At 41.5% G+C, this 72,089-nt stretch overlaps 1 long non-coding RNA gene across 1 annotated transcript; it reads right to left on the bottom strand.

The window, feature by feature from the left end:
• Positions 1-13,719: 13,719 nt before the first annotated feature.
• On the bottom strand, positions 13,720-55,313 carry Gm34233. The gene is made up of 3 exons (XR_386249.1): positions 55,266-55,313; positions 16,138-16,282; positions 13,720-13,760 (listed from the first exon to the last, which is right to left on the bottom strand). It is a non-coding gene; the product is annotated as a predicted gene, 34233 (long non-coding RNA).
• Between the last annotated feature and the right edge of the window lie 16,776 nt (positions 55,314-72,089).

Genomic DNA, 72,089 nt, shown 5'->3' with positions numbered 1-72,089 from the left:
TCTCAAAGACACTGACCTAATCTCAGAGAACAATGCGTTTATTTATTTCATGTTAAAATCTCTTATGGTTTGTACATGATTCTGGAAGCAGGAATATTTATTGCTACAATAACATTTCAAGTTGGAGCCCCTGAAGAAATGCAAAGAAATACAATCAGTTTAACAGTCCAACTATAAGCAACTTGTTTCGTTTCTGTCGACAAATAGGGGGATCTTCCAAAGCTGTAAATCTGCAGAATTTTAAAATTATGTGACGATCTTGTCTCCACAGAAATAACACATGTCAAATAGGTCTAAAGTATGGCATTCTTTTGCATACCTCCAAAAAGAACACTTGAAATTAAGTTGTGTCAGCGAGGAATTTCAGATTAGGTACGAATGTCTTTACGTACCTGCTTATTTGTCAGAGTGCCATCTCCAAATATTAATATATAAATCATTAACAAGATAAAATCGATATCTGCATCTTAAAATCTACAGTGTTTAATAATATATGGGTGTGTATGTGTGCATATTTTATCTCCTCTTCCACTAAATGCCAATAGTGATTAATAAGCTGGTGAACACTATCAAGTAGTTATCTATCCAGAATTACAGCAGGAAATACTCAAGGAGATTAAATTCTGGGGTTTTGTTGTTTTTGTTTTTGGCTTTTTTGGTCTGTTTTCTTTGTTTGTTTGTGGGTTTGTTTTTTTGTTTGTTTGTTTGTTGTTTTTGTTTTGAGACAGTCTTTCACTGTGTCCTGGAATTCACCAAGTAGGACAGGATGCCTGACCATCTTCTTGTATCCACCCCTTCAGCATTGGGATTACAAGCTACCACTCCCAGGCAAATCAAATCACACTATTGTGCTTTGCATAACAAATAGTAGTATTGACTGAACCATAACCCTCTAATTCCCAATTCAGGATTTTTAGGGGGAAAAAAAAACAACCCAAAACACCAAACTTAACTAGATTTGAAGTTAGTATCAAGTGTCAACTCTTAAAGGTTTTGTCAACAGGATGGTAGAACATCTGGATAATAAGAAATGAGTGATATTGTCAAATTATCCATCTGTTTTGTCTACGCAGTGCGCACTACCACACTGTCAGAATCTCTGGGCTGGTTGGCATGGGATAGATACAGCATCTGACGTTTAGCAGTCCGTCATCGCTAGCATCTAGGCTGCTGAACTTTTCCCCTTCATATCTGTATCTCTGCAAACTGCACAGATATGGCTCTGACATACAAGATTACCTTCGTTTTCCTTTTACTCTGTCATGTGTAGTTCTCTTTCTATTAGTGCTTAAAAACTATCCTCTGAAACTACACAGTGTGAAGAAACAGATGAGGGGAAAGCCGGAGGGATGACAATCCCAATCATCTGCCTGGCAGAATGTATGCGGCTACCCATTAAGACAGAAACAGTGGAGCGGAGCAGAAGAGAGAGAGAGCATTTTGTCTCAACCTTGCTTCCCAGGCTGAGTCAGCATTTTGAACCTGACCCTGACAGCAGAAATCTGTTTCAGGGAAATAATGTTTTGTATGTCTCCTGGGTATGCGTCAAAAGGATTGTCTTAGAGAAGGCTTAAGTCAGAGTTCCTGGAGTCTTTCTCAATTCTCCTAAAGTTCTGCAATAACCTTGAACGTTGACTTACTTTAGAGTCCTTGAAAACTGAGCTAAAAGAGCTGACCCTGTGGAATAGAAGAACGTAATGGAATTACTGACAACAGTTCACATTAGGGGTGCTCAGCTTGCTGTGATTCATGTCAAATACAAGCTATGGCTGCTTGTTAGTTTTCTAAAGAAGAATTGGTAGAGGATAAAAATGCATGAGGAATTTGAGGGAGGGGCAGAGGTCCACACCCAGTGTCATCCTCTATTGCAAAGCAACATTCTCAACCTGTGGGTCTCGACCTTTTTGGTTATACCAGATATAACAGCAGCAAATATATAGTTATAAAGTGGCAATGAAATGATTTTATGGTTGGGGGGGTCAACACAACTTGAGGAACCGAATTAAAGGGTCACAGCACTAGGAAGGTTGAGAACCACTGCTCTGTCCCTCTGTGAATTGTATTTTGAGAGATGATCTCCCACTGAATCAGGGACTTGCTGGCTGCTTCAGCTAAACTGGCCAGGGAGACCCCAGACACCTGTCTGTTGTACATACGACACTGTAGTAACAGACAGACCACCACATCCAGGTTTTCACATAGATGCTGGGGATCCCAGCTCAGATTATAAAGCTTGAACTGCAAGCTCTTTACCTGCTGAGTCACTTCTCCAGAGCCCTAGAAGAGAAAAGGCTTATCTACATTTTCTGTGCCTTTATCAGACGCTAATTTTCTGTAGAAAGATTACCTTTAAAAACTTAATGCCAAGATTTTTGAAAACTCTTTATAATCCACATCTCTTAGCCAGGTTTTTTTTTGTTGTTGTTGTTGTTCTGTTTTGTTTTGGTTTTTTGTTTGTTTGTTTTTTTTTTTCAATTTTTGTTCAGTTGTGGCATTTCTGATGAGAGCATTTGCTGCAGTCAGGTTCATCTCATTGCCAGTTTGACTGTATGCAGCATCATGTGGCTATGTCCCACTGAGTTCTGTTTGGGTATGAGCAGGCCTGTCTCCAGAATAGAAACTAAGGTCCAAGTTGGAACTGAATGCAGGTGTCCTTAACTGTGCATTAAAAACAGAGACGATCTAAAACACACAGCTCAAAATATTAGCTTTATCTAACATAAACACAAAGCTGTTCGTCTGGCAAAAAAAAAAAAAAAAAAAATGTCGCACAGGCCTGTGCAGAACCTACTCTGGCAAGAGACTTTATGGATGCAATTGCCTGGGGTACATTGGGCCACTATGTCCATAAAAATAATAATTAAGCTGCAGGATGTATTACATTCCTCAGTTTAGTGCCTGAACGCAGCTCAGAGCATTGATTAATATTTCTTTTTATGTCTTGTTTTTATCATTGAATATGGTACCTACAGGCCATTTATCACCTTTCATTTCTGTTTTATTTTTTATCACTGCCTCCTTAAAAGGGAATCAAGAAAGCAATGGCGTTTCCCTTCAATAAAACAATAGGAAGGCCTGTCTCCTAGATGTGTTTTTCAGATGGAAATCATCTAGGTTTAGTTGTGTTTTTATTTGAAGCTGATGACTTATAGTCATGCTGACTGATTTGCTATACAGTGCGATAGAAGGGAATTTAAGCAACACTGTCGATGGCTCTTTGCCTCAGGTTTGTTTGTTTTGTTTTGAGCAATGCTCACAGCTCAACCTCTATAAATCTCAGGCAGTTCATCTTCCCATCCACATCACGGATTCCTAGGTCAGGAAGCAAGCCCCTCCCAGATGATTTCCAAAGACCGCTGTGATGTAAACTCAGGCTGCCTGACATTCACAGGCCCTTTTTGTGTTCATAATGACACCAGCACTTCCATACATCCCTTTAGTAATGGGCACCAATGGGGGAAAAAAAATCCACGGTGTCAGCAGCAGATAGCCAAAAATGTCAAGAATTCTAGATAAAGTACCAAAAGGGGCTGGGGAAAGACTGAAGGCCTTTCCTTCATGACAACTACTTATACATATACTGTGTAATATGTTATTATTTTCTAAATTTTGGTTGCAACCAGAAAGAAATACAACTTATTTGATCAACAGTGGTCTGAATTGTATCTTAATTGTTTGTTTCCTGATGTTGGCATATCTTATTTGTTCGGTTTTCGAGAAAAGGGGTCACACTCTAGCCAGGGTGTTCTGGTGCTCTCTATGTAGCTTTCAAATGGCTTTCAAACTCATGGAAAACTCCTTCCTCAGGCTCCTGGGAACAAGGATTACAGACCCAAGCTAGCAAAACTGGCTTCTATTCCTCAGAGAGTTCCAAGAACAAAGACAAGTCCAAACCAAGTTCAAGTTAAGGCAGCAGGAAGGTCTCATACAGTTTTGAGAGAGTCATAGTCAGGACCAGGGCTGGATTGCCTGGCACGATGACTCCTGGAGCTTGTTGAGAGCAGGTTGGCAGCCTTTGTCGAAGGTCTGAAAGGAATTAGAGTGGCAGGAGCCAAGTAATTAACTCAGACAAGACCCAGAAACAGGAAGTCTACCATAAGTCAGATGTTTAGTGAATTCAAGCCAGGTAGCAGTGCAGCTAGAATCAGGAAGATCCTGATGCATGCAGAAAACCGTTTCCATTCAACAAGTGATCCTTTAGTGCAGAAAAACAATTCAGCCAGCCAAAGGAAGAGCAAGCAGTCAGAGAACTTGTTGAAGAGGTCTTGGGCAAGAGGCGAGCATTATCAGCAGTTTCATAGAAAGATAAGAATGGAATTTTCTGGATCCCTAATGTGTATTTTCTAAGAAGGAACAAAAGCAAATCAGATGTCCAAGACCAAGCCCTGCTCCCCCTATTAGGAGCCCTACAAGAAGACCAAGTTACAAAATCATAACATGTATGCAAAGGACCTAGGTCAGTCTGATGCAGGCTCCCAGGTTGGTGGTGTAGTCTTTGTGTGCTCCTATGAGCCCAGGTTAGTTGATTCTGTAGATTTTTTTTTATGGTGTCTTTGACCACTCAGGCTCCTATAATCCTTTCTCCTAGGTTCTCCAAGCTCTACCTAATGTTGGCTCTAGGTCTTTGTATCTGTTTCCATCAATTGCTGGTTGAAGCTTTTCTGGGCTAGGCACCAATCTATGAATACAGCGGAATATCATTAAGAATCATTCTCTCCCTAGGTCTCTGGGCTACCCAGCTTCTGGGCCCTAGCCTTTCCAGGTAGTGTGAGGAGTTGGCTCCCTTTTGTGACATGGCTCTCAAGCTAGACCTGTCATTGGTTAGCCACTTCTACAATTTCTGTTCTATCTTTACCCTGCATATCTTGTAGGCCACATTTTGTAGGACAAATTGTATTTCAAAGGTTCTGTGACTGGATTTGTGTCCAAATCCCTCTACTGAGTCTTGCCAGGTTACAGGAGATGGCTCTGTGTCCTCCATTCCTAGGAATCTTGGCGTATAAGACTCCTAGAAGGTTTCTAATTCCAACAGTACTTAGGTTTCTCAAGGGTTTTGTCAACTACTATGGCAGAACAACTACATTCATACCCCCAACAAATATCAGTCAATATTATTCAGAAAAAGTTGGAGAAGTGGTCACTTTTACTGACCCCTTTATCCTGTGTCTCAAGAACTTGTCTGCAAAACAGTTGACATGGGTTCCAGGTAGTTGGAAGTGACCACACCCTACACTTTGGAAGCCTAGATGTCAACAGGTATGGGGCCCGCTGATCCACAAGTAGGTGGCTTCCTTGTCTGTTTAATAGAGTTGTCTGTCTACTTGTGTCATAAGGCCAGCACTTTTCTTCTTACGAAGCCTGACGTTTGTGTTTTATCAGCCTACAGCATATATACATATGCAAAACATGAGCATTACAAGACTGGGACGGAAGAATGCAGATTCCATAACCAGAAGTTAGCCATGCTCACCTGCCGTGCTTGGGAGACTGCAGTGCTAAATCCTGATACCGGGTGTGGATTCGGGTCCCTGAAGGATGCTGCCCATGTCACTGTAAGACTCTTTAATCACACCCCTTAGAACATTGGATGGTATAGCCAAAGAAACAGGAAAATACTTCTCTCTTTAATACTTTGTCACTGTTGTTGTATACCCAGAAAGTAAGGAAGTTGGGGGGTTGGAGAAGTATCCAACCCGACCGGTCTCTCTAGAAATCTAAGCATTTGCTTTAAGTGAGACTTCTCAAGCTGTCACGTGAGCTGTGAAGAGCAAAATGGGATCATGGGAAGGTACACTGCTCAGTGTGCACATCAGATCTCATTTTGTGTCAGAAATGAATTCCTTTGGCTTCTGTTTGTAATTAGCTTAAGCAAGTGCATTCAGGGGCTAACCACACAAGACTTACGGGAACTGAATCATCTAAACGGTTCTGAGCCTGGCCTATAAATCACAGACCTTGAGTTGATGCCATGATTAACACCCAGCAAAGCGCTGTATGTTTTGGTGCAGAGATACCTGCACCATAGAATGGATGGGGAGCTCCCAGGCAGTCACAACTCAGAGAGCACAGAGCCTCACTGAACTCAGGCAAGTTAGGTAAATCAACCTGCTAAGCGCTTACCATGCCAGACACCTCTGTGTTCACTACTGTCAGATCCTCCCAGCTGTTTGTATTGCCTCTGTTGGATGGTCATCCCGGGACCAGCCTGGTGTCGAGAAGCATGTTATTAGAGAAGTAAATCCCATCCTGAAGATGGATCAAGGAAGGATGTAAACTCTGGGATGCTGGAGTTGGTTCATAAAATTGAAGACCTGACCATGTACTGGCAATTATACAGGTAGATTTATGGAGGCCTTTTGAGTTCTTTAGAGTTTCAATATTTCTCTGGGTTAAATTATGCTTTAAAATCATTCCTGCAGTCAGGTTTTTTTTTGGGGGGGGGGTGGTGGCCTCAAGTCTATATAAACTGTTCTTCTCAGAGGACAGGTAGGGGTACCATTACTACACTGGGAAGAAAAAGCTATGGAGATGTCAGAGGACATTCTTCATCACAGAGCTACTTACTCAGACAGCCAGGTGCTATGGATCTAAGAGAAGGCGCTGTGTTTGAGCTGGAGATCCTAAGGGCACATCTCCCAGACCTAACCTCAGGCCTTCTAACCTCAGGCCTTCTAAGCTCTGTCCTCGGCCCATGAGGTTTTCCAGGATCCTCAGTCTGCTGGAAAGATCAATCAAATCATTTGATAAGGCAGCAAGGAGGACAAAGAACAAAAAAGGAGAAGAAAGTTCCAGAACTTCCCTCCCAGCAGCCCGTCCAGCATTTATCCTGTGAAAGGTCACTAGCTTGTTCAGGCTTCTCTTTCTCTGGATCCGGTTAGTAACAACCCTCTGTTCATATTAGGCAGCACCATATGTCCCCTTTGCCTTCACAGCCTTCTGTCCACACCTTTCTAAACTTCCTCTATCAAAACATTCTTGAACCCTCCTATTTAATGTGTGATGCCTATAAGGATCCTGATTGACAAAGTCTCCCTGACCCAAATGAGCTTCCAACCTTTTTGGCAGATAAATTAAAGTTGCACAATCGATACGAGGCTGGCAAGGGGTTGTATATGCAGTGACCAAGGAAAGCTGCAGCTAGTCCTTGGGAGCTGTCTCCTGCCACTCAGAAATACCCTTTTCAGTTAAACATCCTCACAGCTGCAATTAGATCACTCTCACTATAGCAGAAGCTAAGACACCAGGGGATGTCCTCTCATGTGTATTAATGGTCACCTTCTTCAGTCAACTATGTATGATTTGAGATGGGAAAAAGGAACACCCTGTCTCCTCAACATGCTAGTCAACTTATTAATACTCGAAATTTCCCTTAAAATCCATAATGCAGAACCCATGGGAGGGGGGGGGGAATTCTCTCTTTATAGCATTCTATTCTGGTCCCTCTTTAAGTGCATGAATTACTTGCCTTGCTGAAACTGTGATGCTCTACTTAATCATTTACTTCAACAGCGTAAGACCATAAAGTCCTTACTCACACCCCCCAGAACACAATCAAAAATACAGATGTCTTTGAGGTGGATTCTTTCCATGTGGAGGCAAATATAACTCATGAAGTTCTTCATACTTCTGGGGAGATGGGGTTGTGGAGTCTACTCTGAGCCTCGTTACTTCCTCTCTGGGAGATTTCAAAGATAAAGGAAAGTAGAACACCCTGAGAATCAGCAGCTCTTGAGAGCAGGAAACACACAGACACACAGACACAGACACACACACAGACACACACACACACACACACACACACACACACACACACACACACACACACACACCTGTGCTCAGCGTTGCCTGATGACACTTTTCCCTGCCAGCTGACAAGAATGAGTACACGAAGAAGCAAGTACCCAGGACACAGATGCCATTGGATATGACCTGACATGCTCTGCTCCTTGGGAACATTCTGTCCTCATTCTCTGGTTCAGGTCTGAGATATTCATGGTTAGGCTATCTTCGTGCAGCCTAAATATGCACTTGGCCACTCTGGTCCACTCACACAATGCTCATACAAATTAGCTAAAGAATTAGAACCAATGCAAAAATTGTACAAAGTGAGGGCCTGCTGCTCTTTCTCCCAGCGACTTATCTTTTCCCATTTTCCACACAGATTCACTCTGATGGAATCGGTTCCAATGATTAATCAAAATGAAATTCAAAGATTGATATAAACAGGGAAAGTGCCACATTGCTGTTGGTGCTGGCACAGTTGAAATCCCATTGTTCTCCTGTGTGAGACTTGTATCCTTCCTGGAGTGACCCAGCCAGGCCCAAATGGCTCAGAAGCCTCTGGAAGCTCCCACAGTGTTAAAAGTTCTAGTTGCTCTGCTCAATGCTGCCATTATTGTTGGTTATGGACCACCTTTGTGAACTACTCAGAGTCTCCACAGGCAGTGCAATTTCCTTTTTGGCACCGCTATTGTCAGACCAAGTGCCTTCTGGGTATGCTGTTATCACTACAGCCAAGTGATGTTTCTGACATTGTTCTTGGCAGGCTTGGTTCTCTGAGACACTGCTTGGGGGAGAAATCATGAAAAGCCTGACACTGTTTCACATACTTTTCTAGCCTGTGTGTTATATTTCAAAATAGTACAGAAAGGAAAGTTACGCTTAGTCAAAAAAAAAAAAAAAATGGACTGGGTTGAGTGTGGTCGTCATAGCTATAACCCTCTAAGCTACTGAAAGATGGGACTGGGAGGGTAGGAGTCCTAAGCCAGCCTCAGCTACTCAGTAAAAACCAGGCCAGCCTGGTCCACATGAGACCCTGTGTCAAGAAGCCAAATTAATTAATTAATCTAGGAAGAGAGCATGGTTCTTCTAAAGAAAAATCAGTTGTCATACCGATCTGCACAGCTCCATTACTGCCAAACTATCCAATGAGGAACTGCCTAAAACTGGGTGGAATTTTACAAGATAATGGGTTTTTTCCACCTATTTTTCTCTCAATAATATGCCCCAGACTTGTCAAACTTAACTCAATAATACTCAGATCTGTGAGAAAAACACATGTGGCTCATTTTACCCAAAATGATTTAATATTTCAATATATTTTATCTCATCTTACTGAGCATTCAACAGGAACAAATATAGAAGGGTCCAATCCTTTCTTAAATGCAATCCACCCCATCACTTGAGCTACACATGCCAAGGAAAGTGTTTCTAGGATGTCTTTTCTTTAAGGTTGACTCTATTCACTACGGCCTTTCTTGCTGAAGTCATTGCATGACACTGGTTAAAAGGTACGTGAAATTTATTTTTTATTAATTTTTTTAGGAAGTTGGAAGGGTTAGGGGCACTATCTCCTAATCTCTCAGTTGCTTATTCTTACACAGCTAGTTCCAGACTTTTCCAAACAGATTCTGCAGTTGGGATAACTTAGTATCCCAAGTACAGTACAGTCCCACCAACTAGAGGTTTGTATCAAGTTTTGTTTATGCTTTTCTTTTATATGCTTTGCTGAGACATTGTCCCATTAACCTCCTAATTGCCTGAAAGTATGAAGATGCCGCATTCCCAAATGTCTAAAAGTAGAATGAAATAGCAATCAGCCCTAAGAATTTAAGACTTTGCCTCTGCCACAATCCTGTCATAGTCTATGAACTGAGATCGCCATAATTGGCAGTTGGCACTATAATAGTGGGAGTTCTAAACATCCACCGTCAGGCAACGAGCTTCCATTTCAGAAGCTAAACATCTTCCATTTTATGCTGCTCTCTTTTACTGTTGGTATTTTTACTTTTGTGGTACAAGAGATCCAACCCAGAGCATAAGCAACCCAAACAAGTACTTCTACAATTGAGCCCCACCCCAAGCTCAAGTGTATTTAAAATACTGATCACTTTCCAGGAATAAGAGTGTCCGCTATGGTATAAAGCAGTGCTCAGATAGGAAACTATACTGTATTCCGGTAATACCAACACTCACGAGGCTGGTACTGGACAACCATGAGTTTAAAATTAGACTGGACAGCATCGGAAACCCCTACCAAAAAAGAAAGAGGGGGGCAGCAGAAAAGGTCCTAGATTAAAGTCAAAGGAAACATATTTTGAGACTATAATTACTATAAATTGTTTCTCTCTTCCTTTTCCTCCTTTCAAATTCTCTCAAATTCTTCCCCTTTCTCGCTTTCAAATTAATGGACTCCTTTTATTATTGTTACATGATTGTACATATCTGCATATATATATATATATATATATATATATATATATATATATATACTCCTAATTATAACCTGCTAAATCTGGATTATGTTATTTGTATGTATGTTTTAAGGGCTGCCCATTTGGTATTATATAGCCAATCAGCATGCTTTTCCATGGGGAGGACTAGTTCTCTCACTCTAAGCGTTCTTCAGTTGCCTAGAATATTTTGAGTAGGGTTGAAGCCTTGTTGGCTTTCCCTGCCCACCTTTGCATGCCTATCATTATTGTCTTTGTTCAGCTCATGTTCATGTAGGCCTCTTCTTCTGACATCACAGGACAGTCTCACAGCAAGCTACCTGCTACTCTGGCTACGGAACTACTCCTGCACCTAAGGCTAGGGGAAAAAATTCAGAAGACACAACAATAGCAATAACCTGTATGAGTTGGGGGTTGTACTGGCTAGTTTTGTGTCAACTTGACACAGCTGGGGTTATCACAGAGAAAGGAGCTTCAGTTGAGGAAATGCCTCCATGAGATCCAACTGTAAGGCATTTTCTCAATTAGTGATCAAGGGGGAAAGGCCCCTTGTGGGTGGGACCATCTCTGGGCTGGTAGTCTCGATTCTATAAGAGAGCAGGCTGAGTAAGCCAGGGGAAGCAAGCCAGTAAGTAACATCCCTCCATGGCCTCTGCATCAGCTCCTGCTTCATGCCTTGCTTGAGTTCCGGTCCTGACTTCCTTTGGTGATGAACAGCAATTTGGAAGTGTAAGCCGAATAAACCCTTTCCTTCCCAACTTGCTTCTTTGTCATGATGTTTGTGCAGGAATAGAAACCCTGACTAAGACAGGGGTCTCTTGGGAATCCATGATAAACAACTAAAAAGAGGACTTCTTGTTCCTGATGTTGGGATTTTTGTTAGGTGGTCTTTGGTTCTTGGAAGAAGCATTGTCAGTCCAGATGAGAAAAGTTTTATGAAAAGTTTATATAAACTATATATCAATATATGCTAGTATCTATCTATATATCTATATCAATCTATATATGTTTATACATACTATAGGTATTTTTTACATTAATAGTTAATAGTATGATTTTTAAATACCTGTACTGTTATTTTATCTCCCTCTTCCCTTCTTCTGTATTTATCTCCTTCCCCAACCCTAAGTAGTAGCCTCCCTCTTTGTCACGTTTTCCTGATCAGGTCACATGTACCCTCCACCACTTTACCCCAGAAATGGTCCCTTTTTCTTTCCAGGTATTTTCAGATACTCTAGGATATGTGTGCACATCTTATGATCTGGAGCTAGGAACCTCCAATGAGAAGGTATATGTGGTGTTTGTTTTTCTGAGTCTGGGTCCCCTTACTCAATAGGATCTTTTCTAGTTATATCCATTTACCAGCAAAGTTCATAATATGGAGGAGAATTCCAGGTTGAAATTGAGGGGGGGACTTTAAGATAATTAAAAATTGGGGGCTAGAGAGATAGCTCTATTGGCAGAGTACTTTCTGCACATGGATGACTATGTCAGTTCAGATCCCCGGGACAGATGCAATAAATACCACGATCTTAATGAAGCAAGCAGAAGGGATCCCTGGAGGCCTGATGTCCAATCAGTCTAGCCAATCATTGAGTTCCAGGTTCAGTGAAAGGTCCTATCTCCAAATAAATAAATAAATAAATAAATAAATAAATAAATAAAGTATAAAATGACCTAGGAAGACACCTAACATTGACCTCTGGCCTCTATACACATGTACAACTACCCCCATGACTAAGATACACATACACACACACATCATATACATACATACATACATACATACATACATACATACAGATAGAGAAGATAGAGATAATATGCATGTGTATAATGTGTATAACATATACACACTAAAAAGTTAAAACTATTGCCTAATTTGCAATGTAATGTTAACAACTTTAGAAACCTTTACCCAACACAATTATAATTTTGAAAATGAGTAAGAGTGTAGTGTCATTGTGGAAAGGTGAATACCCTAGGAACACCACTGAGGGTTTTTGAAGTTAATTATGGTCTACATATTGATACAGGGAAGGCTTGAATAGCATGTGACCTGTGCAGTGACATAGAGCCATGTCCTCAGACGGGCCCTGTACTTGGCTCTGCCTACTCCATCTTCAAGTCTATAATAATTTTAAACATAGTACTCTACATTTACTTTTGCACTGGGCTCCACAAACTACTGTATCCTGTCTTGGCCACATGGTCATATCCATAGATGGTGAGATAAGTCTGCATTCAAAGTGACTTTAAAATCTACTGAGAAAAGCCTATCAGATCCAGCAGTTCCTTCAAGGCCCTGCAAGATGAAAACAGGGGAATTAAGTAGATGCTCTGCCGCCCACTTCTTATCACCAAATGCTAAACTGTTGAAAGTGGCTAGAATACAAAGTTCTTCAGCACCTTGATACTGCAGTAAAAAGCGATCTGCAGTGTGGTGAAGGGAATACTCTACTATTAACAAAATGTAACTTCTTGAAGCATACTGATCTGTCCTATTGAGATAATCATAAACATTTTACTTGTATTAAACAATACCTAAAAATCCTCTTTGAAATTCTTTATATAAATATAGGACAGGGTATCAGTTCATAAATCTATTTTACAGGACATTCTTTGTTTTAAATATACTTTTTAAAAAATAATTGTAATTGAACATGAAATTGAGATCAACTATATGGTGCAAACAAAGAAACAATGGTGCATATTTTATTCCACCCTTCTGAGCTATTTGCTGATTGCAGGCCTTACATGACAGGCATTATTAATGACATTGTGTTGTCAATTCAGTAGAAATATTAAAATTAAATGAGCAAGATACCAGTCAAATGTGATTTTTCCAGAATGTTAATTAAATGGCATTCAGTACATCAAACAGTGAGAAGCATCAGCATTTCCCAGGACTCCGAGGGTAAGAAAGGATGGGGAATTCTGGAAGCCTGCATTCCACGGTACTTAGACAATTCTGAAGGGTTCTTGCTACCTCTCAGTGACTGAACTCTCAGTTTCAGGAACCCAGATCCTTTCTTGTCTCTTCAAAGAAAGGTAGATTCCACCTGTCTCTTGTCCTTGGTATTGATTCTTAAATCCCAAGAGCAGAGACGTCCAATACAGAGAAAAGGACCCCTTCCCAGAGTAGAAGACCCTGGTTCCTCACTGGTGGGTCTTGTTTGTGTTAGCTCCATCCCTCCCATGGCACTAAGCTCCTCCCAAACCAGGCAGCAGTTCCAGATCCCTTCCTTGTAGCTTGAAAGAGACAAGAGACAGAAAGGTGATTATGAAGACATTTTAAGAGAGAAGGGAAAGTCTCCCAAAGAGCTGAATCCTATGGAAGCAAAGCTAATGGTGCCTTTCAGACGACTTAAACAGGGGGACCTGGGATCCGAGGGCCTGACAGAATGGGACTGGACACAGTCTGATGCTGGAAAGAAGTTTACTTCAGGTTCACTGTACATTTACACAGTCATGTAAGGAAGAAAGCGGTGGTCCAAGGAACGCTGTTTGAGTTCAGAAAAACACAATCTGAAAACCATGTAAAGAAACACAGTCAGTAAGCCCATGTAAATATTAACAGAGGAGCCCTTTCAGGAGAGACCAATGTAAACACAACTGTCTGGCCCATACTAGAGATTATATCTGGGAAAGCATGAAAGCGAGGCAGAAGGCCATATACTCAGGGTATACTCACCAGATTGAGTTCTATACAATGATCTGACATCCAGTGAGAATAAACCTGTCTTGTAAATTGAATATAAATGTTTGTCATGGGAGACATGAAAATCATGACCAAGAACCGTCCAAGGAACAAAGTGCACCTGGGGTAAAAGGTCCTCTGCCTTTTCTCCCGGAGCCTCTCTCAGTTCCCCCAACTCATTGTTCAACATGAAGAGGCCCTCTCCCTGCCCTACAGGGTGGTGGTCATAGTGTGTGTGCTCTTGATGGGTGTATTGGATTTCCCATGGTTGAGAACAGCCTGGTCACAAATAAGAGAGACAAAAGCCTTTGGTTCTTTGTAGAAATTGGTACATGGTCAGCTTATTTAAATTTCAGGTTTACTTTTAAAATATCCTTCTTTCCCTGTCTTCCTCCTGTTAAGTAACTTCCTTCGTACAGTTAATAGATATGAGGTAACAGGTGACTTACAGGGATTTGCTGTTGACTTGGTAAAAAGGACTGGAGGGAACTAAAATGATGACAATAGTAAAAATGTCTAACTATTTTTTTACTAATATTGGTAGCACTTACTAGGCTAAGAGGTATCACACTGGTTATTTTGAATCTTCCCAATCTATTGATTTAGGTATTATCTACGGCGATCATTATTATCCAGTTTTCTATGAAAAATGAAGGCTCAGATAAGGCTAAGTGTCTTGTCTAAAGCTGTACAATGTTTGCCTGATAAGGATCAGGAGACTGGTGCAGGAGTCCTTACCATACACCTGCACCACTACAAGAAGCCATAAAACAATTTTAAAAGTCATGAGACTTAGCAATATCATAGTTCAGTTGTATCCAGAGCCAGCAAAGAGCAGAGATATGCACTTTTCTGGTGAATCCCATCCATGGGCAAAGAAGGGTAAATTAGCCAGTCCTCTACCAGAGGGCTTGCTACTTATTGGTTGTTTACTTCTTTTGAAGTTAGTGAAAACATTACTGGTGGTGGGGTGGGGACTGATACTTCTAATTATTATTATTATTATTAATTATTAATTACTGGATTATTTTATTTATTTACATTCCAAATGTTGCCCCCTTCCTAGTCCCCCCTCCTAGAGTTGTTCACCCCATCCCCCCTCCTCTTTGCCTTTGAGGGGGTGCTCCCCCACCCAACCACCCCCCTCATGCACCCACCTACCCCACGTTACCCCAGCACCCGCCTTTCCCCAGGTCATCAAGTCTCCACAGGATAAGGTACATCCCACTGAGGGCAGACAAGGCAGTTGTCTGCATATGTGCCAAGGGTCATGGACCAGCTCTTTGGTTGGTGACTTAGTCTCTAAGAGCTCTGAGGAGTCCAGGTTAGATGACACTGTTGTTTTTCCTATCAGGTTGTTGCCATCCTCTTCAGTTCTTTCAGTCTTTCCCCTGACTCTTCCATAGGGATCCCCAACCTCAGTATCTGTCTCAGTCAAGTGCTGGTTGAGCATCTCAGAAGACAGCTATGCTGGGTTCCTGTCTGCACTGATGCTTCTAATCCTTGTTCTTTCTTCTGAATGGAATTTGAATGGAATCTCCTGCAGGCTTCTTTTCTCTCTGCTGTTTTCACTATAGAATCCATGCATGCCTTCACAAGACAGCACACAGCCCAAGCATTCTACATAGGTCATATTTATTCACACACTCTTCCCATTCTTTGTTTCCAATGGCTCCCCCTTCATAGAATTGACAATCTACTACTCTCATCTTTGTATCTTAACTGCAAGATGAAAAGGTTTAAGCTGTTAAAACCCTTAGAGCCTTAGAGTATAATACACATGTTGCCAGACAGTACTAGTTAACAAGGGTCTCTGGCTTTATCAAGGTTTCAAATGAAAATTCGAGATGATGCTGCAGTGCTGAAGGCAGGAACAGTACTGCCCTTATCAACTCTGCCACATCAGGGTCTCACGAGGACCACAGCAGGCAGCAGACAATCACCACAGGAAAAGGGAAGACTAAACATTGTTACATACAGCTCATAGGTGTCTATCCATAGACACCTTCTTTCTGAGATTTACATTGTAGGTGATGGGGGGAGGCATTGTCCACTGTAATTGGCTTTTGTTTACAAAATTACCTCATGAGGCCATTTTTATAAATTAAAAATCGATCCCCTCAACTTTCCCCACCAGCCAGCCCCTCTAATTGGAGATTCAAGTCAGGCAGTCAGGCACCATGCCAGGTTACAGGTAGTTCTGACCTGAGGAAAAATGGCTGTCTCTGTGGGGGGTTGTTCTTTCTGCCCTGTCTTGGTTCCAGCCTTGCTTCCAGCCTCCAGCCAGCTGCCTTCACAGAGTCTGTCTGTAATGCACCGATTTGTACAAGAAAATGCCAGATTGATGATGCTAAGGAAAAAAAAATCATTGGATTTTAATAACCCTGCTACTTAAACCCATGATTTTTCTTCTCACGCCTTTTCTGCTTATTTCTTATAAACTTCAAGGTCAATTTAATTTTTCTACTTCATTACTTTGGTGCAGAACTCTAAGCTTCTCAGGATCTCCTTTCTTCAGCAGGCACTGACAGGTGGCTTCTGTGCCAGGGAGGAGAAAGGAGTCGTTGGCCTTGCTGAAAAAGAATTTTCTCCTCAGCTTCTCCTCCAGCCCTGTCTTGACGTCCTCACATCTTTAGCCTATTTCCAAGGCTTCTGTAATTTCTATGGCTTATCTGCTTGAACTCTGCATCATACATTGTTAATGCCAAATGAATGTTTTTGCCATTCCTGTTGCCATGGCTCTCTTACTGGGTCTGTGTGCATTAAGAAGTCTAATGGTAGATTCTCATTTCTTCGAATAGCTTCACAATTTCTTGCACCTACCATAAAAACAAGCAAATTGACACCCTGCCAGGAGTAGCCAGAGGAGATCTTAGAAGAGAGTTCATAATGACACTGTTGCCATATTGCATGCCTGTAAATAATTCATTAAGTCAACCACCCTTTTGTTTTAAGCAAACACAAGCAGATGCCTTTCTAAATTGGATGCAGACAACAGTCTTCAGGAAAACATTATTGTAATATGACACTTAAAAAGAATAACAGATTTGCTTTATTGATTTTTGCAGCAGTAATATACCGCGATTACTTTTGTTACTCATTTTATCTCTCTCATGGGCTTTGTCCTCTGCACTTATTGTTTTATGCTTACATGAATATGTGTGATATTTCATTGTTAGTATTAATAGTGTGGAAAAGTTATGACGTCAATTCATAACCAACGAAGCAAATCCAGGTGATTCTCTTTAGGTCTGTGATGTTAGAAACACAGTCAGAACCATGATGACATTTTAAGATGTATTTATTATTATTATCATCATTATTATTATCACTATTATTATTGTGCTTGTTCACGAAAGTGTGGACATGTCTGGTTGACTGGGTCATGCCCTTGTACAGAGGTCAGAGGCCAATTTGCAAGAGTTATTTCTCTCCTTTTGCCACGTAGGTTGCAGGCAAGAACTCATACTGTTCCAGGATTGGCTGAGCCATTTTGCCAACCTCCTGATGACTCTTTGATTTACAAGAATCTGTGTCACCAGATAATTGAAGCAAATCCAACAAACGTTCCAAAGATATGAATCCTTTTTGTCTTCAAAAGATCAAGAAATTATTGCCTTTCTGATCAAATACTGTATATGGTAAGAGTCAATTAAAACTTGAAGCCAAAATTCATTGTTTATATTTTATAAAGTCGAAATTTGTCTGTGATTACAGAACATTTTGCCTCATGAGCTGATGTAATTATTTATTAGTATCCCATATTGTTCCAAGATGTATTGTATTCAATTTACTCTGTAAAATGCACTAAAGTATGGAGTGCACTGATTCCTAGCGACTGTTACAGTGGTTCGTAGTCTTAGCTATATATTAGAGTCACATGTTGCAGATTTTAAAAGTTATGTATGCCCTGTTTTCAGGGTTTCAATGTAATTGCCCAAATGGGACCCAGATAATTTCTTCTGCAAAAACTACTCATAAAATTTCTATGTGCAGCCACATGGAGACTATTGAACTTCCCACTGACTGGACACTTGCCCTATTTTGACAGTATTTATAACTGGAAAGCTAAGTACATAAAATATTTATAAAATTGCTAGAACAGGAAACAAATTTTGATAATATATTATTACCAAATATATTTTGATAAATATATCAAAATAGGAGGGGGAGGGGGAGGGGGAGGGGAAGAGGGAATCAAGCAAGGGCTCTGAGCAATAAGAGCCCAAGATTAGATGTGGAAGAACAGAGAGAAGCAGACTTGAAGAGGTTGAGGGATGCAAGGTCAGCTACACAAATAGATTCTGAACCAGATAATGCAAGGATGCTATTGGGGTTGCTCTTATTGTCAACTGGCAAGAATTAGAATCACTTGAGTAAGGAGCCTCAACTGAAGAAATGTCTTGATTTCAGCCCCACCCTGATGGAGGGTAGCATGTCCTGGTAGTAGCCCAGATAAAAAAATGCCATTGCAGAAGGAAAATCACCTCACCTTTTGTTGATTGGCCTTTCTTCTTGGCCCCCTGAGATAATTTTCCATGTGGCTGTACTCTTTCCTGAAGAGAGGAACCAGAGCTTGCAAGTTTTCCCTGAGGATTTGTGGCTTCCCAGAAAACAGTCAGGTTGCTGGGGCCAGGTTTCGACTTCAGGAGCTCACAGCCTTGTGGACTAAGCGACTACAGCTGACCTCATCTACTCCAGTGAGAGACAGCCATTGCGGGTCTATCCTGACTGCTGAGTCACCCTGCCTCAATGACAGAGTAACTACCTGGTTATCAGTGCGCAGGTGTGAATCTGATGTTACTATTTGAAAGCTGACTTAATAAGTTCTTTAATGTTCATTCTATCGGTTCTGTTCCTCTGGAGACTTCTTAATAATGCAGAACCAAACTGTAGGGGAAATGGAGAAGCTAAGGTATTGGGAGAGGAAGAAGGTGATTAAACAGCTCTTGGTAGAGAGGACATCAAGAGGTCTCCAGTTAGGTTAGGCCCCAGGCCCAGGCCCAGCTCTCAACCTCATTCTGTCCAAACTCCGCCCCACAGTTACCTGGCAACAGCCCACTATAAAAGGGGCTGCTTGCCTCCTCCTCCTCCTCCTCCTCCTCCTCCTCCTCCTCCTCCTCCTCCTCCTCCTCCTCCTCCTCCTCCTCCTCTTCCTCCTCCTCCTCCCTCTCTTGTCTTCTCAGGCTCTTCCCTTCTTGCGCCTCGTACCCTTGAGCTTCCCCACACCCTTCCCATTCCCTTCCCCCTCTGTCCACATGTTCATGGCCAGCCTCTACTTCTCTACTCTCTCCCTCTCTCTGCCTTTCTCTGCCTCTGTTACCCTCTTAACTCCCTTCCCCATGCCCTGAATAAACTCTGGTCCCTCAGGGGTAAGGGATGCCTTGGCACGTGCCCGCTGAGATATCCCCATCCCCCATACCTGACTACCACTCCATGGAACATATTCTATCTCTCTTTATCTTTTTATAAACACATCACACACTGACTCCCTTTCAACAGCAGCCTGCCAGAGAAATTACAGCTGCATGCCTGCCTCTATTGATCCTCTGAAGTGCCCTGTAGGAACAACGTGGTCAGGGCAATGACCAAACCATCAGAACTACTAGAAAACTACACTGCAGCTTAGAACCTCTAGTACTAAGATTTCACCAAGCAATCCTCAAACTTCTTATGATTGCTTGGACTTAGTTCGGAGTGAACCCAGAAAGTAGCTTGGGACTCTAAACTGACTATAAGATCAGGGAATACAGTGATGACAGATGATAGTTTGCTGTCCCTCCTGAGCCCAAAGTTAACAAATGCTGATAGGTAAATGCTTTGTCGTAAACTTGGTTAGGTATCTCTCTACCTCAAACACTCATCAACATTTTGGGCCACAGAGAGCAGGCTTTAAGTGAACTCAAAGTTAAAACCAACCATAATAGGAAGCAGTTAACCTTTCTCTCTTGGTTGGTTAGAAGCTCAGATTTTACTACATGGCTCACGTCATCCCATGCCGAGCTTGGGTTTCACATCCATGTCAATTAAAAACCTTAACAATGTAGACTCAACTCACAATTCTCAGTCAATGGTGGGCTGCCTTCATCTAGACAGATCCAGGTTGGCCAGACAGCACGTTCCACCATGAAAATGGTTATATGACATTTTACTAGTTATAGAACAGAGAAAGTAAAAAAAAATCGTGGCAATTAGTGTTGCTGAGAATCACAGGTACATGGAGTACCCCAAAGCAGGGAAAACACCCCTGTGGGTTTCAGATGCTATGTAATAATTTGGCTGGTGGGCTTATTGCACTTATCAGTCTGCTAATACATTCCATAGATACTATTTGATAGTCAAATGACCTTAGAACAAACACAGGGGTGGACAGTGATTGACTATAAAGGAGACTAAAAACAACCCAAGATCTGCTACATTTAGATTTCCACACTCACCAAGATGTAATCATTCAACTTTGTAGACTAGGCAATACCAGTGTAACGTTTTCCTCTGAGATCTTAAGTTTACAATGGGTAATGACTAATTGTCATTTACAAATGACTGTTCATTGATCTTTTCCCAGCCATCCTCTTTGAGCCTTCTTACACAGCTTGCTCCTTTAAAAATGCCTTTCTTTCTCTGGTCTTCATTTAGCTCCTTTGCCTTAGGCAAGGCAACCCTAACCTTAGGTCACCTAACCAACCGGAAGTGGTTTTTCCAGTTCTCTGGTAACACCCTGAACCAAAAAAAAAAAGAAAAAAGAAAAAAAAAAAAAAGAAAAAAGTCCGTGGTTAGATCAAATGGTTGAGAATGGGCACAGAGATTACAGTAACAACAGTAGAATCTGACATCTTTCGTTAGAGTGGTGTGCTTCCTGTGTATGCCTGACTTTTAAAGTATGGATTGTCTTGGGCTATAAGCAGAGACAAGATGGTATGCCTGGCTCGAGGAAGACAGATGTGGGTTAAAGTGAACGAATGTTGATAGTCAAGATAGATCTAAAGGGAAATTGATGCCTAATAAAATCTTTGGGGACACCCCAGCAACGGGAAATCCTAACCAGATGTTCTGATTATTGCGATTAGTGACTAGATTGGAACATGAGCGCAGGGTTTATTGGTTCCCGCATGGTGGTTACAATGAGTGCCAGATGGCTCTTCTAACCCAGACAGCTAAGGAAATGTTGGCCTCTCCTCTTCCCCATTCCAGCCATGAGAATGAAGCAGGTTTAAAAGAAGAATTTGAAAGACTTCCTGCTACTGTCATCTCAATGCTTGTGTGATAGCTTAGTTGAATTATTGAGATTTATCGTTCAGTGGACTCTGGGTATTAGTGTTTTTATGTATTGATATAAATATTAAGCAATATTTTAATTAATAAGGTAAGTGTTTATAATTAATAAATACTATAATTAATAAATTTCATCATACAAATCTTAAATAATAAAATCTTTTATCTCTTTCTGTTTGTAACACCTTGTAATGTTTATCTGAGACACAATCGGCCCTATAAACCAAGCACTGGGTTGAATTAATAAAGGTGACAAAGAAAGACAGTGAGTGGACTTAATGAATATTCTGTGGATATGCACTTTATTGTTAAAATTTGTTCCATATTTAAGGATAATCTTTCTATAACATGTGCAAAGGACTCTGAACTATGGGTTCCTTGAGTGATAACTTTCGAGGGAAGTTATTTTTGCATGCGGTAGTCATTACATTTCTGATGCTGTGATAAACTATCATGGCCAAAGCTACTTATGGAACAAAGAGTTTCTTTTTTGGCTATAGTCAGAGGTCTATAGTCAAGGATGGCAGGGACAGCAAACCACAACTAGCAGGAGCAGAAAGCTAGTTGATACATTGTATCCCCACACAGGAAGTAGAGAGCACAAGTAAAAAGTAGGCAGAACCTGGCAGTGGTGGCCCACACCTTTAATCCCAGCACTTGGGAGGCAGAGGCAGGCGGATTTCTGAGTTCGAGGCCACCTTGGTCTACAGAGTGAGTTCTAGGACAGCCAGGGCTACACAGAGAAATCCCATCTTGAAACAAAACAAAACAAACAAAAAGTAGGCAGAGCGTATAAGCCCCAAACCTGCCCCCAGGACCATACTTTGTCCGTTGTGCTCTGTCTTCCCAAACAGCACCAATAACTAGGATCAAGTGCTCAGATACATGAGTTGTCTGGGGACATTTCCCCTTCAAATCCTAACAGTGTCTTAATTTCTCAGAATATATAATAAATAAGCTGACGAGCCACGTAAGGGTGAAAGCGTTATTCAGCTTACAGTTCCATCGGGTGAAGTCTATCCGGCAAGGCAAGAAATGGCAGCAAGCAGGAAAGGCAGAGTGGCAGAGCCAAAAACTGAGTGATCACCTGCATCCTCCAAAAGGAAGCCGAAAACTGGACATAAGGAGAAGCTATGACACTGCAAGGTCCTATGGCCAGGGGTTGTGTGTGGCCTGTGCCTTTAATCCCAGCACTTGAGAGGCAGGGGCAGGCAGATATCGGTGCTTGAGGCCACCGGTGATGAGAATGACGACTATGCAAAAGAAAATTGTACCCCAGGTCTCACACAGGCCACAGCATTTCCAAACCTGCCCCCAGTGGCGTGCTTCCTCCAGCAAAGCTACATCTCTTAAAGGTTCTATAACTTTCTCTAACAGGGCCACCAGCTCAAGACCAAGTGCTGACACACAGGAGCTTCAGGGGAACAATTCTCACGTTCACGATCACATGCACCATCAAAATCATTATTTGATCCCTTGCTAGCTGTAGGGATCAGTTTCTAGTTATGCCCCCCAAAAGGAATTTTTCTGTTTTCTCCTCCCCAGCTATAACTGCCTGCTCTACAACACAAAACCATGTGTAAGTACTTCTTTCCCAGTTACTTTGAAGGAATACTTGTTGTCTTTGCACACTTTGCACACTTTGCACACTTCCTTTTCCCTCAGAGTTCCATAGAAGGCAATGCTTCAGCTGCTCAGAGTTCGTTATTTACACCAGCAAGTTTTATTTGAACATATTCAGCTCTTTAGAGAAACATTTAAATTATCCGCAATTCATTTTATCCCTGGGCATTAGTAATAATCTAATCTTGATGGAGTTTGAAATGCTGTCACTTGTGTGAGACCTGTGATACAATTTTCTTTTGCAGAGGAGGAAAAATAAGCTCTGGCATCCCCTGAACGATTTACAGCATTGACAACTGCAGGCTATTTTAAGCCATAGTCAATCTTTATAGATGAAGGGGAGAAATCTCAGCAATGCTTCTCTTTTTCTTTCTAGAACTGCAAGCTGATATTTTACATATACGTTAGTTGAAGGAAACTACATGTTTACACTTCCACAATATGTCCAAGGTCACTATTTCCATTTTAAAATTCTCTCCATCTGTGCCTGAAGTGCTCAATGGGAACAAAAATAGTTTTCCATAGAATTTATTAAGCCACAAAAGGTCTGGAAATTAAAACTCCCTTGGTAAGTTTCAGAGGTTCACAGATCTTCATATAAACTCAACAGTCTCTGGGTTTTGTAAAGAGTGACGTAAGTACCTACTTATAAACCAGAGACTCCTTGCTGCATCCTCTGACATCATAGTGCTGAGAGGTAAAGTTAGGAGGGTCCGGAGTTCAAAGTCATCCTTAGCTGTGTAGGAAGTTCAAAGCTAGCCTGCACACATGTGTCCTATTCAAAGTAAACAAAACAAAATCATACCAAAATTCAGAGCCTATGTCTCTTATAGATATGTTCAAAACATTATCCACAACAGTAAAAAAAAAAAAGAAGTAACACTGCTATCCAAAATTATAAAAGCTACTAAGCAAACTGGCATTAACATGAAAGAACACCAGGATACTGCTGTAAAATAACAAGAACAAATGGCCAACGCACCCAGATATATGGTGATTAAAAGATATAAGAATATATACTGTACCATTCTGGTGCAGAATGTTCCAGAGGCATTTAATCTGTAGTGAGGACAAAAAATAAGAACAGGTTTTGCTTCTAGAGGACTGAGGACAAGTATGTCCAGGAAAATTCTAGAATGACAGTATCTTAGATACATGGCTACGTTTGCTAGCTTTCTCATGCTGTAATACCTGAGATAACCAACTAGAGTGCATGTGTATTTTGACTCAAGAGTTTAAAGGTGTCAATCCATGATGGGTTGGCCCCGTTGGCTTTTGTCCTTTGGCAAGATAGAACGTTATGGTGTAACGTGCAGGATGATAAAGCCAATCATTTCAAGCCAGAGTGAGAAAGAAGGGGCTTGTGGTTGTTGATACCACTGTCCTTCGCAAAGACATGTCTCTAATAAGATGAAGACCTCTCTCACTTAGCCTGAACTTTTCCAGGATTTCTCCGTATTGCTGGCCTCCAAGCCTTTATTAGGGAGGCCTTTGGGAAAGACTGAGAATCTAAACCTGGCCCCGTGAGTTCTCAGAGTAACACAGAGGCAGGTTTTCTAAAACACAGACGGTGCAGTTAAGATATGTGACTTTCAGGTTGTATCCATTTTCCATCATAAGAACAATATTGGAGATGCACACTGATCTCCAGCTAATAACATGCATGATGAAGTGCTTAGGGGGAAATGTACTGACATCTGCAATGGAGTTTCAAATGCATCAGAAAAATAAGATTGCTTGATGGATGTCTAGAGGGATGCTTAGACAGATGGAGAGAGGATGAAACAAGTGGAGTGAAATGTTACTATGGAAGGGTGATGGGGACACAGATGTTCGCTGTAGTAGTCTTTGAGCTTTGATGCACGTTTGAAGTTCTTCATAATAAAAACACTGGAAAAACCGGGAAAGAAGGTGTGCTCTCACGGGAAGTATCTGTATAATGGATAAGTGATTTTCTGAGAAACCTTAGCCTCCTGGTGTCTTCATTCATAATTGATCTATATGAGCAAATTCACAAAATAACATGTAAGTATTAATAGTTGCCTGGGTGAGAACAATTGATTTGAATTCATTCTTGGAATGTTTATTTAGCTAAAAATGGTCAGAACGTCTCTCTCAATGTAATGTAAAGATATTCTTATAATTTATGATTTTTATTATTACTATGGTAAGTTACAATTATTTACCTGTGTATACATGTTGTGGGCACACTTAGCATTGCTCATGTGTGGAGGTCAGAGTACAACTTGGAATTGGTGCCTTTCTCCTTCCACCATGGCAGGCCAGACTCAGGTCCACAGCCGTGACAACAAGCACTATTATCCAACCACACTCTCTGTTTGTTTGTTTATAATTACAAACCAAAAGGAAATGAAAGAATTTCTGCTCCAGAAGCCAACTGGCTATTCATAATAAACTTGGTGTTTGGAATTTAACCAAGATTTGTGTTTGGCCTGCAGGGGAGAGGGTCTTCTATTCTCTTTCTTCAGGAAGTCCATTCAGAAATCTTACAGATTCTCTCTGTCAAGAGACTATGATGAAGAAGCTCTTGAGCAATAGTAAAACTACTTTCTTTGCTGTATCTGAAGACTGGTTTGTTTATACACCACTATTCCTTCAAATACTTCATTACTAACTTCCTGTTTAGACTCCTGGAGACTAGCAATAGATGGCCACACCTGTAACAGTCATAGAGTTCAGGCAGTGAAGGGCTTTATATTTGGAGAATGATGCAGCATAGAACAATGTTTTCATTGTTGTTGTTTGTTTGTTTTGTTTTTTTTTTCACAAATCTTGCAACGAAAATAACAACTCTCAAGATAATGCTATTTGTCAATCAAATTGAGCACCCCTTGCCCATTCTAAATGTTTCTTTCTTCTCGGGTTTCACTGCAGCTGAATAAGCTGTCTTTCCATATTGTCTTCCACAATATAATATTAGGGTAATTAATGTTGCCAATCAGTTTTAACTTGGTCTTGTAGAGTCAAAGGCAGAGTTGATAGCATGCAAGAAGGACACATGCCCTCAGTTTGTCATAGTTTCCTCTTGGTGGGGTATTAACTGTCCACTTGCTTTGGTGTAACCTCTCAGAGACTGACTCTAACATTGAGCTACACATCCAGGAAGAGCTAAGAAATTGGTTGGAAATTAACTGAAAATGTAAATCTCTATCATTGAGTCGTTTTGTATTCAGGATGATACAGGCACTCTGAGCTTCCCCATTCTCATACATCTTTCTTTCCTTCACTTGTGGGTTTTATATTTTCTCATTCCCTTTTCTCGTTCCCTTGGATTTTTCTTTACCTGTGAGATGCAGAGAGCTGCTTGGAACAAGAGAGTCTTGGCGAGCAGGAATAACAGTCTATTTGCTGTTTGTGTGAAATGGCATCTTTTGGTGTAATGCTCTTGGTGGGGTTCTGAGAGCAGTCAGGCTGTCAAAGATGAATAGGCTCAGCACATGCTCCATTTAGTTGCTTGTACTGTCAAAAGTCACATTTTCTTTAAATGTCTTTATTTTTAGTATGAAGAGTGAGATCTTTCATACAAATTAAGTTAAAGAGAACTTTGTCTCTACAAACAGCCTGTAATACAACCAAGAAGGGGAATATTTTTAACAGTCACTGTCATTAAAGCCATGAACCTGGAGAATATAAATTAGTCACGGGTGTTACTCTCTTATTATGTCCTACACAGTTCATTTTCAGTGTTTATAAATTAAATGGGGCCATCCTCCCACTCCACCCCCAGCCCTGGACACTCTTTCTTAAAGGGTGGTCATATATCCCAGGCTAGAGCTGACAATAGTCTTGAACTACTGTGCCTCCTGCTCCTAGTATGTATGGCTCATAATACCTAGAATATGTGGTACTGGGGATCAAACCCAGGGCTTTATGCATGACACACAAGCACTCTACCAACTGAGCTAAACCTACTCCTGAGGAATTCCTATTTAAAAAAAAAAAAAAATCTGCATGAATCCCGTGGTATAGTTCCCATCCACGCTAAGCCCTTGCTTGTTATTCTCATGTCTATCCATACAAATCTTCAATCCAATCAGCCATCTGGAGTGAATGGCCCTTCTTCACTATGATATCTGATAGTCTGGAGGCTCAGTTTTGTCTAATTATCTTGATAGTCTTACTTTTTCTTTGTTCATTTTATGTCTTGCTTTTGTTTGTTTGTTTGTTTTCTTTCATACTCCCATATGATTTGTTTTCAAAATGTATATGTTGAGATGGAAAGAAGCCCTTGAGATTGCTATGGATAGCTCTTCTTTTCTGACTACACAGAGTAAGACTGAGTGGCCTGTGGATACACCTCCAATCGCCTGGCTTTGAATCTGGGTCCTTTTTGCCAGACTGTGTATAACCTCAACCTGTTATACCACTCTTCAAAGACTGGCTTTACTGTGCAAGGCACTGATTACATTTCTGTAGAGGAGAGAGTTGAGTGGTGTACTATATAATGTTCAATAATCTCTCAGGGGGTCTAAAAACAGAACCTGGAACTTGTGTTTCAAGATGCCTTCTTTCCATCCCCTCCTACCTCCCTTTCTCTAACCGCTTCCCCCCGACTGTCTCCCCATCTTCCCACCTTTCTTTGAGAAAGCATCTGGCATTTGACCTGGGCAATTAGTGTCATGGGATTTGCTTGGTTTAAGCGAGTAGTGATTGACATGATCTACCAGACTTCCCACTCTGGAGTCCTCATTTGCATGGAACTCACTTAAGTGTCTCATTCTCTAGTGACAGCAACTGAATCATCTGCTCTCTCCATGGAAGAGGATGAAATGAATCATAAATGTGGGGCGTGTGAGCTACTACCCTTGGCATACAAATTCTCAGTCTTCCCTGACTAATACACCTCTGCCTTTCAAGGAGACCTTACTTATTAAGGAGCCCGGAAGAGCTGAGACAGAGGACTGTGTCAGTATTGTGCTGTATGCTGTATTATACATTCCAGATTTTCACAGACAGGAGCCCATGCATTCGTTCAGCAGGTGTTTAAGGAATCTATTTGTGTCAAAGACTACTTAATTTGCAAAAATGGATGAGGTATTGACCTGCCTGGAGGAGCTCATGGCTCCTCAGGGAGACAAAGGAGTCCAGCGGGGTGCGGATGGGGGGGGGGCTGGGGGGGATGGGCTTCACTCAGCAAAGGGCAAAGGGGATTTGTAAAGATGACCTGTTGATGTTTGGTCTTTTGCTATGTATTGTGATGCTAAATATTCTCCCCAAGGCCTGGTTGCTTCCAGGTATGAGAGAATCTGCACAGAGACCCAAGTTATGCTATGTAAACTTACTGCCTCCCCCGCCCAAGTTATCCCTAATTGGTGAATAAAGATATATGCAGCTTATAACTGGGCAGAAGATAGGCAAAGTTTTAGGGGGTAGTTCCTGGGGGCTTGTGGTAGGAGGCAGGGACCACTAAGAGGAAGGACAGAAGATGTCATAGGGTAAAGGATCTATAAGAACTGGTCATGTGGGCTGGCCCAGAGTAAGAGTGGCAGGGATATAAACATAATAACATAGAGGGTAGATATCTACTCATCTCTATTGATGAACAAAGGCTCATTTATAAATATAAGAGTAGTGTGCCTTTTATCTGGGAACTGAATGATTGAAAGTGGGTTGGAAACCCTAGTTTGAGATTAAATATCAACCACATCAATGATCTCTGAGTCCTTCAGCAGGTAATTTTAAACTTAAGGGGATAGTTAAATTTCATCTCCAAGGATGGACTGAGGAATGGAAAAGGGATTGCAGTAAAATCATCATTAGCAACAGTCCTGAATCAAGCTAGTACATTTTCTTTCTGTCAGGAACTGTGATGAGTAAAATGTCCTAACTTGTAGGCCTGGTTACTTAATCTTCCAAACAAGGCTAGAAGCTACAATGGTGCATTCAGCACTGAATGGAGAATCCAGCTAAAGTTCTCCACCTGTTGTCTTTTTCTGCCCAGTTGGATAATGTCAACAGGTGTTCCCTATCATACCTTCTGTCATAAATACGTTCACTGTATTTGCTTTTATGTCAAGGTATCATGGGGTAGTGATACAAAGTTGAAAGCAGTGGAGAGAGAACCTACTGTCTTTTCCACACTTCTCTAGGTCTTGGAGCTTAAGATAACATTAATACATTGGCATTTATTACATTCAACCTTAAGTTGCAATAATATGTTGCTGTGCAACATAGTTGTGAATAACAGGAGAAACAGGGAGATTTATACAGAAAAAGTAGTATTATATTATGCATAACTGTTTGTTGTCAACACACAGGGTGTATCTAATAGCATTAATTATTTGGATATAAGCTTTTTAGCTACATGCATGGAACATAAAACACCACTCTGTGCAAAAAACATATTTATCTGTACCTCTTGTCAATGAAGGATATATGTGCTTTATCCCAAACATATAAACCCATGGCTCTTCAGAACACAGGCTCTGCCCTTCTTTGTTAGAGTTCTTCACACTCTTAAGACTTAAGGCTTACTTCCTCCATTAGAGCTGAGGTCCTGTCACCCAGCACCAAATTTCCTGAGCTTTGTAGATCACCCAAGGTTTCTCAGTACATGTTTTCTGAATGCACAGCATGTGAATGTTAAGCCTGCATGAAACAACTAGTGAGCGCCAGCTTTACAGATGTGTTTATTGTATAAAAAAGTATGTGTTCGGTTGAAGAGGTCCTGTCATCTCATCATATGTGAACATACGGGACAAATGTGTAAGCATATGTGGACATACGGGACAAATGTAAAAGCATGCCATGAATGGAAAGAAAACTGGAGGAAGGTCAAGGAGTGACTTCTGGAGCACGGAAATCATCGCTAACACTGACCCAGTACCAGGCACTGCCCTCAGCTTGCTTCTTGTTTGTTTTTAACGTATACAATAAAACTTACATTGTATTCAAGTTTGTACCCATTTATAGGGAATTTTAGTTTAATATGATTACATGACTTGTAAACAAGTACAGACTCAAATGTGAACATGTACAGGAAGGTACACTTCAGCACCTACTCTCCTCCACATGACCCTATGCGCCCTCCAGCTGAACATTTGGGGACTAGAATACATAGATTGCTCAAAGACAAGAGGGCTTCTGAAGGATGGGGAGGAACATGTAAGAATAGAGGCAGGGAAATGGGATAAGACTAGTTCAATCAGAACATAGGGCTACTATGGATGGATAGTGGAAGGCCCGCAAAGACAGTCTGTGAGAGGTGAATGTGAAGCTGAATAGTTACCACTACTTCCAGAGTGAAGACTATGGGTTTCAGCTGAGTTTGAACAACAATCCCATGGTATGTAAATGTTTCTGGTAGAATCTAGGTGTTCTGGCATCAAGAGAAAACTTGATATTTTCCCCCCAGAATGAAGAGTTTTCCATCTGTGAAAACTCCACAGCTCACTACCTGCCCCTCATCCACTGTCTTTCTAATAGCTCTGACTTCCTTTGGGGCATCCATCAGGACCCATGACTAAAGCATATGACCAAGAGGGATAGTCAAATCTGTGATAACTTAGGGACTTTCCCTGGTGATATCTAGACAAAGGAAGCATATGGAAATGGGTGTGAGGTCCAAGGAATGGCTAACTTAGGAATGAACCCTAGAATTCAAACAAGAATGCAGCACAGAGCTGAGAATCATGAGTGGTGTTCAGCCCCAATGACAACACTGGCCTCTGATTCTCATATTCTGAAGCCACCCAGTTTCCGGACTTGCTAGAGAGGTAAACCATTTTGTTCTCATTATTATTTAATCAATGCTGTGTAGATGTCCTAGTCTGTACTCTTATGATCAATCCCATCAACTTCATCGGAAGCACAGAGGAGACAAAAGTCAAGCATACCTCAGGGTGTGTCTGGGAGGCAGTTTCCAGGGAAGATGAAGTGAGGAGATGCAGACCCATCCTGAGTGTGGAAGGAACCACCCACTGTCTTGGAGACAGCACAATAGAAGTTGGAAAATGAAAATGTTCTAAAGATCAGACACGTTCCACCCTATCCCCACTCCTTTCTCCAACAGGTCTTCAAGATAACCTGCTCTCTACCACCCTTCCTGCACAGTAGCTGAAACCTCAGCTCAAACTCTTCTCCCCTTGAATGGTTTCCTAGGATATTTTGTCACACTGCCACAAAGTAACCAATGCACTAGTAATTAAAGTCATCTTAAATGATATACTGCCCAGTGCTAAGGAGCTCTCCTTAATTATAGGACAAACAGCTTCATCTGAGATAAGAGTCTCAGTTCAAACCATGCTCTCATTTGATTCCTGAGTCTCTTCTCAGGACCTTGTCACCAGGGCAAAACCCAACGATTTTTCACTGTCCAGCTCTGAGGCCTCAAATCCCAAGCCAGAGCCTTCTTTTCCAGAACTGCAGATGTCTTTATAATCTGGTGCTTATAAAGGCTCAGGTATGGCAGAGTAATAGCTATGTATCATCCCTGGGGCTTTCCCATCAAAAGACCCAGTGGAAGCCTCATTCTGTTAGAAATGACAAATTAAAATGAATCCCAGAGCTTTATTCCCAAAGAACATACGACATGTTTGCTTTTAGAACATTTCATTGCACTGCCTTCAGAACCAAGCTCTCTAAAGAATGTTATTATACCTTAAGCTTCTTGACACGTTTCCTAATAATTTGAAGCTTCTGACATTTATACAATAAAAGATTGCACTCCTGCAAAAGGAGGTGTGGGGGGGAAAATCAATGAATCTTTTTGGCAATCGTCCTGAATCTGCAGAGATTAGATTCACTTCCCCGACATTGCTATTCCCTATCAAACACAAAGTCACATAGTATAATTAAGATAGTTGCAGAACCATATATTTCAAGCCTTCACTGTCTGCTTTCAACTATCTTGGGAAGTTCAGAAATAATGGGGAAGCAGAACAATTATATTTACTAAGCGGGATGGGATGAGCAATAGATGTGAAAAAGAATCAAATCTATCCCTGAGATCAAGAACCGCTATATTCATTCTGCTAGACAAACCTCGCTAAGAGAAGGGGGTGGGGGTGGGGCTCTAGACCAGTTACAACACCCAGGGGAATGGCAGCTATTATCCCCTATTGAGTTGTACTTACCATACAGAGCCTGAACAATTCATACAGAAAAATAAACCATAACATCCCTGTTTATTATTACTTCAGCTGAGAGGTGGTGACATTAAACAGTTCTGCACTGCTGCTATAAATCAGCAGGCTAGGGATGCTCTCAGCATGAGACAAGGACTCCTTAGAAACCACTCTCATCAAAGCAACCAGCTGTCAGAATTCTTCAAATTAAACTGTTATTACAGTAGTATTCATTAGTCGGTTACTGGCTATTAAGATATTTTTATATCGGCATCATTGACATTGGTTGTTGCTTTTTTTTTTTAAATATGCGAGTTACATATAAACATGATTCAATGGTACATGTAGGGATGGCAGATTCTATTAGAACTTGCTGGGCCCTGTCGAAAGGCTGCTATGAAGGCTTCTGTCTTAACCGTCACACACATGAGTTTTTCCTGAAAGCTGGACATATGTTCCGGTGGATGGAGTGGGGAGAGGGGTGGTAATAATAGATTTCAACACTAGTATTTGCCCCGAAAAGTGATAGCCTAACATCAGAAATTATAACTCTTAAAGCGGTGACCTGAGCCTCTGATGACGGGTTTATCCTCCTCCAATTTGACGACTTGGATTTCTGCTTTGTCTAAGTTGCTAGGTATGTGTCTAAGTTTTCCTTATAGCCAGGGTCAAACTAAGAACAGAAAAACGGAGCATGTGGAAATGTATTGGAAAACTTCATATACAAACTGTTATAGAAAAAAATAGGAGAAGAATCATGTTCTTACTAACTTGGACAGGGTTCTTGGCATCTAAAAAAGACCTTAAGCCTCGAATTAGTTTCAGGACAGATTTAATCTAAATGATTTTAATTAGAAAATATGCTGTAAGCAGTCATTGGCCAAGAAAGATTGATATACTGGTAATAATAAAACACAAACTCACTCACACATAGAAGCAACAGGATTCTCTTCTTTTATGTCAGTCCCCCTATTACTGTCAAGAATACTGTTTTGTTCAGCTGAGTTGGAGGATAGTCTGAGTCATTTCTCTCACAGATGATAAAAGTGAGTCTCTGTGTTCTAGTTCACTGGCAACAGCCTTACTTTTTCTTCTTCATTTGTGTTTTTAAGATATCCCATGATATTCATCATTCCTATTGGACAAATCACCATTCCCTTGTCCTCACATCCACGAAGAAGCCAACACAGATCATATATACTACTGCCATTAGGAAGTAGAGTTGGCCATTTTCTGTGAAGCCCCCAGACTTCAACAGTGAGCTAGAATTTGACATACTGGAACTGTCTATAGCAGCTCCAAAGAGCCAACTCCTAATATCTCAGAAAAATATGAAAACTGTACTGTCAATATGTAAATTAGTTTGTCACAGATTGCTGATACTAGAGACATTACAAAATGGCAAAAATTAAAAATTAAAATTGTTGCTTTGTTGGTTCGGTTGGGGTTGGTTTGGTCTTTCTGGAAAGCTGCCTGTTACTCATGAAACAACACACCAATAACTTGCTCTGGAGGCTTCCTGGATACAGGAGAATGTGTTTGCTTAAAGCACATTGTCACAAGCAAGGCTATTAAAATCACTTCTATCGCAATGTAGAACATTAAGAGCTAAGGTTCAACATGTTCTCGGCAGGTAGAACTCTATGGAGACCTTATTCTCTCAAGGTGATTCACAGAACCGTAGGTGGGTGGAGTGAGGTCTGTGCCTCCTTCTGCCACAAAGAACACTGTATTTCATTTGTCTTGAGAGGGTGCCAGAGGTAGATGCTGGACGCTAGGTGTAAAGAGGTCACAAAGTGAATGTTATCACTTGAGAAAGTGACATCTCCATGGTGTAAAGTCACAAGGAAATGTGAGAGAGAGATGAAGGAAGCTAGAAGGGACTTGCTTTGAGCTACAAGTTAAGGATAGGTCCCTCTGGTCTGGGTAAAAAATGGTTTTCTCCATTACCCCAAAACAAAACAAAACAAAACAAATCAGAGTTAAGAACGGAGGCGCCGGGCATTGGTGGTGCACGCCTTTAATTTCAGCACTCAGGAGGCAAAGGCAGGTGGATTTCTGAGTTCGAAGCCAGCCTGGTCTACAGAGTGAGTTCCAGAACAGCCAGGACTACACAGAGAAACCCTGTCTCTAAAAACCAAAAACCAAAACCAACCAAACAAAAAAGAACAGAGGCGTTGAGTGCAGTGTAAAGAAGGACCAGGGCAGAAGGCTGTGAGGAGGAAACAAAGAGTTAAGTAGGCCCTTGTTGATTGGAGACTGAATCTGGATTTTATTCTGTGTGAAGTGAGAAGCTACTGAAGTCTTTTCAGTGCAGAAATGATGTGCACTTTTTAAAAATGATTTGGGCTTTCATTTCCAGCTTTGGATGGGAACGAAATGCTGAGCAAAGAGAAGGATGTGGGAGAGAGAGTTACAACTAACTCTGCCTGGCTTGTGCTTTAGTGCATACATTTCAGTATATGCCTCCCCCTTTATCGGTTTTAGTTTTTATTTATTTAAACTCCAGCCCAGGCCTCCTGACTGAGTCACTACACAATAGACCAAGACCCAACTCACTACTGAGAGCAGCAGTATCTGATTGTTCTTGAACAAGTTCTCACTATTTGTTACCAATATGTGAGTGAGTTCACATGAAAATAAGTCAGAAGACAGTGTAAGGAGATCAGGAAATAAAAAGACAGCACCAAGACTAATACACACACACTCCTATACACATATACCACTACATACATACACACTCCTATACACATACACCATTACCCACACCCACACATACTCACAGCCCTACTTTCACACACACACACACACACACACACACACACACACACAAAGTCAGAATTGCTTAGACTATGAGACCAGATGTCACAGTGGAGTTCCTTTGAAGATGACCACCTGAGAAAACACTTTTCCAGACCAGTGATTCTCTCATGGAGGCATGTTGATGTCACCAGAAAGACTTAAATAAGAACAAAAAATCTATCCCTGAGTTCAATCCCAATATTTTCTGATTTACACTGTTTTGTGGAAGAACCATGGTATTACAGTATTTATAACCTATGTAGATAATTCTAGCAGAGGATTGTGGGTGAAAAGTATGCTTCTAAATGCATGGACAAATAGCAAAGATGAAGAGAAAACTGACCAAATGCTCTATCTGGAGAAATGCGGGAAAGGCCATCTCTCCTTTGAGCCTGCAATGGTGGAACACAGCACTGTATTTTTCCCATGAAGTGTTCAGGTGTCAAGTTAATTTGGTTGAATACATAACACAAAGGTTAAGCAAGTAATTCAGGAAGTTAGAACCTCAGGTGAGACAACATATCAGAGAAAACACTACAAGACCATTTCAAGTACCAGGTTATCCAGTGTTATTTAATAAAGCCTTCTGTGATGGTTTGAATAGGTTTGGCCCCCAGAGACTCATGTGTTTGAATGCTTGGCCCATAGGAAATGGTATTATTACGTGGTGTGGCCATGTTTAGAGAAGGTGTGGCCTTGTTGGAGGAAGGATGCCACTCTGGGGGTAGGCTTTGAAGACTCCCACACTCAAGTTCTGGCAGTGTAGAATCCAGTTTCCTTGTGGTTTCCTTTAGACCAAGATGTAGAATTCTAAGATCCTCCAGCACCATGTCTAGCCTGCAAGCTGTCATGCTTCCTGCCATGATGATATTGGACTGGCCCTCTGACTCTGTAAGCCAGCCTCAATGAAATGATTTCCTGTCTAAGAATTGCCCTAGTCATGATGTCTCTTCACAGCAATAAAACCCTAACTATGACATCTACATTATTTCCATGCACTTTAAAACCTAAGTGTAAGCTGAGAGTCCTTCCCTGCTACTAAATGCCAACCACCCCTTAGGAGACCGAGATACTAAGAGGAAGCATCCTCAGGGACATGCGTGAGAGTGCTTTTCCATTTCTAGCAACTTGTCTCCAGTACTATTAATGTTCATCCCAGCCACAAGAACTAAAAATAAAATAAAACATGCTTATTTTAGTTAATTATTTTTTAAAAATCATCAAGACATATAGTAGGAGAGATCATGAAAGTGAAAGGGGAGCTGTAAGTCTTGCTCTTCTGCTACTTAAAGACTCTCCTAAATGATCTTCCTTACCTGTGAGCGCCCGACTCGCCAGCAAGAACGACTCTACAACAGGGTCCTTCTGCACACGTTTATTGGGAGAGCTTGATTGCAGAGGCGAAGAGACCCCAAGCCCAGAACTGGCGCTGCTTATATAGGCCTAGGAGGGGAGTGTCCACACCCGATTGGTTATGCTTTCAGTACCTCATTTGCATGCCTCTGGCCAGGCAGTGACTCGGCAAAAAAACTCAACTGCACATGCGCACATTGGTTGTTTACCCAAATTTATGGGTGGTGGCCAGCAGTAGCCAGCGCCATCCTGCAATGGAGTATGTGGCTTCCCACCAGCCAACAGCAGGCAGTTTAGACATTAGCAGCTACTCATTTCAATAGAGTACTTTCTTTCCCCAATGGAGAGGGAGAGGGAGAGGGAGAGGGAGGGGGAGGGGGAGGGGGAGGGGGAGGGGGAGGGGGAGGGGGAGGGAGAGGGAGAGGTTAAAGACTTTATAACCCATTCTCTCTGATACTTCCTTTTTGCCTGGACAGGGTGGGATAGAGAATGGAATATTAAGATATTAAGGAGAAGCAAATTCCAGAAGTAATACTTTTCTTCCCCCTCCTTTCTAGAACAGAGATATTCTATCAGGGATTCCAGGGAAGAAATTGACAGGGAACATGAAGAGAATCCAAGCTAATAGTGTCTACATGGAACGGACCAGCCGAGTCTGGCATGGGAAAGAGGGTGGACCATATAAAGGATGGGATGAGAATGCCAACCTAGGAAATACTCACAGAGCAGAAAGCAACAAATGCTCTTGAGAAGTAGATAAGTCTTCCCTTCTCTTTGTCACTTGAAAGCCCATCTAAAACTATCATTTTCAGGAAGCTTGCCTTGCCTTCCTGTACCATTATTTCACTTAGGAACATGTTCTTTGTGGTAATATAAGACAAAAAAAGGGCTTTGGAATGTCTTGGGTATTTTTTTTTTCAGTGTGAAAAACAAATTTGAGAGTACTGAGGAGTATAGATGTCCTTTTCCCATGAAGAAAAATATCTGTGGAATGGACCCTGGAAAAAAGAAGTAATTTCTGCCTGGCTGTAACGTTCTCAGCTTGTTTGTTTTGAGCCACTTAGGCTGCTATGCAATGATTTCATAGAGGATGCTGCTTCGCCTTGTGAAGTCATCATCTTCCCTTGAGGTACACAACGGATGCCTCTCAGCAACTGAAAAACCAAATCCTAACTCTTTATCCAATCAGTAATTAAGTTCTTGCCCAACTCTGAAAGGCATAGCGGCACCCCCGAAGAATATTCTCATGAAGGTCTATAAGTGTCTGGCAACCTATTTCTTAAAAAACAAACAAACAAACAAACAAAAAACTGTCAGAATAACTATCTTTGAGTTTTTTATCCAATACCCTTGTCAAAGCAATTCTGCTGGTAGAAGTTGCATGTCCCTTACCCCAAATTCTTGGGGCCAGAAGTATTTTAGCTTACTTAATACTTTGGTTTACTTTTAATATTTATATATACATAATGAGATGCCCTGGGAATATGACCCAGATTTTCATGAAATGTCATTTAAATTTTATATGATATATAAAAAAGTAATTTAGGGCAATTCTTCCAAGGCATCTGTGTTTTTACTGAGACCTGACCCATAGAATCAGGTGTGGAGGTTGTCATTTCTGGTGTCGTGTAGGTACTAGTAGTTTTGGGTTTGGAAGCATCTCTGATTTGTTTGTTTCTTTTCTTTTCTTTTCTTTTCTTTTCTTTTCTTTTCTTTTCCTTTTCTCCTCTCCTCTCCTCTCCTCTCCCCTCCCCTCCCCTCCCCTCCCCTCTCCGCTCTCCCCTCCCCTCTCCCCTCTCCCCTCTCCCCTCCCCTCCCCTCCCCTCCCCTCCCCTCCCCTCCCCTCCCCTCCCCTCCCCTCCCCTCCTCTCCTCTCCTTTCCTTTCTTTTCCTTTTCTTTTTGGTTTTTCGAGACAGGGTTTCTCTGTATAGCCCTGGATGTCCTGGAACTCACTTTGTAGACCAGGCTGGTCTCGAACTCAGAAATCCACCTGCCTCTGCCTCCCAAGTGCTGGGATTAAAGGCGTGCGCCACCACTGCCCAGCTCTCTGATTTCTGATTGGGGTGTCCAGCCATGCTGCAAGGTAGGAGGTTTACATGGTGATTGGGTCATAGAGTCTCCGCTGTGCACTGGCACCTGATCTTGGGAATGGGAAGACTAGAGCTTTGTTATGAAAACCCATTAACACCCTCTTCTCCCCATCTCATGGCCTCTACTACATGCTCAAGTAGCAAGGAGGTATTTTCCAGAAGCCAATCCCTTGATAGATTTATTTTCCAGGACCTAGAAAGATGACAAATAGACTCCCTTGTAAACTCCCCAGCTTATGGTACTCCACTATAGTAGCAGAAAGCAGACTCAAACAGTCTGTCTAAATAAAATCCAAGTCACCGGAGAGACAGAAAGCATTCTTACATTGCTGGTGAACTCTTGTATTCTGTCTCTGTGAGTACTGGCCTTTTCCACTCATCTGAGTCTCAAAGAGCTAACACAGTTGAATGCTGGCCTGAAGGGTGGTATGTCCCAGAGACAGCCAAACCAGTTACATATTAGGGTGTGTAGTGGCTATTCCTGGTTGTCAACTTGACAATATTTGGAATGAACTACAATCCGGAATTGGAAGGCTCACCAGTGACCCTTATCTGGAGGCTTGGAGATCCTTATCTGGATCTTGGTTTGAAGATCTTGAGCCATAGTGGCTATGGATTCCAGAAGATTGAATCTCCGAGTTTAAGGAACACACCCTTAATCTGGGCTACGCCTTTCATCTGGGATTAAAGGTGTGGTGGAACACACCTTTAATCTGGGCTCCACCTTCTGCTGGAGACAATATAAGGACATTGGAAGAAGGGAGTCTAGCTCTTGCTCTTGCTCTTGCTCCTTTGCCTGCTTGCTGCGTGAGACTGAGTAACTGCTAGATCCTTGGACTTCCATTCACAGCTGCGACTGAACAATTGTTGGGAATTCGGCTGCCGACTGTAAGTCATCAATAAATTCCTTTACTATTTAGAGACTATCCATAAGTTCTGTGACTCTAGAGAACCCTGACTAATACAGAAGTTGGTACCAGGAGTGGTTCTAGAGTAACAGAAGTACAAGGATGAATCTTTTAAAATTCTGGAATTGGCTTGTTGATCCACCAGCACTTTCAACTATTGAAACCTCTCCAGATTCTCTCCCTCCTGGGAGCTCAGAGAATTTTGAAGACCCATGGTTGAAACTATATTCCGAACTTAAAGAAGCTAATGCCCTTGATTTTCTTAATGAATTAGGTGATTCAGTGCACAAAGCTTTCTACAAGATGGGGAAAAAATCGAAAAATGATTTTACTGGCTGGCTGCTCTTAGTATCTGTGGAAAAAATGATGAATGAAAGGAAGGAGTTGTGTGATAAAATCGAAAGGCTCCAGACACAAGTAAACGATCTAAAAGTTGCTAAGTGTGTCCTTGAGGAGAATCTTCTCTCTTGTAGCAATAGAGCTCAAGTTGCAGAAAATCAAACAGAAACTCTCATTGTAAGGTTGGCTGAACTACAGCGAAAATTCAAGTCTCAGCCTCAGAGTGTGTCGACAGTTAAAGTAAGGGCTCTAATTGGCAAAGAATGGGATCCTACAACATGGGATGGGGATGTGTGGGAAGACCATGTTGAAGCTGAGAATTTTGAATCCTCAGATTCTCAAGGGTTTGCCCCACCTGAGGAAGTAGTACCCTCAGCCCCACCTCTTGAAATAATGCCTTCCCCACATGAGGAAATTAATTTTGCAGAGTCTGCTCACGGCCCACCAATAGTTTCTTCTAGACCTGTAACCAGACTCAAAGCAAAACAGGCTCCTAGAGGGGAGGTAGAAAGTGTAGTCCATGAGGAAATTCGCTACACTACTAAGGAGCTTAATGAGTTTGCTAATTCATTCAAGCAGAAACCTGGTGAATATGTGTGGGAATGGATTTTAAGGGTGTGGGATAAGGGTGGAAGGAACATAAAACTAGAGCAGGCTGAGTTTATTGACATGGGTCCTCTGAGTAGAGATTCTAGGTTTAATACGGAAGCTCGCATAGTTAAAAAAGGTGTCAAAAGTTTGTTTGAATGGTTGGCTGAGGTGTTTATCAAAAGATGGCCTACTGGAAATGACTTGGAGATGCCTGATATTCCATGGCTTAGTGTTGATGAAGGGATTTTAAGACTTAGGGAAATTGCAATGCTAGAGTGGATATATTGTGTAAAGCATAATTGTCCACAATGGGAAGGTCCAGAAGATATGCCTTTCACCAGCTCTATAAGACGCAAATTGGTGAGAGGGGCACCAGCACATTTGAAGGGTTTTGTTCTTTCCCTTTTCCTTGTGCCAGATCTTAGCATTGGAGATGCTTCTGCTCAATTAGATGAATTAAATTCACTGGGTTTAGTTGGATTCCGAGGTAACAAGGGCCAGGTGGCAGCATTGAATCGCCAGAGACAAGGTGATTCTAGTTATTATAATGGACAGCGTAGACAAAAGAATGTTTATAATAACATACCCAGTAATGGTCAGCACAGGAGAGGTGAAATTTATAATGGCATGACTCGGTTGGACCTTTGGTACTGGCTAACCAATCATGGTGTTTCCAGGAATGAAATACATAAGAAGCCTACTGCATATTTGTTTGATCTGTATAAGCAGAAAAATTCTCAAACAAATGAAAGAAAGGCTACATTAGATCGTGGTAAACAGCCAAATGAAAGAAAGGCTACATTAGATCGTGGTAAACAGCAATCTCGGCCAGTGAATCAATTTCCAGACTTGAGACAGTTTGCAGATCCAGAACCCCTTGAATGAAGGGGTGGCCAGGTTCCGCTGAGGAAGGATCTTGATAAGACACTCAAAGGTTTTGCTGTTACCCTTTCTCCAGTTCTTCCCCAGAGGGACCTACGGCCTTTTACAAGGGTAACTGTACATTGGGGAAAAGGAAATAATCAGACTTTTCGGGGTCTGCTGGATACTGGTTCTGAGTTGACACTGATCCCAGGGGATCCCAAGAAACATTGTGGCCCTCCAGTTAAAGTAGGGGCTTATGGAGGGCAGGTGATTAATGGAGTTTTGACTGATGTCCGACTCACAGTAGGTCCAATAGGTCCCCGGACACATCCTGTGGTGATTTCCCCAGTTCCAGAATGTATAATTGGGATAGATATACTCAGAAATTGGCAGAATTCTCATATTGGTTCCCTGAACTGTAGAGTGAGGGCTATTATGGTTGGAAAGGCCAAATGGAAGCCTTTAGAGTTGCCTCTGCCAAAGAAAATAGTGAATCAAAAACAGTATCGTATTCCTGGAGGAATTGCAGAAATTACTGCCACTATCAAGGACTTGAAAGATGCAGGGGTGGTGGTTCCCACCACATCTCCGTTTAACTCTCCTATCTGGCCAGTGCAGAAAACAGATGGATCATGGAGAATGACAGTTGATTATCGAAAACTAAATCAGGTGGTAACTCCAATTGCAGCTGCTGTACCAGATGTAGTTTCGTTACTTGAGCAAATTAACACATCTCCTGGCACCTGGTATGCGGCTATTGATCTGGCAAATGCCTTCTTCTCAGTACCTGTCCATAAGGACCACCAGAAGCAATTTGCTTTCAGTTGGCAAGGCCAACAGTATACCTTCACAGTTTTGCCTCAAGGATATATTAACTCTCCTGCCCTGTGTCATAATTTAGTTAGAAGGGATCTTGATCGTTTGGATCTTCCACAAAATATCACATTGGTGCACTATATTGATGACATTATGCTGATTGGATCAAGTGAGCAGGAAGTAGCAACCACTTTGGACTCATTGGTAACACATATGCGTATCAGAGGATGGGAAATAAATCCAACCAAAATTCAAGGACCATCTACCTCAGTGAAATTCTTAGGAGTCCAGTGGTGTGGGGCATGCAGAGATATTCCTTCTAAGGTGAAAGATAAGTTATTGCACCTGGCCCCTCCTACAACCAAGAAAGAAGCACAACGTTTAGTGGGTCTATTTGGATTCTGGAGACAACACATCCCTCACTTGGGTGTGTTACTTAGGCCTATTTACCAAGTGACTCGGAAAGCTGCTAGCTTTGTGTGGGGCCTGGAACAGGAGAAGGCCCTTCAACAGGTCCAGGCTGCTGTGCAGGCTGCTCTACCACTTGGACCATATGACCCAGCAGACCCGATGGTACTTGAGGTGTCTGTGGCTGATAGAGATGCTGTTTGGAGCCTCTGGCAGGCCCCTGTAGGTGAATCACAGAAAAGACCTTTGGGATTTTGGAGCAAAGCTCTACCATCATCTGCAGACAACTATTCTCCCTTTGAAAAGCAGCTCTTGGCCTGCTATTGGGCCTTAGTGGAAACTGAACGTTTGACAATAGGACACCAAGTTACTATGCGACCTGAACTACCCATCATGAGCTGGGTACTATCAGACCCTGCAAGTCATAAAGTGGGACGCGCACAGCAGCAGTCTATTATCAAATGGAAGTGGTATATACGTGATCGGGCCAGGGCAGGTCCTGAAGGCACAAGCAAGTTACATGAAGAAGTTGCTCAAATGCCTATGGTTTCTACTCCTGTTACAATGCCATCTGCTGCCAAACATGTGCCTATAGCCTCATGGGGTGTTCCCTATGATCGACTGACCGAAGAGGAGAAGACTAGAGCCTGGTTTACTGATGGCTCTGCACGTTATGCAGGCACCACCCAGAAGTGGACAGCTGCAGCATTACAACCCCTTTCTGGGACAACCTTGAAAGACACAGGTGAAGGGAAATCTTCACAGTGGGCAGAACTTCGGGCAGTACACATGGTATTACAGTTTGTTTGCAAGAAGAAATGGCCAGATGTACGATTATACACTGACTCATGGGCTGTAGCCAATGGATTGGCTGGATGGTCAGGGACTTGGAAAGATCACAATTGGAAAATTGGTGAGAAAGACATCTGGGGAAGAAGTATGTGGATAGATCTCTCCAAATGGGCAAAGGATGTGAAGATATTTGTGTCCCATGTAAATGCTCACCAAAAGGTGACTTCAGCTGAGGAGGAGTTCAATAATCAAGTGGATAAGATGACCCGTTCTGTGGACAATCAGCCTCTCTCCCCAGCCATCCCTGTCATTGCTCAATGGGCACATGAACAAAGTGGCCATGGTGGTCGAGATGGAGGTTATGCTTGGGCTCAGCAACATGGGCTTCCACTCACCAAGGCTGACCTGGCTACAGCTGCTGCTGATTGCCAGATCTGCCAACAGCAGAAACCAACACTGAGCCCCAGATATGGCACCATTCCTCGAGGTGACCAGCCAGCAACCTGGTGGCAGGTTGACTACATTGGACCACTTCCTTCGTGGAAAGGACAGCGTTTTGTTCTTACTGGAGTAGATACTTATTCTGGTTATGGATTTGCCTTTCCTGCACGTAATGCCTCTGCTAAATCCACCATTCACGGACTGACAGAATGCCTCATCTATCGTCATGGTATTCCACACAGTATTGCTTCTGACCAAGGAACTCATTTCACAGCCAGAGAAGTACGACAGTGGGCTCACGATCATGGAATTCACTGGTCTTACCACATTCCCCATCATCCTGAAGCAGCTGGGCTGATAGAAAGATGGAATGGCCTTTTGAAGACGCAGTTACAGCGCCAATTAGGTGGTAACAGCTTGGAAGGCTGGGGCAGAGTTCTTCAGAAGGCAGTATATGCTTTGAATCAGCGCTCGATATATGGTACAGTTTCACCCATAGCCAGGATTCATGGGTCCAGGAATCAAGGGGTGGAAAACGGAATAGTTCCACTTACTATCACTCCTAGTGACCCTCTAGGAAAATTTTTGCTTCCTGTCCCCATAACTCTAGGTTCTGCTGGCCTAGAAGTTTTGGCTCCAGAGAAGGGAGTGCTCCTACCAGGAGCTACAACAAACATTCCATTGAACTGGAAGCTCAGACTTCCCCCTGGTCATTTTGGGCTTCTAATGCCCTTAAACCAACAGGCTAAAAAAGGAATAACAGTGTTAGGAGGGGTGATAGATCCAGATTACCATGGGGAAATTGGATTACCTCTTCACAATGGTGGTAAGCAAGATTATGTCTGGAGTGTAGGAGATCCCTTAGGGCGTCTCTTAGTACTACCATGTCCTGTGATTAAAGTCAATGGGAAACTACAACAGCCTAATCCAAGCAGGATGACAAAGGACGCAGACCCATCAGGAATGAAGGTATGGGTCAATCCTCCAGGAAAAGAGCCAAGACCTGCTGAGGTGCTGGCTGAAGGAGAAGGAAATACAGAATGGGTAGTAGAGGAAGGTAGTTATAAATACCAATTAAGGCCACGTAACCAGTTGCAGAAACGAGGATTATAAAGTAATATGAATGCCCATTGTAAATTTACTAATGCGTTAGCGATTGTACGAGGGATAGTTATATCATGTTAGGCATATTTACAACCTTGTTATTGTTTCATGTGAACATGAGATATTATTTGTGTCAAGTTGACAAGGGGTGGATTGTAGTGGCTATTCCTGGTTGTCAACTTGACAATATTTGGAATGAACTACAATCCGGAATTGGAAGGCTCACCAGTGACCCTTATCTGGAGGCTTGGAGATCCTTATCTGGATCTTGGTTTGAAGATCTTGAGCCATAGTGGCTATGGATTCCAGAAGATTGAATCTCCGAGTTTAAGGAACACACCCTTAATCTGGGCTACGCCTTTCATCTGGGATTAAAGGTGTGGTGGAACACACCTTTAATCTGGGCTCCACCTTCTGCTGGAGACAATATAAGGACATTGGAAGAAGGGAGTCTAGCTCTTGCTCTTGCTCTTGCTCCTTTGCCTGCTTGCTGCGTGAGACTGAGTAACTGCTAGATCCTTGGACTTCCATTCACAGCTGCGACTGAACAATTGTTGGGAATTCGGCTGCCGACTGTAAGTCATCAATAAATTCCTTTACTATTTAGAGACTATCCATAAGTTCTGTGACTCTAGAGAACCCTGACTAATACAGGGTGTGTGGCTGGTTCCTGCTGGCTCTTCCTCTGCTCCCAACCTCCTGTCATATAGATAGTTTTGGCCTTTTTTGCACACTTTGCAAATATCTTGATTCTTGCACTGTCACATGTGTAAAACTCTGTCACATGTGCAAAATGGGACTCATGGATGACAACAGTGCCTGGAGACAGAAAATAACTCTTGCTGCTTCATTGCCAAGCAGCTCTGAGAAGTAAGATCCTGACTCCAGGCTGTGAGTGATATCAATAAAAGGCTATGCTGTTAAAAGAAAACTACAACACAACTAGTGGACTCCTGTATTCTCTCCAATGAGAAGACATACCATGCGAAACAAACATCAGAGTTGCGTTCAGGTTCTCCTAGACTTACGCTTTCTTGTTGGAATACAAGATATTAACGGCTGCCGGAGATCCAGTCTGAGATATGAAAACATGGGGACCATGTTGTAGCTGCATCTCCTCCACTTTTGTTTTGTTCCACTAAGCAAGAGAACTCTAGCCATGTCCATAAAGCTACCACAGTGACCCTTCTAGCACATGACTCACATGACTGTCAGCTCTGTTGGGATTTGGCTGACTGAGACTGAAGTGAAAACAGCTCCTCTCTTTAAATATGTGTAGACCTCTGCTCAAGTTGAAATAATAATCTCAAGATTAGCATGAAAGACGATTTGATCTCTTGCTCTCGTTGATTGTGGGCAGGTCACGCTCACCACATTTCAACTGCCATTTTAATTTTCTATGGGTCATTTTTTTTTAAATCCCATCAATTTTGGCAGTTCTCACATCTTCAAGGGCCGACACTTCACTTTGTGAAAGTTTTGAACCTTCCAGTCCCGTCTTTCCTCTCCTACAATTGTCTGGACATTGCTCTTCTCTCAATAGCAAGGAGAGGCAGAGGATAAGAGACTTAAGGCAGCCAGTGTGGTTCCTCCGTAAGACGTTTTGGCAACGATTTGACGATGGTGGGTGAGAAAATACTGGAAAGTCCTGACTTTAGAATTTTCCATGGATTTTTTTTCCTTTTTCTTTGTTTGCCACCTCCCATCCAAACTTCAGACTAAAATACACCTGTGTTATATGAGTCAGCACCTAGACACAACTGGGCCTGTGTGTGTACTGTGGCTGTAAAGATGCCGGGAGTCACAGAGCACCTGCCAGGAGACAGCCGTGGAATGCTTGTCTAAACTATGGATGCTGTCAGCTTTACTTTTCTACCCAGTGTGTGTAAAACAAAAAGAGGGCCTTGCACATTGTTGATACAAATGTTGTATGAAAATCATATGGAGAGCCTTGGCGAGCATGCACATGCACCCTGGTGGCTCTTAAAATTTTCTAGGTGGTGCTAACCTCAGCCTTTGATGCCAATAAAGGCATTTTTAAGGAACTTCATGAAATTCTTTACATTTTTTGGCTATCTCTTGATTATCCATGTTTAAAAGAATCTTCTTGGGTCCATCAAAGCTTGTGACATATTTTGAACATTTCTATGAGCCAAACTTTATAGATACACATCCTAGAATGTTTTTTTTTTTAAACTTCCGGATTGTTGCATTAGCTTTTGTGGGCAAACTTAGGACTCAGTCTCATCAGATCTCTAAATTCTTGACACAAATATAAAGTTACACGTTGTGGCATAAACAAAAGGGTAGTTTATGAATCAGCAATGTGGTTTCTGCAGACAGCTTCACTACTAATCCAAGTCTTTGTGATTTGACACGGTTAGGTGTACGGTTGGCTTAGGTGAATGCTGAAGTCCTTTTTGGGCCTCAGTCTTTGTGCAATGGCCTGACAGTCACTAGCAGAATGGCAAGCAAGTGGGCAGCAGCTCCACTATTTTCCAGTAAACTGCAGCTGTGAAGCCAGGAACACCCAGGCGTTAAGCATCCCCTGTAGCGTCTGCACAAACAAGCGATGCTTACTTCACACAACCTGTTATGTGGGTACCAGTCCTTGGACTGTCAGCTTCCCATCAACTCCAGTCCTTTCAGATTCATGACCCCTTAAGGTATTAGTTGCCTGATTGACTGACTGATGATGACTGACACGTATATGCAATTAACTCTTTAGTCTCACTGGCCGGAAAATGAGAGCCATATGTTTCTAATCTACAAATGTGTGGCAGCTTCTCTCCCTACAGTGAAATCACAGTCTGGCACATTCAGAGAGATGTAGACCAGGGATCTGTAAGCACTTTTACAGGTCTGCCGAGTTTGACTGATCCATGCCACCATATTCAGCAACACCTGAGTTTTAGATGGGTTTTACACGCATGCACAAGAGGGTGAGCATCATTAAACACACTTTTGCTTCCTTAAATTATTTTCAAACTACCATCAACTAAGCGCTTATCTATATTGTTTGCTACATTTTTAAAAACTAAACAATTTCCGTAAACATTGTTCTATACCAGTTATTTTAACAGTTGCTATTTTGACATATTATTCATACTAATATACAAATACAAAATTCATAGAAATGGCTGCTTATGCATTTGTGGCATGGAGTAAGTGCTGTTGAGTTGCCACATCTCATAGGAAATGTTTACAGTTTCTTGCATGTGATAATAAGGAAGACCTAGAGGTGTAGGTTTCAAGCTGTGGTGCTTTGGCTGGTAATAGACCCCACAGGCTTGGATATTTGAATACTTGGTCCCAGTTGGTAGAATTTAAAAAAGGATTAGGAGGTGTGGCATTGTGGGAGGAAATGTGTCACTAGGGGGTAGGCTTTGGGGTCTCTAAGACCCAGACAATCCCAGTTACTCTCTCATTCTTTCTCTTTCTTGTGGTGGTTGTCTCAAGATGTGAACTCTCTACTGCTGGTCTATAGTCATGCCGCCTGCCTGCATGCCCTGCTCGCCCTGCTCCACACCACGAAGGCCCTGGACTCGAACCCTCTGGAACCATGAGCCAGAAGCTAAATGCTTCCTTTAATAAGTTGTGTTGGTCATTTGGTTCTGTCACAGAAGAAAAGTAACCAAGACACAGACTTTATAGCCACTTCTCAGTTGAAACAAATGCAGTTGTTTTTTAAAATTCTTTAAAATTGCTTACTTTGAAGATTATTAATTTTTTTATTTGCACTTGTATGTGTGTGTATGTGTTTCAGTCTATGTGATTGTCTATACTGTATATGCCTACAGATATGTGAAGGCCAGGAAAGAGTGTGGAGTTCCGCATACTTAGTTAAGCAACTGACAGGAACATTTATTTTCTTCTTCCTTCGGCTTTCTCTTTGACAGGATGGTGATCAACCTAATCTTTCTATCATTTCATTTCTGTGGTCAGGAATCTGACACACTGTTCTGGCCTCCATGGATAGCAGTCATGCACATGGTCCAAAAACATACAGTTAGGCAAACACTCATACACATCTTAGATATTTTTTTTTAAATCTTAACAATCCATAAACAATATGAGTTCTTTTTTTTTAACCTATACTATCTGTTGGCTACCCCTGTCTCACATTTTCTCCCACACACCTTATACCCTCTCTTCCATGGAGAAATGCATGGAGATCTCTAAATGTTGGATATCTAAGTGTCATGACATAATCTCCCACATCTACTCGTGTTATTAGAGGCTCCTTTCCCTTCTTACACTGTGGATAGGGTGAAACATTCCCCCCCCCCCCCGCTCCCCGCCCACAGGACAAGCATCCAACCACTGAGCTACATCCTCACTCTTTGGGGGCCATTTGGTTGAGTATATTTTTAGTAAAAGGTAATTGGTTCTTTTTAAACATGCATTAAACATTATTTATATGTTTGAAGTTTGCCATAATTTTAATAAAGAAGTCAACCCAAGTTCCGAACGCTTTTGGTACATCTGGGGAGATAACACTACATTGAACATAAGCCTGGAAAAACTGTGAGACCTATAAGGACATTTCTGAAAGAATATGAAAGGATATTTTGTCCTTATATTAAATAGATTTCAGATGGACTATTACTATAAAGACAACAGTGAAACCGCATGAATTTAAAAAATTGTGGCTATACTCCTAGAATTAAGTATACTTTTTTTCCCCTAGTAGAATACAAAACCTAGGAGCTGTGAAGTATGTTTAACAACATGAAGATCTGAAATGCCATTTATAAAACAATTACTTTAAGTCAAATGGCAGTTAATAAAACTGCCCAGGAAGTCCTGTAATCCAATGAACAGAAGAGAAGGGGTCTGATGAACGAAGTCCGAGAAGAACAGTGAGGCTTTGCAGGCTAACAAATATTAATTATTAATAAAACTAATTGAAACAAGACCTGCTTGTTCCAAATTTCTCAAAAGAAAAGAACCAGTTCCCATAACTAATGCGTTAGTTGGGGAATGCTCTTACTGGCTGGTTTTCACATAGTCAGGCATCTATTCACTTCAAAGCCCTTTTATTCCTCACTGGCTCCCAATCCATCTTCCACTGTGCAGTAAACACCGCATGAATCAGTCTTTTCTGGACCCTGACTTGCACTGGTCCATTTGTCAGACACTGAACAAATGCTACGATGTCTTACTTACTCCTGCTTTATACTGTATCGCCATATCCAGAAAGCCAAGTTCTCTAGGATGGCCTTCCTCAGAAGGGATTGAACTGTTCAGGAACATTATACGTCTACAAAATGCCAGAATACTGTGGGTGGGGGAAGTGGTATTTTCCCATTTCATAGAAGAAAACATGATCAAAATAAATGACTACAAATATCATTATGGAGAACAGACATTTGTCAAAAATCCTTCTCTATGAATATGGTATAAGAACTGCATGGCTTTCTTCCAAAAAAAAATGTTTTTATATTTTCTGTAATTTCCAAAGTATCTTTTGAAAAAAATAAAAATAAAATACTTTTGATAAAGCAGACTTACTTAAATTATTTATTATTCTGTATAAGAGAAAATTAAATAAATTTTGAGTATATTTATAGAAAAGAGACATTCAATATGTGAAAAAACTAACTTCTGGGAAGAAAGTGACTGCTAATGCTAACCATATCAAATGACAGCTTATCATTATCATGTTCACGTATCTAACCTATTGGCTAGCTGCAGAGCTTACTCCCCCAAATTTTTTGCTAATCCACTGGATTCAAGATTACCTGTATATTCATAAGGAAACAAACTTGGAAAGAAAAAACTAATGGTATCCGCTTACATCAAATGTGCATTTGCAAGGGAAAAAAAAACCTACATAAAAGGCCATATGGCATTCAGTGTCTACACCAGTAATGATACTTGCTCCAATGAACATGGTAAGATTACTTTTTTTCTGGTTGAGTTGGTTTTGTTTGTTTTTTGTTTGTTTTGGTTTTATTTGTTTTGTTTTATTTTTTCTTGTTTTTCTTTTTAAAGATTTAAACTAATATGACAAACTCTGATGACTACAGGGAATTACTCAAAAATTTGAATAATTCTCCTAATTCATTTCTTTGTACATTTGAAGTGAAATTATGGAAGAAAAGAAAATCATAAGAGACATTCTTATGAAAGTTTAAACAATGGTTAGAAAGGGGCTGGAGAAATGGCTCAGCCATTTAAGAACATTTACTGTTCACACAGAGGGACCTGGGTTTGGTTCCTAGTATCCATGTGGCTGCTCCCTCTTAAGAAATCCTTGCACATTTTCACACAGTTTATCAGAAAAAATAACACTCCCATATTCCACCAGTCAGGACCTGATATATTTCCCCTCTGTCCTTCCTTCCTTCGTTCCTTCCTTCATTTGTTCCTTCCTTCCTTCCTTCCTTCCTTCCTTCCTTCCTTCCTTCCTTCCTTCCTTCCTCCCTCCCTCCCTTCCTTCCTCCCTTCCTCCTGTCCTGTCCTTCCTCCCTCCCTCCCTCCCTCCATTCCCCCCACCCCGTTTTTTTTTTTTTTTTTTTTAATACAAAGTCTGTAGCTCAGACACTTGCACTCACTATGCAGCTATGACCTTGAACTATCTCCTCCTGTCTCTACCTCCTGAGTACTGGGACTGCAAGTATGCAACAACACACATACTCGGTTTTATGTGATGCTGTAGATCAAACCCAGGACCTCCTGACTGATGAGCAAGCGATCTTTCCATTGCTACATTCCCACCTTTCTACCTTTGCCACCTTTGATACCTTCTGCTACCTTTCATTGCCAACATAATCTGTGCATGTTCAGCCAATAGGAGCCTGTACTCTTGTTATTCATGATTTCTCAATACATTCAAAACATGGAGATAGAAAAGGGATCTTATTAAACGGGGGACCCTTTGAAACGCAATAGGAGGGATACTATGAAAATAATAGCACCGATAAGACCATGTTGACTGTGTGAACAAAAGCCCCTTTAGCCCTACCCCACTCTGAAGAAGTCAAGAAGTAGACAGAAAGCACCGTGAGGTGGGTGAGCCAGAGCACAGAAATCTAGCCGTCAGCTAACCACTGTGCAGACTCATTATGCGCAGTGAAGTGCATACATATGGCACCTGAAAAATATCACTGAATTAATAATTTAAATCATGATTATGCCTCTAATTTCCTACCATCTTCTACTAAATAGACAATGTAATGAAAAGCATATTTTATTTACAATTATAGTTTATGAACCCAAATGTAAACTGACAGTAATGAGAAGACAGTGTCACTAAATCCATTTTAATGTAAATTGCCACATTTAAAATATTCGGAAGGCAGTGAGGGCAGTTAATGAACCCAGTACTGATATCCTTGTCAGAAGTGCCAGCCTCGAAACCCTCGCTCTTCTGGTCCAGGCCGGATGTTGATCACCTCCTCATCATTCCAGTGTTTATTGTTCCTTCGCATGATGTTCTAATTATAACAGTTTTTCTTTCCCGCCCCCCACACCTAGCTATCAGCAAACCTGCTCTGAATTAAAAAGACACAGACTCTGGCTGTGAGCACATATCTGTCTCCCAAGCCAGAGGGCTTTGTTTGTGCCTAGAGCAGGGAAGAGCGGTGATTTAACATGGTAATTACAACCCGAGCTGGTGGAGAAAACCCTTCAAAGGTTCAAGGCTGATAATGGTGCCCCGCACCTCTGCTGACAGGAAATGCTTCCTGGTCTTGGTTAGGTTCTCAGGCAGCTTTTAGTCTAAGTCCGTGGTTCTCAGCCTTCCTAATGCTAAAATGCAGCCCCGTTCCCTTGATAAAAATCAACCCTAAAACTGAGAGCTGGACTTGAAGCTTTACTAAGGAGCCATGAGAGGAATGATTCAGACTCGAGAAAAATAATGATGTAATGCCGTTTACGTTCACAGGAAACACAAAGTGATCCAAAGAGAAAAGTAGTTTCCATCCCTGTCTCTCCTGTCAAGTATTCACCTAGTACATAAAGAACCCTTAGACTTTGTTTAGAAAACAGAGACATCCAATAGAAATAAGAGGAAACAAACACGGGCAGACATGTTATTGCTGGAGATAAACAGAAACAAGGAGTTTAATCTCAGCTACAACAAGAAAACTGAAATTTGAAGTTACAGGGCCCATTCTTTCTCCCCATCACACGCGCATCAGAAGCATGCCACCTGTTCTATATCACAACGATGTGGAGAAGTGATCTTATCGGTTGCGCTGTAGACCTCAGACAGTCCTGACTCTGTACAAGGTCCATTGCTGTTGTTATGCTACTGTACGAAATGCTCATAGTAGCCGGGTGTGGTGGCGCACGCCTTTAATCCCAGCACTCGGGAGACAGAATCGGGCAGTTTTCTGAGTTCGAGATTAGCCTGGTCTACAAAGTGAGTTCCAGGACAGCCAGGGCTATACAGAGAAACCCTGTCTCGAAAAACCAAAAGAAAAGAAAAGAAGAGAAGAGAAGAGAAGAGAAGAGAAGAGAAGAGAAGAGAAGAGAAGAGAAGAGAAGAGAAAAGAGATGCTCATAGTGACACAGTTAGAATAAAATGTACTTAGTATCATAGACCAAAGCTCAGCAACGATCTCACGGTTTTGTAAAAGTCCACGTGTTTTACAGAACTGCCTTCCTTCCTGGATGCTCTGGGAGAGAACTCACAGGTTTTGAGTTCATGAGGGTTCACACTCACTCAACCAGGCTCCTGGCAGAATTCGAGATTTTTGTTTTCCTTTGGGGGCTCTTTTGTTATCTTTGCTATAATTTTCCGTTGTGGGTCATTAACAATTCCTACGAGGCACTGTTTGTTTTCTACTCAGTTCTTGCAAGTTTGAAGCTATCAATGGACTGTCAAGCGTTTCAGACAGCAAATAATTCTTCCCCAAGAGTCGGCCTTTTTCCATGTTTAAGCAGCCCTGTGCTCAACCTGGGTCACATAACCTAAGATGGCACCCCATCTTATCACCCCAAGTCCTCTTTCCCAATTCAAAATAGGTGTATAGGGGACTGGAGTGATGGCTCAGTGGTTAGCAACACTGGCTGCTCTTTCAGAGGTCCTGAGTTCAATTCCCAGCAACCACATCGTGACTCACAACCACCTGTAATGGAATCTGATGCCCTCTTCTGATGTGCATGAAAACACAGTGTACTCATATACATTAAATAAATAAGTCTTAAAATTATGGTTTTTAAAAATATATGTTAAAATAGTCATATAGCTTTTCACATAAAATAAAAGGATATTAAAACAAAGCCCTCGGTATACAGCAGTAGGAGACTGATTAAACTAAAGTTTTTTTTTTTAATGTAGATGTATACTTTGAATAAATTGTATATTTCCAGTGTTTCGAAAAAATCATATATACAACTATATAATACTATTTTGAGTAAATGAACCTAATGTTATGTTTTTGAAAAAATGCCTGCCTTAAAGTTTTATATAGTTACATAAAATAAGTTTACAGATTTTTCAATAACATAATATAGTCTATAAGATGTATACATGTAAGAGTATAGTCTCTATCAACATTTATAAAGACATAATTTTGCTTGTTAACAAAAAATTATAGCATAGGACTCTAACAAAATTTAAGATATACTATAGAACCCCCTAACAGAAGTTCTCAGACAAGGATAAGAGTATGATTTCTAAATTGATCTCTTTCTATTTTATTTTTGATATTTGAGCCCTGTGATTAAGCTACTTACAGGAAAATATAACACTGGTGTAAAGACTTACTGGATACAACTCCATCTTTCAAGAAAGGCCTGGATTGGGACACATCATTTCTATCCATCCACAAGTCAAAATGTTCTGGAATCCAAATCTACACTGATAGCTTGAGAAAGCTCCAGCTGCCTCCCCAGTTAACGGGTGAATGGATCCCTTTGTTAATGGTCCTTTGAAAACCTGGGAGCAGGTAGAGAGTAAGCCTGCACTTTCAGAGAAAGCAGAGTCTTCTCTAAGAGTTCACATGAGGCTGCCATGTGATCTCTCCACGGATTAGACAGGAAAGACCAGGTGTAGTCCCAGAACACATGCATACACATCTTTAGCATAAGTCAGTGATGGTTTTGTCTTATGAAAATAAATAACTGATTATCAACTCTGCCATTTTACTTAGGCTCAATTTTATGGAGATTATTGAGATTCTACTTTAGAAACCAGAATGAAGATACTTGCTTACAGTGTGAGAAGTTTTCTCCATTGTCATCACGGGGGTGGGGCAGGGCATAGTATGGAAGCACACAGACAGTTAATGAAGTAGCTGAGAGTTTTACATCAGGATCTGCAGGCTTAGAATGGCTTTTTGGAAACTTCACAGCCCATCTCCAGTGTCACATTTCCTCCCCAAAAGACCAGGCTTCCTAATCTTTTCAAATAGTGCCACTCCCTGGGAACCAACTGTTCAAATCTATGAGCCTATGGCGGCCATTCTCATTCAAACCAGCACAACCAAATGGCGTGATTCCCATGTACTTAGAGAGCTCATTACTTGAATACAAACTCAGGCATCTGCACAGACACAAACTCACAGTCACCGATTGTTGAGATGTCTACTAATAATTAACTAATAGCTAAAGCTGGAACCATCAGCGTTAAAGAGAACCAAGTACCTGGACCTGTCCTGTAGTGCTACTGTATGAGTCAGGAGGCCACAAAGATCAGAAGAGTCAAGCATTCATATGAATGGAAAGGGCTAATTGATTTTCTTTGAAGGCCAAGTGTTAAAATGTGCAACCATAACTTAACCAAATTGATTCCCTGACTACCACTTTCTTGATTGCCTTTGAGAAAAACTTCACACTGCAAACCAAACCTGCCCTAACAAAAACCACACCAGGCTCTCGGATTACCCACCTCAAAATTAGAAGAAAGCTTTTCTTGATACCTCAGTGATTCTTCTTGGACCTAACCCTTTATGAGCTCAGGAACTCAGAGGAAACTAAGAAGTCGAACAAACAATGAGAAGCTCTAGGGAAAGTTCCAGAACTGTGCAAGTGCTTCTGTTTGGTTTATAATTACTGAATTTTGGCATTGCCGTTCTGTCAGCGTGACAAACAGATCCTCACAGCAGAAATTAAATTCTATCGTTGTATCATTTGGCCCCAGTGTGTGTGTGCCTGACCGTAGTTCCATACCTAGAGAACAACAGACACGGGACAAGGGTGTTACCCACTTCCTACCTCCAAGTATGTGCACAGAACTGCTTTCAGTATCAAATTAGCTTGACAATGTGTCACTGCTTGGTTCTTGGTGCTTTGTTGTTGTCGTTCTGTTTCAGCAAGGCAGAGGTGTTTGCTGGCTGGGATTGTGGTGTAGTTAAGGACCTAGATGAATCTCTTACACTGAACAATGAGGCTTCTATCAGCAGAAACTGCAAGGTTCTTCCTCAAGTGTTGAGTCAGAAGTCAATTCCAGACTGGAAAGGTGGGTTAGTAATAAAAAGTTCTTGCTGTCTTTTCACTGGACTGGGGTCAGGCCTCCAGCTCCATAGTATATGACTCCATTCTTCTTGCCTCCGAGGGCACCCACCCACATGTGGCATATATCCCTACAAACACAAAGACACACACACACACACACACACACACATACACACACATCTTTAAGAGCATCTTAGAAGGGAGGCCAATAGTTGGAAAGCTCTGACAGGACATCTGCCATATATATCCCTCTATTCAGGACACTGACTGCTAGGACTCCTTAAGAAAATTATTCTTTTTTGTTCTCTGTCTTTGTCTCTCTCTGTCTCTTTTCCTCCTTTTCCTCCCTCTGAGGTCCCTCTCTGCCTTTCTTCCTTCCTACATTTCTTTTGCTTTCCTTCTTTATTTTTAAGATTATACTTTTATCAAAATACATATCCCTTCCCTTTCTTCCCCCACAAACCCTCTCATCTACGCCCCTACTCTCCTTCAAATTCATGGCCTCTATTTTTTTTTTTTTACTAACTCTTATTGCATATATACATGCAATGTATATGCAAGTAAATATATATACTTAAATATAACCTGATCAGTCTATATAATGTTACATGTATGTATCTTTCAGGGCTGACTATGGGGGAAAATGTGGGTTTTTTTTTTGTGTGGGCAGTTTTCATGAACCAATTTTATGATCACATCATAAAGTCTTCAATACAAGTGGTAAATGTAAGACATGAACTTATGCTATCTCATAAAAAAGTGCTGTAGAGGAAGGTGAAATGATTTAGCAGGTAAGGGTGCTTACCACCAACACAAGGACCTGAATTCAATCTTTGGGACTCACATCATGTAAATGGAGGACTGACATCAGGTTTTTGGTTTTGGTTTTTTGTTTGTTTTTAAAAAAAAAAAAAAAGCTTTCGAAACTCTCCCAATCAAAGTCCTAGATACAGATGTAAGAGAAAAGACTATTTAGCAAAAACCACAATGAAATCTTTCAGTATTCAATGCTGACACTTTGCCTGAGGCAAATTTGAAATAACTCACAGCTTCTCATTGAAAATCACAATGTGTTTACAGTGCAGAGAAAACATCTATATTTGATATTGAAAGTGGCAAATTTTTTACAAATATTACTGAATAGAATTTCTATGTGCATGTTTGCAAGGATGAAATAAAGTGTCCAAGTAGAATTTTCCAATCTCTCCACTCAGTGTAAGGCTCCAATTAGTGGGTTTCTTTTTCTTCAGATCTGATAAATTGTTAAACAGTGAGACTTATCTTCTTTCTTCACCAAGGTGGTTATTACATCCCTGCATCGATTGTATCTAACTACTGAATTATTTTAATATACTTTGTAAACCGTTTGCTGAAGTAGATAATAAAAAGCCCAGAATGCTGCAAGAAAAACATTCATATATGCATGCATATGTGTGTGCATGATGTATTAGACACTCCTATGGTGACAAATCTTTTCATCTAGAATAAAATGAAGGCATGCCTGGAATTTCTAAGTATTATAATGAACTGTTATTACCATTTATTTTTTAAAATACTGATTGTGTGTGTGCGTGTTTATGTGTGTGTGTGTGCATGTACGTGTGTGTACACATGTTTGGAGAGCACAGAGGAAATTTGCCATTGTTAATTCTCTCCTAGTTTGTGAGTTCCTGCATCAAATTCAGGTTGGCAGGTTTGCTGATGAGCAGAGCTAGGAGCTGGGCCATTGCTTTAACCCTCTTGTTTCCATTTCTTTGTATAAACAGTCAGGTATCCTGAATGATGCAAAATTTGTATATGTTGGTTTTTTAGATTTGTCAGGCATCTTCCTTTCCTGTCTGGAGCACCCATGAACTTCAAGAGGACATCCTGCCCTGGTGATGTTTCGCTCTCCTTTACTATGGCCTAGAATTGAGTACATTGTCTAAAGTCATAAACTACATCGATTAAGTGTGACTTTTTCTTTCTCATATTTAAGGATGATTAAAAAAAAAAAAAAAAAAAAAAAAAAACGACTTGCTGGCTTGATTACACTCATCAGTGTTTACTCCAGACTCACTGGCTCTCAGGCCTGTGACTGAGTTTATCACACACACACTTATTTTTCTATTACAAGCGTTTTGTTCCTTTTAATCTTCTTAATTCAGCACGGCTGACCTACTACAAAGCTCATTCTGCACTTGAGGAGGTTATGAAACTTGCCACAAAACTGCACAGGGTTAGAAATCCGGGATTTACTAGATCTTGGGCTGACTGGCCTGAATCCTTTACCCACACTAACCCGAGTATCTTCTTTAAGAAAATATTTCTTTCCTAAGAAAAAGATGGACAAAGACTAAACTTGACAAACAAGTTTATTTAAATTCATGTAAGTTTGAGCATAATTTAGAAGTAAAAGGGCTTATGGTGTTTTCTCATACTCCTGTTCAATATTCTCTTACCTGTCATTACATTTATGTGAGTGTGTGTGTGTGTGTGTGTGTGTGTGTGTGTGTGTGTGTGTGTGTGTGTGTTTTAAATGGGTACATAGGGTTGAAGGTTTAAGTCATTGTCTGGCCCCTATCATTTTAAAAGGAAACAGATGGCATTGAGAATATTGACGACTCTCCAGCAACTGAAAAAAAAAAAAAACTGTCCAACTCCACTCAAATGAAATCTTAGGTTCTGATATATTTTAAATGGAGCAATGGATTTTTGTCTGTATCAAACTCAAAGTATAGAGTTGCATGCATGTCAAAAAATAATACCTTTATTAGATTTATATAATAAAAGCCTACTTATACATATACATTATACATAAGTCTATCTTTCCTTACTGCCACAAAATATCAGAAGGAATCTATTTTTTTTAAGAGAAAACTGGTTTGTTTAGCTCATATTTCAGGAGGCTGAAGTCCCTAGATCCAGAAGTCTGCCTGGTTCAGCTGCTAAGGAGAATCTGATGTTACCACATTGCACAATCACATTAGGAACAGAAGCTAGGGTTGGCCTGTCAGCTTTTTCTTACAACAAGCTCAGATATCCTGTGGGGTTCTTGAAAATGCAGCACCCACCATGGCTCTATGGGTTCACTTTAATATGTCAACACATTCTAGAACCACCTAGGAAGAGAGTTTCAATGAGATCAGATTGGCCATTGGGCATACCTGTGTGCAATCTGTTGTTTGTTTGTTTTTGTTTTGTTTTGAGACAGGGTTTTACTATATAACCTTGGCATGCTGGGAACTCAGTATGTAGACCAGGCTGGCCTCAAACTCATACAGATCCATCTGCCTCTGCCTTTAAATGCTAGAATCAAAGTGTTCACCATCACACCTGGCAGAAAGGGTTTTTCGAGGTTTTTGTTTTGTTTGGCTTTGTTTTGTTTTTAATCTTAATTGAACCGAGGCAAGAAGGCACATGGATTTGCATGGCATCCCGTGTCCAGCTGGGCTCAGAGCTTCATCAGAGTGAAAGAAGGAAAAGAGCACAAGTAAACACTCCTGCGATCATTTTCTCTACGCTCTCCCGTGTGTGTGTGTGTGTGTGTGTGTGTGTGTGTGTGTGTGAGTGTGTGTGTGTGAGTGTGTGTGTGTGTGAGTGTGTGTGTGTGAGTGTGTGTGTGAGTGTGTGTGTGTGTGAGTGTGTGTGTGTGAGTGTGTGTGTGTGTGTGAGTGTGTGTGTGTGAGTGTGTGTGTGTGAGTGTGTGTGTATGTGTGTGTGTGAGTGTGTGTGTGAGTGTGTGAGTGTGTGTGAGTGTGTGTGTGAGTGTGTGTGAGTGTGTGTGTGTGTGTGAGTGTGTGTGAGTGTGTGTGTGTGAGTGTGTGTGTGTGAGTGTGTGTGAGTGTGTGTGTGTGTATGTGTGAGTGTGTGTGTGTGAGTGTGTGTGTGAGTGTGTGTGTGTGTGTGAGTGTGTGTGTGAGTGTGTGTGTGTGAGTGTGTGTGTGTGTGAGTGTGTGTGTGAGTGTGTGTGTGTGAGTGTGTGTGTGTGTGTGTGAGTGTGTGTGTGTGTGTATGTGTGAGTGTGTGTGAGTGTGTGTGTGTGAGTGTGTGTGTGAGTGTGTGAGTGTGTGTGAGTGTGTGTGTGTGTGTGTGTGTGTGTGTGTGAGTGTGTGTGTGTGTGTGTGTGTGTGTGTGAGCAGGTACTTTAGGTTCTGGCTTTCACTTCCCGGACCTTGATAACCTAGAACTGTGAAAAATAAATCCTTTCTCTCTTAAGTCGTTTTTCTGTCAAAGTAATTTATAACAGCAACATAGATGACTTAAAAGAGGACACATTAAGGTTCAGCTCTTTAACGTTCTACCACCTATCACATCATCAGACGGTACACCATACTTTCAACACATGAACCTTGGGGGAAATACTTAAACCACTGGACCATCGCACATCGTTAAAACAAGAATCTTAAATTTATCTCTTCAGGCTGTGCTGGAAAGCTGAATAAGTGTTTTAAGGGCAGTCAAGGATGTCAGTATGGGGGCAGCAACACAGTAGATGCACTCACCAAGAAGGAATGAAAGCAGAGAGGCAAAATCAGAAGTGCTTTCCCCCAAAGATTTTCACATCTGAGTTACTGCTGGAAGGTGTTGCACTCTGTATGAATGGCGTCCCCACCTCTTAGTCCTGTATGGAGATACACCTCTTAGTTGACCCCAGTTCCAATCAAATTAACAACCCAGATTAGCTACACCAATGGCTATTTCTGAAAATCCAGTCGCCAAGATAAGACTTCAAAATGCACCAAATCCATGCCTATTGTTTAGATGACACTCAAATGTACATAGGAACAGGTGATGGAACTATCCAAAGCTTGGGATGGTGGTAGGAAATCAGCATGATACCAGGCATAGTGTGGGCACAGCGGGGGCTAACCTCTTCCTTTATACTCATTGAACTTTTGGAAGAAGGATTGGCTTCTAGATTTGGTTATCATTAGAAGCGAAAGGACATTTAGTGAGTTTAATGCTTTTGAGACCATCACACTCTAGTTGTGTGCATTTTAAAATGAAATGATCTGATGAGCATAGTATACAGCAACGTGCTCTCTATAGCTAGGGGCAGAAAATGCAGCCAAACCCTTAAGCAAGTCAACAAATTATCAGATCATGTTGCAAAAACAGTTGGGACAGATCTAGCTTCATCTGGATTTGACTTGGGGTTTCAAATAGAATTGCACAGGACCTGGTCTCAGTGTTCTTGGCACAGTTCATGTACCTGTTGACTGTAAGCACTGTGCAATCCATCAACTGGGGCTTGAGAAAACGATCCTGCAGTCCCTATCACATGTCACACATTCACTGGGCTCTGACTAGGTCAGACTGTTCCAGAGACAGGGACTGTGACCAAGGAAAAGCAAGGGTCTGATTGCCTAGCTCCTTCTTACCTGACTACCTCTGGTCTTATAAAATGGCGTCCTTATCTAAAACATTGAGCAAAGCCTGAGGGAGGACATGCTTCCTCCCAAAACATCAGTGGCACACTCACAGAAAAGCATACAAAAGACTAGAAAGGGCTGGTTTTTACTTGACATTTTTTTTCAATTTCTGCAGGATCTCATTTCAGATTCTGCATCTCATTCCCAATTACCTCTCTTTCTGGTTTGATTTCAATGGAGTGGTTTAATGCACTCAGAGTGAAGGGGACATGCAAATGAGGATAGGGTACCAAACTCCACTTTCCATGGCATCGACATCAGTGAGTGCCTTCTGCACACCCCGTTCAGTGTTACCCAGGACAGCTCTCTGTGGTCACAGGCAGGTGTCTTCCATGCCTGCATCTTCCCTCCGGCACATCCGAAGGGAATCTTGTTTCTGTTAGTGTATTCAAAATCTCCCACAGCACATTATGCATTATACTCAAATTATCTCTTACCTGAGCCTATCAAAATTATCACCTTTAACTTCAGGGGTTTTTTTTTGTCATTCTCCCAGAACTCCAGGCATCATCCCGTGCTAGAGGGATCTCTTCCTTGACACTCAATTCAAAATCTAGCATTACACTGTGTCTAAGAAGACCACCTTTCTCTTCCCAGTCCTGAAGCAGAGAAGCTTCTCTGCTTTGCTCATGGAAAACACACACACACACACACACACACACACACACAAACACACACAGAGAAAACATATGCTCATTAGTTACAGGAACCAATTTCGATGATAATGTTTTCCAATGGCCGGCATCAAATAAACTTAGGGAGTCAGCATCCCTGCAATGCAGCAAACGAGCTATGAAGTGCACCTGGGCATGAAGGTGATTGTCAAGGGACAGGCCTGAAAGGACAGGGCAATCTACACAGAGACAGTGATGGGAGTTTCTCATGCAGGGCCCTTAATTACTTCTTGCTGAGCTCCGCCATCATGATTTCCAGGCAGCAGGTTAAAAAACAAACAAACAAACAAACAAAAAACCCTACTGAACTTAGCCAGAATGTTCAATGTGCATTAGATGCAGGGGAAGGAATGTGCCTTAGATGCAGGGGAAGGTGGACACGGAAGCTTGATGTAAAGTTGCTTAAACGCCTGACATTGGTTTTATTATACTATTGTGGTTATATGATTTTAACATTCATAAACTATAACAGGTTCACTCTTTAACCTAAGTGACCATAGTTAGCCTTTATCCATAGAAGTAATATATTTTTAAAATAACTAAAAGAATGGAAATTATTCCATAGATGTTACAGTAAACTAGAAAAAAAGGAAATGGAAATATTTCAATGCTGTGATTATTTTAAAATGTTCCTACTGCTCAAAGCATTTTAAGGGAAAAAAAAATAACATCAAGAAATGTTTTCCAGACATGAGTTAAAGCAATGAAAAGAATAAAATGGACTTGGAATATCTGACTGCAAGTAAAATGAAAAAATGAAAATTAACAGTTTCAAAGGTGTGTGTGTGGGGGGGGGGAGTTGAGGGCAGGGCATTCCTAGATGGAACTATGAAGAGAGAGGAGGCATATATAAGACACATTCTCAAAGTCACCATTCAGGGACAGGGGGTGGGGGGGGGCAAAAAGAAATGGCCCTGAAACAGCCATCTAGGTCCACCTTGTTAATTTTCTAAATATAGAAAACTAATAAGCAAAATTGAATTAACATGAATACCCAATTGCTTCAATTTTTCTCAATGGGATAACAAAACTGTGTATAAAAACACAAGACAGTGAAACTGCTTTTCTCTAGTACTGACCCCAACCGAATTGTTTTGACACCTGGGTTTTCTTTAAGATGGACGTTCTTGTCTTCAGAGTCCTGTAAAATTGACCCTGGTAACATGAATGGATCTATGGAAAAATCAACTGATATGCTTACTGACCCCAAGCCTGGCATCAGAATTATCAAACCCTTTCCCTTCACCAATGCCAGAGGTTAAAAAACCCCAGATTGTAATGGACATTCTTCTATTTCCTTCAGTTTCTTTAAATGAATTTGAGACTCTTTTTTTTTTAAATTTTCTTTTTTTTTAATTTTTCATTAGATATTTTCTTCATTTACATTTCCAATGCTATCCTGAAAGTCCCCTATAACCCCCCCCCCCTCCCCTACCCACTCACTCCCATTTCTTGACCCTAGCATTCCCCTGTACTGAGGCATATAAAGTTTGCAAGACCAAGGGGCCTCTCTTCCCAATGATGGCCTGTTAGGCCATCTTCTGCTACATATGCAGCTAGAGACAGGAGCTCTGGGGGTACTGGTTAGTTCATATTGTTGTTCCACTTATAGGGTTGCAGACCCCTTCAACTCCTTTGACACTTTCTCTAGCTCCTCCATTAGGGGCTCTGTGTTCTATCCAATAGATGACTGTGAGCATCCACTTCTGTATTTGCCAGGCACTGGCATAGCCTCACAAGAGACAGCTATATCAGGGTCCTTTCAGCAAAACTTTGCTGGCATGTGCAGTGGTGTCTGCATTTGGCTGATTATGGGGTGGATCCCTGGGTGGGGTAGTCTCTGGATGGTCCATCCTTTCGTTTTAGCTCCAAATCTTGTCTCTGTGACTCCTTCCATGGGTATTTTGTTCCCAATTTTAAGGAGGAATGAAGTATCAGATGGTTTTTTGAGACAGGGTTTCTCTGTGTAGCCCTTACTGTTCTGGAACTCATTCTGTAGACCAGGCTGGCCTCAAACTCAGAAATTCTCCTGCCTCTGCCTCCCAAGTGCTGGGATTAAAGGCATGGGCCACCACACCCAGCTGAGACTCTTTTCCATGATTTAGCTAGCATGTCATTTCTACAAAAAGATTTGGAAGAATTGGAAGAGTATTATCTGGGACTACTTTCCTCTCCAGCCCCCTGGATGCTTGGTACTCATCTATAACCACAGTTCTCAGGACAATGAAGAAGGAATGTGTGTTCAGAGCGAGTCTAAGCTACATAGTGAGATTGGCTCAAAAAGAAAAAAAAAAAAAAAGGATACAAGCGACCTTTTATAAAATCTCGATTATTGAATTCAGAGAAAAAAAATGAAAATTTTTCTGTGTTCTTATCCTTTTGTTTTAAGTTTTGGATCTACATTCTTAACTACTATATTAAAAATATGTGGAAATGCCATGCACTTTTGAGGCTTATGGGACAAAACATATTTAGATTGTTGTGGGAACATGACTGAAGATTGGGGGTGAGAGGCAACAAAGTCATGAGGCAAATCCCAGGAATCAGACTCCAGAGTCCTGCATCAGGGTGCATATCTAAGTTTATAGTCCAGCCCATAAGCTATATACAGTATTTGAGCCAATCCCAAGCCCCAAATACCTTGACCAATAGACAGATGGAGTGGGGGAGTATTGTTCCTGGTTAGGATGTTTGTGAAGATGGGTGAGGCAGGCAAGTCTCTGACCTTGGTTCCTTTTTGCTGTCTCACCGTTGCTTGGGAGCCATCTTAGATCTAACGCCGTTGTATCAGGACTCTTCCGGGGGGGGGGGGGGGTCACTCTCCATCTCACTTATTCCATTACAAGGGCGACCTTCACATCTGCCACAGATAATGGAACATTTTTTTTTTTCCAGCAGTTTTCCGTGCTGACATTTCTAAGAACCTCAAGAGAAACAAGACTGGTGGCTTCTGGGCCTGGAGTTTCCATGGTTATAAAATGTAACCATATTCATTGAACTGCATAAGCTTGCTAAAGTTAGGAGAGTTATCTGTTTTACACACAGAAAACAATTCTTTTGATGAAATCAACTCATTGCTTGGACTGATGGGAGATAAGTGAGATGAAGAATGGTAACTTTTCTGTCATTCATGAACCCAAGTGTTATCATGTTCTGATGCCACAGCTGTACTGTGGCTTCTTTGGAATGGCAATAGCCAGTAACATGAGTGACTATTAAACGTTAGTTGCGCAAGTGCACCAGAGTCCCCACAGAAAGTGTCTGAGAACACCCACATTGATGCTTCCAATGTGAAAGATGAGCAACACAGCAGACTCTGACCCCAGAGGCTGTTTCGTAATCATACGTATGATTTCATCAGCATGTCCAACTCCAAGTCGGGCAGAGGCAGAGGGAACTTCCTGTTTTATGATGGGTTTGACATATTCTGTTTGCATTGTGCCTTGCTGTTTCCTAGTTCACTGTGAAAGCACTTACTTGCATCAAGAATCCAGTGTCTGGCATGATAGTGCAATGAGTTACAGTACCAGAAGCAGAACCGCATTGTCAGTAGCAATATCATCAGCTAACTGTCAGCCTAGGAAAAGGACAGTTTGACTTTTCAGAGAACAGACCAATCAGGCATAGAGAAGGACTATCTATGTCTAACACCATATTTTCTTTACTAGTTGATGTTTTTTGCAGTTGGTCTTTGCCTTCAGCTTGGTTGGTGGCTATTTCAAAGATTATTCCTCCCTGGGGATAAATCCTCACAGTGAATCTGGAATTTCAAAGCATACTCTTATACCTTATTGCATCAGCAACCTCATAAACTGTGGCTTTCATTTTTGTGTTTGTTTTTGTTTTTCATAATAAACAACACTCACCAAACCTTGGTTTTTCAACACAAAGGGAGGAAGTCAACAACTTGTGTCCTGAGGTTTCTATTTTAAAAGTCGTTTGGCTGGAAAACCCAGTCCAATGATTATAATGTTAATGTACCTCTCCAGGACCTTCCCACTTAAAACTCCATTAAGGGATTATTTCACAAAGTTTCAGAACCACACATCCCCCAATAATTCACTTGAGAGACTGAAAAGCCCACTCTAGATTGTTAAGTCAAAAATTCTCCCTTTATTTTTTCTTCCCCTAGACTTACAATCCAAACCTAAGATTAGCCAAAACCTCATAGTAGAGATAGGCTTGGGCCTAGTTTGCCCTTTTCTCTGGTTATAAAAACTAAGCTGGTGTAGAATGTACGACACTGTAATGGACTCTCTGATGTAGCTGCAGTTGGGCCTTGCCTAGAAGAAATTATATTAACCTTCCTCTGACTGTGCCCGGGGTGATAAGTCACCCTTGACATTCACCCTTCACACAACAAAATCCCAATATTATAAAATCAGCCCCAAGCCTATCAAATAATTAATACCAGATTTGTAAATGACACCCATGATGTCATTTAAAAAAAAAAAAAGAAAAGAAACAGGGTCTTGATCCCTGCATTTACCGGTTGCAATCTTTTGGCTAACAGATAACATCTGCCAATGAGTAAAACTTGTTTTAGGGAAAGAACAGCTTTTAGTGATTTTATTTCTCTGACGTTTACGAGGTTGCTAACATTCGAAGCCAAATGCTTTTGTTTAACCACCATAGAGCAAGAAATGGCCATGCAATCTGTTTCACGAGTTTTGAAGCCTTAAGGAAATCATATTTAGCAATGAGAAGACTCTCCTATGTGAAATTCGGCAGCCTGTCACTACAGGCTAACTGCCTTCAGACTTCTGGGTGAGGCCAGTCCACTGCATTCAAAGTAAAGATGGCGGATGGCCTGAGTGAAATGAAAAACATTGAGTCACCATGTTTTCTGGGTCTGTAAAGAAATGGTGACCGGATTCCCTAGCCATGTTCTCAGGGATATGAGCGGGAGATAGCAGATAAGCAAGAGGTTGCTATCCTTGATCAGAGACCTCAGAGTGGGCTGAGGGATAGCTTGATATGGACACAGATGGTGACATATGCAAATATTTAGGGACACGTGTGACTGCACATGGACTATTTATGCATGCATGGATTCCTGTGCCTCATCAGCTGAGGAGACTGAAGAATAAGATTGCAGTAAACCAGTGCCTTGGCACTGAGGAGTCCATTCCCCACTAAAAACATCGAGGATCTGTGGGAACATAGCTGAACCTAGGACTAGGACAGAGTTTCTGTAAAATACAGTTTTATTCTATGATGTAAAAGCTCTTCAAAGGTTTTCGGTTTTTTGTTTTGTTTTGTTTTTAAACATAATCTCCAACGTATTCCTTTCATTATTTATCTGGACTTCAATATTTTTACAGTAGCCAAGCTAGATATTCTTCTCTGGTGCTGTACATATTTGTGAGTTTCTTAGGAGTACTTTAATCAAAGCCTAATCTTGCCTCAAGAACGGTCTTTTCAATTGTTAGAGAAATATCCCCTGAGCTATTCACGTGTTGTCATGTTGGGTTAATATACCGTTTCCTCAGGAAGACCACTATAGCTTGACTCTCAGTTTTGTTAAAATTATATTACAATCATCCTTCTGAAAACATTGTAAGCTCTGGTCAGCCTCACTCAGAGTGGTAATTGGGGTGGGATTTACCATTGCAGCCTAATTCTGCCCATTATATTCCTGCCTCTCCATTTATCCTGGCCTAAAAGTGTTATTTGAGCCAGAAGATCATTCTGTAACCTTCAGATTACTGCTGGGTGGCTTCGGCGGGGGGAAAGGAATTACCAATGCATTAAATTTGAATTAGCTCTGAGAAATCATGCAGATGTAGGCACGGAACATTATAGCTATACTGTCTCCCAGGCACAGCAGAATTGCTTTTATGCAGTTTTAAAAGAATCACCCGAGCAACCTTTAAACTGCACACATGATAAAGCTGGGGCAGCATCTTCTGTCAAAAATGAAAATAAATGAATAAATAAAAAGAATGTAAGAAAGAATACTCCTCATGTCCACAGAGAGTTTTTCAGAGAAACCTGATCACGGGCTCACACGAGGCTGCAGCTAAGTGGCCTGTTTGGGTCTCAGCCGTGAGTGCCCTGGCCGAGTGACTGCTGAAGTGTCACTTAGACTAATGACTATGAATTATACAGTGGGTCATATCCTCTTAGCTACAAGTCATTTATACAGTTTCCCTCTACACTGCCAGCCCCGGTTCAATTTTCCCCTCCTCCCGCTAGGAAATAACTCACCGAATAGATGTTCAAAGTTGAGTTTATTGACATCCTATCTTTATACTTCTCCTGTGAGGCCACACTTGCAAAACAGCCAACAGGACGAAAGAAAAGGCCCTCTGTTCTCAGGGAAATTAGAGCAGTAATGAGTCTGAGTTTGTTTGTTGGTTTGTTTACTTATTTGGTGTCCACCTTTAAAGATCTGGGCCTCTGTCTCACCTACCTGGAGTTAAGCTGCAGAGGAGGTGGAAAGATAATGTGTTGAGGGTTCAAGTCGCACATCTTCCTCTGTGAGACGGTAGCACTGGGTGGCAGAGCATGGAGAAAGAGACCATGAAGCTCGTTATGAAAATGCAGATCTGCCCATTTTTCTGACGCTCGTGTGTATAGTTAAGTACATGATTTAGCATGAAAGAGGAAAGGATTATGAACATTTTAACAAAGCAGCCAAGGGCAGGGGACCCTGACTAAGCATGACTGCATGGCTTGTGTGTCATCCTGTAACTTACTGACATCATGTGTGTGTGTGTGCGTGCATGTGCCTGTGTATTTGTGTTGGTGTGTGTGTGCTCGTGTGTATTTCTTGTTGCTGAGAGCCGAGCAGAGCAGAACCTCCTTAGACTTCATAAGCAATGGAAAGTCAACAGGCCTTGTTATTGTTTATATGACAGTGGTCATTCAGCTTTGAAAGTGCCCATCAATACTGACCTCCATCCAGGTGTGGCCCTGGTGGCCAGGCCACCAGGAAAAAGGAAGCCTTTTACTTTTATAAATGGAAAGAGTGCCCTCTGAATGTACTGGTTCATGAAGGTGATGGAATGGCTCAGGGACAGCCTCCAGCTGTTGCTCTTGGCTACCCTGTGAGAGCCATGGTATCCAGGGAGATCACTGGGGATCTTAGAATACCTCCTCTGATAGCTGAGCAAGAATGGAGCCACCACTCTCTACCAGCAACATCTCATTCCCACTATCTCGGCTTGCCCCCAAATAAGCCCAGAAAGGCCCCCAAAGGGCAACTTGTGCCAGCACCGTGGAGTTAAATGGCACTTAAAGACCTTGTGTGGTAGGATGATTTATTGAGACAGCAAGCAGAGAGGGGATCTTTTTACAGCACAGATCTCTGCTCTGCACAAACCTGCAAGCCTCCTCTCAAGACACAACCCACAGCCAGCAGTTTAACCCTTTCCACTCCTTGGCCTGTGACCTCTTCCTCCAATTCAGTCCTAAGAAGTCTGGCTCCTCTCCTCACATACACTGCTGCTCCATCTCAAGGCTTCTGAGATAGCATTCTTCCCTCAAGTGTCTACCAGTGAGGCTCCTTCCCTCACTTGGCACAGCCTCACTTCTGCACACGGTACTTCCTATAGCAGACAGCAACTCCTGCCCAGATACAACCTAGGAATGCTTTGGTTTTCCAAATAATACAGCCCCCACCCCCCACCCCCCATGAAAACGTAGCACATTTTACTTCCTAACTTTCTCAACTATGTGAGGACTTCATTTTGTTTAATGTTTTATTCCTGAAAATTAGAGAATTTCTGGCACACTGTGGGTGTTCAGCAATATATGTTGAATTAAAAGAATGAGTTTTGAGGAATCTTGCATGGCCGAGAAGCACTTAAAGAAATGTTCAACATCCTTAGTCATCTGGGAAATGCAAATCAAAGCGACCCTGAGATTCCACCTCATACCAGTCAGAATGGCTAAGGTAAAAAATTCAGGTGACAGCAGATGCTGGCGAGGATGTGGAGAAAGAGGAACACTCCTCCATTGTTGGTGGGATTGCAAACTGGTACAACCACTCTGGAAATCAGTTTGGTGATTCCTCAGAAAATTGGACATAGTACTACCCAAAGATCCAGCAATACATCACCTGGGCATACACCCAGAAGATGTTCCAACTTGTAATAAGGACACATGCTCCACTATGTTCATAGCAGCCTTATTTATAATAGCCACAAGCTGGAAAGAACTGAGATGTCCTTCAACAGAGGATTAGATACAGAAAATGTGGTACATTTACACAATGGAGTAGTACTCAGCTATTAAAAATGATGAATTCATGAAGTTCTTAGGCAAATGGATGGAACTAGAAAATATAATCCAGTCACAAAAGAACACACATGGTATGTACTCACTGATAAATGGATATCAGGAAAAAATCTTGGAATATCCATGATACAATTTACAGACCATATAAAAGTCAAGAAGAAGAAAGACTAAACTGTGGATGTTTCCATTCTAGTTAGAAGGGGGAAGAAAAAATACACAGGAGGTAGGGGGTAGGAGGGACTTGGGAGGAACAGAGGAGGGGGAGAGGAAAAAAAGGGGGCCAGGATCAGGTGTGGGAGAATATGGGGGAGATTTACAGAGGGTCAGAAAATTGAACAGAGGTGTGCAGCAGTGGGGGATGAGAAACTAGCTAATAGAAAGTCCCAGACACCAGGAAAGCAAGAGCCTCCCAGGACACCACACAGATGACATTAGCTGAAATACCCCACAAAGGGAAGGGAAAACCTGTCAAGACCATATCCAGAGATTAGCCAGGGCCCCGGGTTGAAGGATGGGACCACCTACTCATCCTTCTCAAAATGTTAACCCAGAGTTGCTCCTGTCTGAAGGAAATAAAGGGACAAAGAGTAAAGCAGAGACTGAAGGAAAGGCCATCCAGAGACTGCCCTACCTGGGGATCCATCCCGTATGCCGCCACCAAATCCAGACACTATTGCTGACGCCAAGATGTGCTTGCTGACAGGAGCCAGCTATGGATGTCTCCTGAGAGGCTCTGCCAGAACCTTATTGATTCAGATGCGGATGCTTGCAGCCAACCATTGGACTGAGCGTAGGGATCCCAATGGAGGAGTTAGAAGAAGGACTGAAGGAGCTGAAGGGGTTCGCAAGCCCATAGGAAGAACAACAATATCAACCAACTAGAATCCCCCAGCTCCCAGGGACGAAACCACCAACCAAAGGATACACATGGAGAGACCCATGGCTCTAGCTGCATATGTCTGGCATCAAAGGGAGGGGAGGCCCTTGGTCCTGTGTAGGCTTAATGCCCCAGCCTAGTGGAATGCTAGGGTGAGGAGGTAGAAGTGGGCAGGTGGATGGGGTGCACCTTCATGGAGGCAGGGGAGAGGGAGTGGGATGGGAGCTTTTCAGAGAGAAAAACCAGGAAGAGAGATAACATATGAAGTATAAATAAACAAAATAACCAGTAAAATTTTTAAAATTTTTTAAAAAATAAAAAAGATTGAGTTTTAAGGTATAGTATATATATATATATAGCCATTTTGATTATTGTTGTCCTTCATTACCCTCCCCCTCATTCCTGACATATATAGCTTCTGAACACACAGGCATCCATTAACTCTGAATTATACAAAATCATTCAATCAACAAAAGTCATACAACTAAAAATAGAGATAAATGTATGGGTAGCAATACCTGACAGAACACGAGAATACTACACTGTTTCTTATGAAGTTTTGGATGAACTAAGAAAGGAAGCAATTTTTAAATTACCTTTCTTGATTCTTGAAGACACTGTGATAGAACACATAAGCACAACTTCTTTTTGGAATCATACGCAAACACACACACACACACACACACACACACACACACATACACACACACACAGAGACAGACATATCACAAAACCATACTCACCTGCTAACATGACCACCTCAACTCCCAGCAACTGTCAAAAGAATCATTAAAATGACATTTAAATGCAGACATGAAGCTGATTTATAAGATAGGTTAAATATTTTTTAGAAAATTGGTTACAAATGAATGGCCAGTTCTAGATATATCAAAATATATACTTAAAATAATTTATCAGCAATGCATCCCAAGGTATCATAGCCTATGAAAGGTCACGAATAGTTCTAGCAACTGGTAACTCGATTAACTCCACTGCTTGGAGTTAAAACTGAGTTACAAGCTACCTTTCTCTAAAATAATTTTTTCTAA

Source organism: Mus musculus, chromosome 18 (genome assembly GCF_000001635.26).
Source record: "Mus musculus strain C57BL/6J chromosome 18, GRCm38.p6 C57BL/6J".
Classification (NCBI taxonomy): Eukaryota; Metazoa; Chordata; class Mammalia; order Rodentia; family Muridae; genus Mus; species Mus musculus.
This window is presented reverse-complemented; position numbering and strand designations above follow the sequence as displayed.